At 41.9% G+C, this 72,089-nt stretch overlaps 1 protein-coding gene and 1 long non-coding RNA gene across 4 annotated transcripts; both read left to right on the top strand.

The window, feature by feature from the left end:
• Positions 1 to 23,221: 23,221 nt before the first annotated feature.
• Positions 23,222 to 25,013, top strand: LOC122319592. The gene is made up of 2 exons (XR_006245196.1): positions 23,222 to 23,484; positions 24,534 to 25,013. It is a non-coding gene; the product is annotated as an uncharacterized LOC122319592 (long non-coding RNA).
• Positions 25,014 to 30,248: 5,235 nt separating this feature from the next.
• LOC6526103 (runt-related transcription factor 3) lies at positions 30,249 to 63,270 on the top strand. 3 transcript variants are annotated; one of them, XM_039375125.1, is made up of 6 exons: positions 30,249 to 31,055; positions 49,556 to 50,357; positions 55,988 to 56,101; positions 57,536 to 57,652; positions 61,326 to 61,523; positions 62,207 to 63,270. In XM_039375125.1, the coding sequence occupies exons 2-6, from the start codon at positions 49,805 to 49,807 to the stop codon at positions 63,193 to 63,195; spliced, it is 1,971 nt and encodes a 656-aa protein (XP_039231059.1). In that variant the 5' UTR covers positions 30,249 to 31,055; positions 49,556 to 49,804; the 3' UTR covers positions 63,196 to 63,270. The 3 variants fall into 3 exon arrangements, with proteins under 3 accessions (XP_039231059.1, XP_015046639.2, XP_039231060.1); XM_015191153.2 differs by having other exon boundaries at positions 30,250 to 31,055; positions 57,551 to 57,652; XM_039375126.1 differs by lacking the exon at positions 30,249 to 31,055 and adding an exon at positions 41,543 to 41,697.
• Positions 63,271 to 72,089: the final 8,819 nt, after the last annotated feature.

Below are 72,089 nucleotides of genomic sequence, written 5' to 3'. Positions count from 1 at the left end.
CACTGTTTTGATATTTTTAACAGACGGCTGATGAAAGTAAATTGCACAACAGAAAAATCGGAAAAGGGGCACTGAGCACATACGCAAAAAAAGAAAACAAAATACAAACAAATGGCAATATCTAGCCATGCCCTGAGTTGTGTCTGTTTTTTATACACTCTCATAAGTCGAAAATGATCCAGAGTGAGTTGCTTGCAATCCAGAATTGTAATGACAATTGGGTAATGAAAGGCACAATTAAGGCCGTTCGATTACTAAAGCAATTAGCAGACTATAAAGACTGCAACTACAATTTTAGCAAAGCTAATAGATTAATAGATAGGCAGTTAAAGTATATCAACTTTCCATCGGCTTACAGCTTCTGGGTGGAGTGGTTCAGGCGACCTTGAGCCACTCCTAAGACCTTGACTGTGGCTCAACCGAAAACCTAGTCATAAAGTCAAACCCAACAAATGCAAAGTCAAAACGAAGCGGCTGAAAATCATTCCGAGCCGACCAAGAAAAAATTCCAAAACATTAAAAACAACTTAAAGAAAGGATTCATTTCCGCGAAATGCTAAAAATGTGTACCATAAAGTAAAAAAAAAATTCAAAAACAAAAAACTGGAAAGAAACTGCACTAGAAACCTACAAACCTAAATAGATGGGGTCAAGTTCTGAGTAAGAAGTAAACCCATCCTAAAAAACAACAGAAAATCGCAGAAGCGGCACAAAAAATGACCGTAAAACGCGATTCTCGGTAGTTTAGGTAAAAACGGTCAGTGAAATTTGAAATTTACCCGCCTTAACCCCTTTTCGCGAGCGCGAACAATTGTAATTGTATTTGTAGAGCAAAAAGGGGTTAAAAAGGGGCGTAAGGAAGCACAGGCAAAAGGACCTTAGGTCCGTTAGTCCTGCGGCCCGAACCTTTTTACTTTTACTGTCATGGGCAATGCAAATGTAAGGCTATATGACACTACATCTCAAACAGTATTAAGATGAAACCGTTGCCAACGAACGTTTGTTTTTCACAAATGGTTGAAATGTATTACTAAAAATTTATAACTTATTTAATCATAGTAGCAAAATGATTTATTTTTAGATAAACACTCTTAGATACATTTATGCGCACTAATAATTTGTATGCGCAAAAAGGATGTGCATACTCACACAGGATCAGTGTCATACATGCATAATATCCATTTTTCCCAGGACTCTGTAACTTGGCTGGTGGAAGTACGAGTATCTGACGGATTTCTGGTACTCCTTGGCACTGCTTAAGTATTAGTTCTGCTGTTTTTTCGCTCTGCTTTTTTAGCAAGATCGTAAAGTAATAAAACCATAAAAACAGGACAACCGGGCGGGACATAAATTAGAGATAAAGGAGCAAATGTGGAACGAGAACAGGACACGGTTTCGTTTTCATTTTCATTTTCGACCAAAGGGGTTTTGCGACAAGGGGTTAAAAAATGCGTGTACATTTTTTGTGTGAGATTTTTTTATGACTCGGTCAGCGAATGGGTTAAGCAATGCCCAAATGACAATCGATTTTTCTGGCTAATTTTTTGCCCGCTCGCCGTCTGATTTTCCAGCGAGTTACGCGGAACTAGTAAAAATCGAGCGAAAAACACAATGGGGATTTTGTGTCTTGACTTTCGAGAGTGTTTTTTTTTTCGGGGCATCAGGCCTTTTCCCGCTTAACATAAAGGCACAATTAACATTAACCCCTTTGTGGCCCTCGGGCGCGGGATTTGACTTTCCAAGATGCCGACGCTCAATAAAACTGTCGCATAAGTCAACTCCGCTCCGCTCGGGAACAATACGAAAATTATAAATATTAATATTCTCCCATTCCGTTAATATCCTAACCTGCTGTCCATCTCTGCGGAGATCCACCGTGCACTGAGAGAAAATGTAAACATCATTCAGGAATTAACTATTTGGTATAGGATATAAAATAATCTATACTAAATAATATGACCGGTGTTGCAAGTATGTGAATCTTAAATAGTGTTTTCACCTTTCCCCAATTAATAATTAGCAGCTAGTTCCTTCATGTTGAATACAAGACACAAGGCTGTCTTGTTTCTTATCGTGTACTCATCGTGTGAGTTTGATATTTCAATTAATTTCAGTTCTCAGGCTGTGCGCCATGTGTTTGTCCCTGGAGAATGAGAAAAAGAGAGGCCCGGCATTTTTATGAGCCCTAACAAATTTGTACAAATTGCTGCGGTGTCTGCCTTTCTGGCCGTCTGTTGGCCAAGTGGAGATACCAAAATTGGGCCACAGTCAACAGCTCTCGACTGCATGTGAAAATGAAGAGGCCTGCTCGATCGCAATCGGAAAATCACAAACGAATAAAGGGAAATGGGCGGTGTAAAACAGAACTGGAAAATCGATGAACGGCGCATCGAAGTGGCTATGCTCTAATTGAATTTATTTGATTCGACGGCAAGTGGAAACGTCGAAAAGGAAATCAATATCACGATTGGGTCCTGGAAAATGTACTTCTAAGCAAGTGTAAGTGTCTTACTGAAAGTTGCCAATAAAGTGCTGTCTTTTTAAAAAATAGCAACAAGTTATTTAACTAAAAATTTACAGTAATTGTTTATTGGTTCTTGTATATTGTATTGTTCTTGTATATTCAGGTAAGAAAATTACAGCAATACTTGTGACATATTGAATTATATTGTTTTTATAACTGAATATTATACAGCTTTTCCTGCACTTTGGCTCCATTCGGCTTCACCTTTTGTTGCTGGCTAATTTACCCTGCAGGTTCATCGAACAGTTGTCTTGGTTTTCTGGTCAAACTTTGGGGCTCCACACAAAAAGAGTTTCACACGCTGCTCCTCCGGGGAATCCCCCACCCTCCCCCCTCGAAACGGCTCAATCAACATGTCGTGGCCATGTTCTAAGCCGAGCCAAGCCATTTTGGCCAACATTTGGCCACAAGTGCAAGCCCACAAAATGCAGTTCACTTCTCCGTCCCTCCAACTCAGTTTGTGCAGTCGAAAAGTGCAACAAAGTGCAGCAAAGTGCCCTCGAAATCCACACATTTGCCCTCGCAAACCCTCCCCCTCCTTTCACCTGCCTAATCTACACTGAGGAATATGAGGATGTTGTTCTTGTATTGGGGTACCTTTTGAAAAATGTTAGCCCCCCTAGATTAGGTCTTAATACCCCAAATACATACATATGCTCTTAATGCGGGTTTGGACTTTTACTTTTACTGTGGAAATTATATAGAATAGGATATAAGTAGACAGTAGGCAGTGTAGGCAAACAGTTTGAGGACGCAAATTTGCCAACGAAATGGCGAACGGAATGTTGAAGGAGCTACTCGAACAAAAGGTCCTCATGGCTGCTTTTCGGGCCGAAGAGGTAGTTCCCTCCACTTGAAATGACCTCGGGAACAGCCTTTAACCAGTGCACCTATTTAAAACTTCCGCAGCTCTCTTGCTGGAATCTTAAAGTTCGGAATATGTCGTGCTTAACTGAGTCTTTTGCGAACTATTCGAGGTATACTCATTGAACAGTATTAGTATATATATAATATAATAATATAAATAAAATTATATTAGTATGCAAATAAGCCAAAAGCTTTGAATAGTGTTATAGCTTCTAAGAACCAAACATTCAGAACTGACGAATATAAGATTTTTGAAGAAACGCCATGTTGTAAAATGTATCTTTCGAGTAACGAAACCCAATCTTAACATAGACCAATATAAAATATAGACCAATATACAGGTAAAGACACAAATCACTTTGACTAATTTAGCTTTAGATTGCAAATATTCAATTGAAACCTAGAATTTCCCTTTAGCTGCAGTTTTGAGCGCCAGTGTTTTTCGCTTCTTAATTAAGACGGCGTGTTTAATGCACTCGCTGCACCGACGACTTTATTTAATAAAATCAATTTCGTATCATAAATTTTAAAATGCCACACAAGCGAATTCATTGGGAGAGATGGGGGCGGCGAAATCAAGGCAGCTCCATCATTTGGGCGCCACATATTAATTCCAGTTTCGCACTTTCCGTGCGCGCATGGAAATGCCGTAAATAGTTGCCGCTGTCCAGGATTTTCCCCCGTCTTTCGTCCACCCCGTTCCCCATTCCCAAGTTTCCCAGCCCCAAATTTTCACCGCCTGCATTGCTGCATTTATTAATAATTATAATGTCTGCGCTTGTCGTTCGACGGTCGGGATGCTGATCCTTTTTTGGGGCGCGGAGGGGGCCGGAATGTTTCAGTTGCTGTTCGCAGTTTTCAGTTCGCAGTTTTCTGTTTTCCGAGCCGAGGTCCTGCGTTTCCGTTGGCTCCTGGTTTTCGGCTCCTGGGTTTTTCGGTCCTGGCATTCATAAATCGCAGCTCATTTCGGTGTGGCCACGGAATGCACACGCATAATTATTTCGGCCTGCAGTCGTCGTTGGGGAAAATCGCATGGGGCTGTTTTCCCCGCCTTGTCTCATTTTCCGGCTGTGGGTGGCGGAAAGGCGAAAAGGCGGGCCGTCGAGCAAAGGCAGCTTAGAGCGGGGAAAACTGAAATATGTGTGTGGCGAAAATTGCGAGAATGCAATGAATGCGTTGCCCCGAAAATGGAAATTATAACGTATGTGTTTCGATTTCAAAAAGGGCTTGCAAAATGAATAGTATTAAGGGCACACGGTTGAAATTTGAATCAATATTTAATGCAAGTGTGATTGAATTTTAAAGTATTTTTCAGACCTTCGCCATGCAAATCAATTGGGACATAACTTCGATGTAAAGTGTAGGCATTTCCCGAGTACACAAACATAAACAGACATTCGATTCCGGGAAATGGGTACCATAAATAAGATTATTTTCACCAACCCATAAAGTTGTTTACTCAGTTTCTAGCCTCTAGCCTCTTTACTATTCGAACAGATATACCCAGCACTTCTTGGGGGCCCTTCAGAGGGATGCTGGCTGCTTTTTGGGGTTAACCAAACTTCGCCATTTGCATGCAAATGCAGTTTGAAAGGCCGTAAAAGTGGCTGAGGTGCAGGATTCAGTTGCAGATACATCTGCTTCGCCGCTGCTCCGCCGCACGGATTTATTCCCATCCTTTTGCGGATGTCTCACTTCGCGGCAATTACCAGCGAGATGGCTTCGGATACAGATACAAAGTGCGACGGAAGATTGAGATAGACAGGCGGCGCTAACCAATTTTCCATGGTTGCGCAATAACTGCTAATTTAATTTCGCAATTTCGCGCCTCGGATCCCATCCCTTGTCCTCTTTTCATTTCACCCTCCGTGCATAAAAATGGCAAAATAAACGATAAATTGGCCAAGCTAATCTCGGCCTGCAACTGAATTGGCAAAGCCTTTGAGACATTAAACTCTACCCGAACTGCACAACTTAAGTGCAATTGAGAGATGGAAATGATGGCTCAAAGTTATTTAAAAAAAATTATAATTAAACTACAGAAAGATAGATAGATTACAACATATAAAATGTATAGTGACTAGTGGGTAGCATCGCCCATTTCTAAGTAGTCCTGATGTATAAATGAACAATTATACATCAAAAAAAATAAGAAAACGTTTCAAGAAAGAAGGTCTAGAAAAGCCCCGTAAATTAACTGATTATTTCACATCATTTTGAAGCTCTGTTGGGCGAGTGAATAGGCCAAGATGTTCGATTTTGTTTATTTGTGTTGTGCGCAATTTGTTGTTTAATTATTTTGGATGTTTTCGATTTGCTATTTTGTTACGCGATGGTTTTTGTGCTGCTCCTTTTTTATACGCCACCATAAAAACGGCGAGCCGTAAAAACGTAAAACGTTTCCAATAAAAACAGTGTTAGTGTTGCCTTGGATCTTTGGGGATATGTGTATATGGATGGGGCCATACATACATATGTATATCGGAGGAGTACGAGTATCTGGGCGTCTGATTATATACTTGCAGCTAGTTGGCGCCCAGTCCTTGTGGGCATGACCAGAAAACCAAATATTTCTGTTTGTTTGCCGGCATTTTGGTTCGCTTTTTTCTGGATTTGTTTATGGCCAAAGCGGTTTTATGGTTTTCGATCGAGGGGCGTGGCGAATTTCTCACGCTGCCATTGTGTAAACAATGTATCTGCTACTACGTACACACATAGATACAAAAGTATCGACTGCAGTTTTTCGGGGGAGTTGGCAGAGTTGCGGAGTTGTGTGTGTTTATTATGAGAAAGTGGCGCCAATGGTTAATGATTTTTAATGACTGTTTACACGAAGCTTAAGCTGCATTCTCCCCTCAGCTGCCCGCGAGATTTATGGGCATTTAAACAAATTTGATGAGATATTTCCCCCGGCTCGCTGGCGCAACTCTTTCCTAAAAGATCCCATAAATCTTGGCCAACTCGCTGCTGCCAGCTGTATCTGTATCTGTATCTGTATCTGTATCTCCGGCGTTGATTTCCCGGCAGGCAGCTTCTTTTCGTAGTTTTGTCAAAGCTGCTTAAGTGGATTTTCCTCCGGCAATTTCTCACCGAAGGCCCACGTTTTTCCCCCTTTGTATTTATTTTTACGCCGCCTTTTCCCACCCTCGATTTTCACCGGCAAGCGATGGAAATTCGCGGATAACCTGAAATGGATTTCTCTCCTCCACAATTGATTTTCGGTGGCAAATTTGGCGCAATTTATAAACGTACTTCAAAGTGGCACTTGAATATTGTCTGAGTAAGGCTGTTTCAACCAAACCAAAAACTTCTTAGTAACATCTTTTAAACAGAAAGTTCATTTAAATCAAACAAAACGTTCACTTTTATCAAGAGCATCAAAAACCATTCTCCTGCTTTTACTTAATCGCTTCATATTTTATGTGTTTGTTCTAATAAAACATTGTGTATTATTTTCTATAACTTTTGAGTACTGAATGGTTCCATTTTTGGTCCACTTAAAACAGCCCGATTTAGCTATAATTTATTTAGCATATGAACACACTTTGTGATAACAATTTTAGAGCAGGAATTCAAATGCTAATTCATTTATACACTACTGCACGGAAGGTTAATGCAGCGAAAAAAGGTTCGCCAAGGGGGAAATCGTGACTTTGGATTGAATTTAAAACAGTGGATGTACAAGCTGGATGTCTATAAGTTATGCATTTTGTCGTTGCAAAGTACACTTTCCCCCCAAGATTTCCACTTACCATCTGCTTCTGTTCGGCAATCGCTATTTAAGCGTCCTTCTCCTCACGACTTCAAAGCGCACAAGGTGGGTGGATGGGTGGTTGGGTGGTTGGTTGGTTCGAGGGGTGTGCAGTGGGCGGGTGGGTGCTTATTTCGAGCCGTATCTCGTGTGTGTGGGTGTGTGTGTGTGCGTGTGTGTGTGCTCGTTTGGGGGGCTGAAAAGTTTGCGAATTGAATCCGCCACACGACTTGCCACACGCGGCTCACCAAATTTCGCACAATTTTGCGTGCGACGCGGCCGTGTAATGATGCCATGTTCCTAGGGGTTGGATGGGGTTTTTCGGGCTTTTGGGTTCGAGGCTTTCGGGATGGGTTTTCCGATGTCAAAGCATGTCATAGAGCCAAGGAAGTGGGTGTGCGGCTCGTCCTCTCAATGAGGCCAATAAAGCCACCCTCCGCTCCGCTGCGCTCCTTTGGGCAATTCAATTCAACTATTACAGGATCCATTGTGTGCGTGATTTTTGATTATCGAAAAAGAAAAGGCAAAAGTCACGTCATGGCCCTCAGGCTGTGGCTTAATCAGCTGGGGACTGGGAACTGAAAACTGGGGTCTGGGTACTTTTAGAGGGTTTTCTGGTGGAGCTGCGGCATCATCAAACTCAATTGCTCGGAAAAATGGCAAGGAAGCCAAAGCCAAAGCCAAAGCCAAAGCCAAAGGACGCATAAAACATATTACGCAGATTGTATTGATTTCTGATTATTCCGTCGCGCTGCCGTTTGACGCTTAGATTTATAGCCCAAAATTGCTGGGGGTTCCCCTGGAAAATGTACATATACACGCATATATCCCTGTATCTTTCGTTTTTCCTTGGGGTCTCGAAACAATTGATTCGGCGGTTGCGGCTGCTTGTTTATTTGGATACTTGTAAGTAGCTACTAAGCTCGCATTCGGTGGATTTACATTTCGCCAGCGGGGATTTCAATTTGAGATTTTGGCGGAATTAAGTGAATGCATAAACATCTCGCCATCGATGACATATCAAGTAACATGTTTGGAATTCGGAAAACCGTAAGTTAATTTATTTACTTATTTTTTTTTATTTCAATAAATCAAAAACAAAGTAAAACATTTTCTTTGTGAATGAAATATAAACATTTTTTTCTCCTATGGTTCTTATTATTGATAACTTTTGAAATATATACAAATTGGATTATAAAAGACTTAACAAAACATAAACGAATTTTTAGCCAATAACAGATTTATCCACAGACTATTTCAATAGCACCTTTTGTTATTTTGAATTAGGTATTTAATGATTATAATTCAATAGGTCCATGCCATTTTTGATAGACGTCTCTGTTTGGACAGTTTTAAACCGAAGTGCACTGTGAGTAATGATCGAATATTCCGAGAATATTTGGCCCAATTTCGCCCGCGCCACCGACTGGTATTCATCAACTAGGCCGCATGAAAATATTGACAAGTTTTTTAACGACCCAGTTGAGTGATTCGATACGATCCGATTCGACATATTATGGGAGATATTCCCCCTGTTGGCCAACGTGAATTGAAACATCAGCCTCGAGGCAATGACGTCGTAAATAAATAAACAAATAAAGAAGCTGCAACCGTGGAAAATCTATTGACTTTGCCGTGTGGCGACAAAAGGACATCGGGTTTGGAAAAAGGACATTAAGACGAAGACATCGATGTCAAAGTCTCCGCATTGTCTGCCGGAAAAACCGGGCCCACAAAAGGGGGCTGATCGTGTTGGAAAACTGTTTGCAGTACTGCAGTGCTGCTCTGGAAGCGAAAAAAAAAAAAAAACAAAAATTATAAAAGGGACACACGAATTTCTCGTTTTCCCTACCTTCCAGGCGAACGCATCCATTGTACTGCGGCAGCAGGATCAATGAAAAACGCTGAATGAAATGGAAAATGTATGCCGAAAATGCGATCCTCTGGCTGTGACAGCTTCTGGCCGGGCAAACAAATGCAATGTTATCCTTTTGTCACAAATGCTACTAAGAATTATGTTGTCCTCGACACGGCGACAGCGACAGCGACAAAAAGATTCTATAAAATAAAATTAATGTCCTTTTTTCGTCGTTTTATAATCACGTGTGTGTGTGTGTGTATGTGTGTGTGTGTGCTTCTGCGATTGCAACGGATGCAACGATAAATATTTGTAAACGCGCCCTTTTTACCTCTCGGTTTTATTTGATTTTTCAGCAGGGTTTTTTGTTGGGTTAGTGGGAGGCAGGCCAGCTGAAGTGAGACAAAAAGCCAGGGGCAGGGGGCGGGGAAAACGGAAAACTGAAGGGGAAAAGCGAAGGCCACGCACGCCCTAGCACTTCGGCCCAAGGCATTTTCACGGAGGGGGTGGGGCGGTGAAAAACAGCGGAGTGGGAGTGCAAGTGGAAACTCGACGGCGGAAGGTCGTTGATTAAATACTCTTCTCTTAAATAGATGGAAATATTTGTAGGTAATTTAATGAATTTTATAACTAGTATAATAGAATACAAAGCTCATTTTAAAGCTCAAAATTTAAATAGCGCACACACATCTTAAACATTTCAATACTGCTTCCAATAAAATTGCAATTGTATTTATATTTTTTCCTTTTGAATTAAATTAATTAAAAACACATATAATTTATACATTTAATTTTTAAGTGCTTGCGTTTTACTTTCCTGAGCTGAGAGTTTTCCATGGCTTTGTAGCTGTGCCTTTTAGACCGCGTAGTGTATCTCAAGGCCGTTGATCTGCTTCTAAAGTCGTAGTTCCCTGCTCATTATTTATGGATACTTCTCTAGTGGATTTCGGTATTGCTCGCTGGTTTTTTTTTTGTCCAGCCCTGCTGCCTATTATTATAGTCCGGAAAACTATTGCCGAGGAATCGAGAAATCGAGGAATCGAGGCATCGTGGACTCGGGACGGGAGTGAGTGACACGCGGCACTCGACTCACCACCAAAAAATCCAGCGTATATGGGTTGTATATAGGGCTCGTGATACTGCGATGATGATGATGATCATCTGCGGCATTTTGGGTCACCAACCAAAAACTCGCACACACACATGCACACACAGCGGTGGTTTATGCTTGTTACGATGCACAGGGGTGGGGACTTTATACTTTATACTCTCGGAGGGGGGGGAGTACTTGAAAACTAAATGCAACCGAAGCGTAGCGCTCACTTTCTTGTTTCCTATTTTATGTTTCTTTTTTTTTTTTCGGGGTGAGAATGTGGCATTCAACACAGGGGCGGGGCGTTCAAAATGGCGGAGAAAACAGCCCAAAAAGGGGGAGGGGTGGCCGTCTGCGGGCTGCATTCTTTGGCCAAAATGGTTTTTTTTTTCTGTCTCATATTCATTTCGATTCTGTGGGGAAAAATTACCAGAAGCTGCGGAATTTTGTCACTACTAATTTGAGTAGAATTTCTTCAAAATGCGGCACCGAAGGCGTTCATTAAACAACATAGAGCCGTAAGTTGCATTTTCAGAATGGTTTTCGAATAGGAATAATGGTTTTTTCCCTGCAAATAATTATTATTAGATATAACAACATTTCTTTTGAAGAAAGTCAATAAGAAACTGTATGCATTAGTAAAAACAAAATGAAATTAATTTCATCGCATTTTTCATAAGTGAAGAAAATAAACATCATTAGCTCGCCACTAATATTGAATATTCCGTCAAAATGAAGCTTCCATATGTTTGATCTGTTTTTCTAAGAATCCCACAACATCTTTAACCAAGTTCTTGCCAAAATTATGTTTTTCATTTGTAGTTGAATGATAAATACAATGGTCGAGTGATGCATATACGCAAATTTACGGCAACTTTTGGCACGACTACACAAAACCGCCCATCTGCGTGGATCCGCAAAAACACGAAAAACATATACCACACAAAAAATATATATAATATAGATATGTACATACATATATGTAGAATAAATCCCTCGGCCACCGCACACGAAAAACCACCAAATAAACTTTGTCATTTTCGGCGATGCCGTCGGCGGTTGGTGAAAATTATTTACTCAAGATTAATGCGTTCGGCGATTTCGCCTGCCATTTATTTACGCATATAGGCGCGCTAAAATTCTAGGTGAAAAAACTGGTTTTAATATTTAGATATAGTGTCGTATTTATTCGGCCGCTTTTGCTGAGATTTATGACTTGTGGCCAGCCACAGATTTTTTTTGAATTAATATACATATATCATAATTTATTGGGTAAATACTCGTAAGTTGTTTGAATTTTTACTTCGATTGGATGGAGAAATATTGCATTTTGCTCACTCAATAATTATAAAATATATAATAAATACATTCTACTGGAAAATGATATCCCAAACAAGCAGCAAAGTAAGTAGAAGTAATATGAAAAAGGTGACCCTATTGAAAATTGTATATAAATGTAGTTCCTAGACTTTCGCAAACCATTTCCCACGCCCCACCAAAAAAAGGGAAACCGTACAGCACTTTGCCAAATCCAGGACAATGCGTTTTGATTTGGTTTAAATTGAGGGAGGACCAAGGCGGTAGTGTGTTTGTAAACATTTTTCCAAAAACATGTCCCGAACATTATTATCGCCTGCTGACCATTTCGACCTGGCCGAAAAAAAGCAGACGCATTGTCTAGTCGGTCAGTTTTCAGTTTTCCTTGGCCTTTTCATCTCGTTTCGGCACTGGAAAATTGACTTGTTACAATTTTCCTGCCCTCCGCCTTTGTGCGCCTCAATTTCCCCGGAATCACACCTATTTTTTGTTCGTTACTCGGTTAGATTGAGAGGCATCTAACTAATTTATTTTCATTTTCTTTCAGTACTTTGGTATTTTGGTTTTGTTTCTTTTGTGAGGCGGCGGCAACGCCCTCAGAACTTTCCTCGATTGAATTTTCTTATATTTATTTTTCAATTTTTACGCTGTTGTCGCTTCAACAAATTGTCGACTGGACAATCGGCGTTAGATTTACGAGAATTATTGGGAATTTGCCGATGACAGGACGCTAAACTCGGCACAAAATGTGAATGGAGTTGTTTGTAAGGAGCTGAAATGTTTTGGGTTTTCGGGTAGGATACTATTAATAATCTCAAATGATTGAATACAATAAGGAGTGCACATTTTAGTAGACATTATAACGGCTGCACAAAGTTGGTTGTTAAACTTAAGAGTTTTAGAGTTTTAAATGAAATTTAGTTTTAAATAAAATTATTGAATAAATGCTAGAAAAAAATTAATTTAATCATTTTGTAAGTTAAGCTCTTTAACATCATGTTCATTTCATTATTAAATTAAGTGTTTATTTGAATGCAAAACTTTTGTCAGAAATCGAGGCCTTTCAATCAACTTGCAATCTCAATTAGGTTGCCCGGCTTTTTCCATGTTCACCTCTTCCGATTTCCCAGCTATTTTCGTCTTGAGCCCATTGAAAATCCCTCCATCCAGTCACCTTTTGTCATTGAGAAATGGCCAGTCATCTGGTTATCCGAAAAAGGCTTTAAGTATTTGCTGATTTATGAGGGGAAGGTATTCGGCTTACCAGGTATATACAGCAAGTGGTATTAATGAGCTCTCACCCCCCTCCCCCCCCCCCCCCCCCCCACCAGGCGCTTTTCCAACCCCCTCGAGTTTCCACGCCAGTTTTGCTGCAGCTTTCTGTCTCCCAGCTTGTCACTTTGCATAAAGAAACAATTAAAAAATTGCCAAAAAGCCAAAACGTCTTTTTTGGGGGTAGCCGCACAAAGACAGAGATAGACAGATACACAGTGAAAGAGATGGGGCACTGAGAGAATAAATGACTCCTCAAAGATATTTAAATAAAATACGCCACATTAAACAATGACTAGTTCAACCAAATTACTTATTGGAACAATTCTTTAATAGATGGGAAATTGCGTTGCACCTTTTAGAAAATTTTAAAATTTAGATTTTTTTGTCTACAATCGACTTATAGTTTTATAAATTCTTTTTTCGAACTAAATTTTAAAAAACGGCTTACAACTTACATCTATAACGTATATCTCTAATTGTTCTAATAATCTTGTTGTATAATTACTAATTTTAATCTTATACAATTAAAGCTACTGAACCAAATTCGTCGATATTTAAAAATATTAAACAGTATATTTTTAATATGTTTAACTATTTTTTTGAGGGACCAAACAATAAGCAAAGCTGCTAATGTGCATACAATAAAATTGAAATATATCTCATAAGTATTGTACTTAATTTTTTTAAATCCTCACGTTATTGATAAATTTTTTTTTCGAATATATAAAATGTTTTTTAGATGTTCAGGATTTCAGCAAATTCCCGATAAACTACATCTTTTTTCCCTTTGTGTACGTGGTTGGAGTTTTAAGTACACCCGCTGGTGGCATTTGGCAGGCGCAAAAGCGCGAAACTCATTAACTTGTGTCAAAAGCAGAAGAGGCCGCAGCTCCAGCAATTTTCCCCTGCCACGCCCTCGCCCACTTAGCAACCCCCGGAGAAAGTGAGAAAATTATCATTATCACCCCGAAGGCCGCCCACTATTGTTGGGCTTAATTAACAAGCGCGCCGAGAGAGAGATTCCGGTGGGTGGGGCGGGGAAATCGCATCTGGGGCGGTGTAAACGCAAAGTACTAATCATGAAAATTAAAAATAATTAAAACTTTTCTTTCAATTTGGCTTCTGGGCTTTTTGTCAAGCTTTTTGCATGGCAGAGGCCATAAAACGCCGAAATGTACTTGGCGTGGGGGAAAACTGGGGGAAAACTCGGGGAAATGGCCTGGCCGTCGCGGTTAAATGGCGTTTCAGCGATTTTCATCACCATTTGCGCCTGGAAAAAGGTTTAACCCCTTAAGACAAAAGTCGTAAATTATCATGAAAAGGAACAAGGAAGAAAGTTTAGCGCGGAAACTTGAGAAAGACTTGCGGTTCGTCGTTAATTAAATTTAATTAGAATTTATTGCATCAATTTTTCATCCGACAATTGGGTTTCGTGTGAATAGAAAGCTTTTTAATATAATTATATAATATTGTTATTTTTTCAATCAAAGATCAGTGGGTTAATATTATTAAGGTATTGCGTTTTTAACGCAAGTCCTACTAGTTACAAAATGAATTTATTTTATACATATCGATGGATATATGTAAGCGGTAAGTAGTTAGCATAGCATTATACCACAGTTCGTTTTGTTTATATCTGGTTAATATAACTATCTTAACCCCTGTTTGCCATCGCAACCCTTTTAGGGTACCGATTCCGCCTAGGGGCTTGGGATTTTCGATTGTTTTTCCTGCTTGTGGCCAGCTTAAGAATTTTGCCTTGTGATCCGGGATCCCACACCCACTCCTCAGATCTTTAGCCGCTCCAAGGACCTTATTTTCCTCATTTTCCGCTTCATTCATGGGAACGAATGTCACTGGTAATCGGCTCTTAATCGGCTGAGTAATCAATCCTGCAACTTGTTTGTTTTCTTGGCAACTTGATGTCGGCGACATTGCCACAGGTTGCTGGGATTATGAATTTTCCCATGTCCTTTTTGCCGCCGTTATCGCAGCTGAGCTGCTTGCGCACGGTTAGCTGCATTGTCCTTTTCAGTCTTTGGTTCTTTTCGTTCGTCGTTCTTGGTCTTGGTCCTTGTGCGTATGCAAGATGATGCATTAGGCACTTCCGAGTCGAGATGGGAATGCCGTGGCCTAAGCCGCTTAGGCCAAGTGTCCTCCTCCTGATCCTTCGGCTCCGATTTGGCTCCTGTTCCTCGGGGCATTGTCCTTTGGCCGGGAGACGAGTACTCGCTGCTTCTGTTTGGTTAAATGCATTTTAGCCAAATGCGCTTGACAGATGATCCTCCCTTGTCGTCTCGATCTTTTGCTTGGCTCCTTTGGAGTCATCAACACCGACATTCAATCATCCTGCGATCCTTGGCTCGCACAGCTGACAAGGATCAGTGCACTGGTCGAATAAATGATACAATTAATCGTCAGAGCGTCGAACAAAAACTAAAAACACCTAATACATTTTAAGTGCACCAGTTCCTAATAAGTATTTTTGTTGAGGCTAATAGCCGTTCCGTAATTATTTTATTAATGGCACAACATGTGAAACTGAAGCCAAATCATCTTCATGCGGACATTTATTTTTATATAATTACGATATTAATAAACTGCTGTGCTAATGCTACATTACAATTTGAAAAATTTTTAAAAATTAGAATCTAATTTGCAATTGCTTTAAATATGTAAAATATTGCCCATTTGCATGTGAACGCTTTATTTATCTTACCGGTGCAGTAATTTCTTGAACTTAAACTAGCCAGCAAATTTTACTCCTGGAAGAAGAATCTCAATTGGATTAGCTTATTGTAATGGGAGTCAAAAGAATATAATTTTTTCCAGTGCCCACAAAAAAAAAGAGCGGGAAAAACTGAGCAGAAAGTGTAGGTGTAGGTGTAGTGGCACCCTCGAAACTCTCCTGTGCACCAGGCTCCGCTGGTAGCTAATTATGTAATTATGTTGTCAAAGGGTTTCGCCTTTTGTTTTGTTTTCTTGTTGTTTTGTTGTTTCTTTCCGTTTTTGGTCGTGCCAGGCGTCAACCGTCTAAATGTGCAGCCTATAAAAATAAAAACAATAAAACGAAAAACACCAGAAACACCAGAAACGGCAATAACAACCGTGACTGGTCGAATCAATTTGTTGTTGCTTCGTTGCGGTTGACCAAACCCGCTGGCCACTCACTTGGAACCAAAACCCGCTGCCTTTTGGGAGCCGGAGCCCCAGAGTCGGCGTCTTAGCCGATCTCGGGCTAGAAAGACCCCGGAGCTAAGCCATCCCGCCATTCTCAGCCCAAGCGCGTTCAACCGAAATGAACTGCTTAGTGTGACCAGGCCCCCAAGTGGGTGTGTTTGAGGTGGCCATAGTTGGGGAAACTTCACTTATGGCGGCTTGCAAACTGAGGACCATAATGGGCTGATGGCAAACGAGGCGGGCAATCGATTTTATATAGCCACTTAATAAGTTGCTTTGAGGTTTTTCACGCTAATTTACCCTAAAATTATATTTTATTTGCCAATTTCAAAGCAGTTCTTTGCGGCGTAGTCCTCTTATAAACTATTATTGCTGTAAACTTGACCGAATTTTGGCAAATTTTAGTAGTATATCTCTATGAAATTATCTCTATCTATCTGTATGAAATTTAGTGAAGCTTAACTAAACTTAACTTCGAGCAAACACAACATTTCCTCAAGGCATTTAAAGTCTAAATGCGCAACCAACCGCCAAATGCCCACCGAAATGTCCTTTAAGTCCTGGCCCACTGGACAGGCCCACAGGCCGCACAGACGCGTCGGCCATCCAGTGCAGAGATTTGACCATTAAAATGCTCATTAATATCGTATGGCATGGCCGTGTTGTTGCAGTTGGCCCTTTGTTTGCATTCATGTCGCCGCTCGGCTGCCGTTGGGCTGCATTTTGACATTTTGACGAAGAGGAAATGTCACGTCACGTCGTGTTTTGCCGCACACCTCCAATTTCCGGTTCAGTGAGCCTATCCCCATACCCATCTCCATCTCCATCCTCTATCCACTACCATCTGCAAGAGCGGACGGACCAGCGCCGGAGTAGTTTAAGTCCCCCATCGAACTTCAGCCGAAGTCTGGGCCGTTGCAATCAAAAATTGCACGCACAAAATCATGGCGAAAGGGGGCTTTCGAGTGGTTTTTTGAGGGGTGGTGCACGGGAAGTGGGTGTTTGTTTGGTTGGGTGTTTGGGGCTCGTTTTGTGGATGTGCCCCGTTCATGCATTGAACGTCCGCTTTTGGACGCACATTTCGGCATATACTTTTGCGGTGGGCCCCGTGTGTGGTTCTCCTCGTTTCGGAGTTCCCTTCTCGTTTGAGCTTGATTAGTGAAAGACAATGAGAAGACCCGGCTGCTTTTTGATCAGAGCACACTGGGTGTTAGCGATTTTAAGCCTTAGGCCTAGACCTCCAATTAAGGAGAATGTTATGTATTTAAACGTAATGTAATGTATTTAATGGTAATAGTTTCAGTTTAATATATAAATGTTTGTAATAAAAAGTAATTCCAATAACATAATACATTTTATAAATATTTTATATATTAAATAAATGTTAAATTTTATCTTCACGTACTTTCTTTTTGAATTTGCTGCATATCTCATTTAAATATATATATGTAATTAAAGTTTTCCCTCGCACTATGGCAAACTCCGTTTGGCGCCATCTATCGCAGCGCCGCGGAAGCTGCGCATTTTTATTTAAAATGGCGAAAGCTTTGGCGCCATCGCTTTGGCTTAAAAAGCGAAAGGGTTGCGCCTGGGGGCGGTAAAAAGTTCTACCCCCAAAGACTTGGCGCTTCTTTTTGGGGGAGCTTGGGTGGATTTCCTTCGCCTTGGTATTTTCAATTTCATTTTCCGTTGAAGTGTGTGATAACTTTATCTTCAATCTCAAACTGAAATCATTATGCAGTCTGTTATCTGTTTTACTCTAATTTTTAAATAAATGTTGGTCGCTAAGCTTTTTTTAGTTTTTAGCATATAAGGTTAAAACATTTATATTCTTGCTTTTGCTACATAGTTGGATTGCTGTTTATTTTGTGTAAAATAATAGCCCAAATATTTAAAATAAAATAAGTATTTAAAATATTATTGATGAATCCTTATTGGTTTTCTATATCTGGTTATCCTGCTTCTGCTTATATCCTGCTTCTGCTTATATCCTGCTTCTGCTTATATCCTGCCTCAGAATACATATGCAAATTGCGAGGGGGTTTTCCGTTCTTTCCGTTTTGGTTTTCGTTGTGGGGCGACTTCAAAGGATCTTCGCTGGACTTCCGAAATGGCCGTGTGTGTGGTCGCCGGGCATTCGTGTATGTGGAAATGTGTGTGCATCCCAGTATCCTGGGTTGATCCTTGTTTGTTGTTGCACTTCAAGTGGGCGGCCACTTGAGGCCGCCGAGCGGTCTGGTCGGCCTGACACAAATGTCTTGTAGCTTCCGGCCCTTGAATGACAAACGGCAGCGGCGGTCAACCGAGCAAAAGGTGCCGTAGATCCCAGGACACTTGACCAAGGACACGGCGCAGCCTCCATCGGAACTCTGGATATAGAATATCAAAACCGGCGACGTCCCACGGATAATTAATGATTTGTTATTTCTGACCCGGATCGTTAAATGTTGTGATCGGCGGGGCACGAAAAACAATTCGCTGATTGATGGAATTCCGGCAGGGAGCGCTAATGATCTGGGTTGCAATGGGATACTTTGGCTATTGTCCAAATCCCAGTATGCAATATTTTACACTTCTTGCACTTGGACTGAGACGACACAGATGTATAAATTAGTTCCTATGTTTAGAACTAAGATTTTGAAAGAATTTTGGTATAACTAAATCAGATAGTGTGTTAAGTTTATTAAGTTTATATGTACAATCAGAAGTAACTTTATCCTGGGTTCGTACACCGAAACAAACTTTGAAGCGTTCTATATTTTAACTCGTTTGCTTGCCCCTTTTAATGGCATGTAAGCCAAATACTTTGGGAACAGCACAGCGCACATTTCTCATGTCGTGTGTAGTTTTCCATTAATTGGATTTAGCAGATAGCTCCATCAAAGTGGATCCCAAATCTTAAGTTCGTCTGCCACCCATCCACCAGGGCACACATAATTAATGAGCCTGCACACGCTTCCGTTTTTCCCCGGCTTTTCCGACCGCTTTCCCTTTCCCTTTCCCAATTCCGCCTCACATGTCGGTCACATTCAGCTGGAAAAACTTATTTTAAATTGCATAGATTAAAAGACAAGCATAGTTTTCTGGCTTAAGTCAAGATAAACAGCTGGCCCGCGATTTGGGGAAGGGGCGTGGCAACTGGGGGGCAAGTGGGCGTGGGCGTGGCCGTGAGGTAGTCATGTGTGGCATGAGTGACAGACTGAGAAGGACGAAGCATCGCGCGCTGTCACTTTTGACAAATTATAAACGTCATTGCCAGCGACTTTGACGTGGTGTTGTTGCTTTTGTTGTTGGTGGCTTTTCCCGGCTTTGGCTTTCCCAGCAGCGCTTTCCCGAGGCTTTTCCGAGGCACGCCTCAAGCCGGCGAGTTTATCCAACTGATTAATGCACTAGTTTGGCCAGACGTGAAATTAATTAAAAGCTGTTCAGGAGAAACGGACAAGAAGGCGACAACTCGCAGTTGTGAATAAATTATATTTCTATATCCCAAAATGTGGGTCATGCATTCGAGCTAATCAATCGAAACTAATTAATAAAAAATAGTTTAAGAAACACGTTCTATTGCCCTTGCAAGTTTGTATTGTGAGGCTACTTGAAGGCCTGCGAAAGTTTTTCAAGGAAGCCTTGGTGGCTTGATAGTTGCTTAACAATTGCTAAATTGGTAAATGTGTTTTTATGATGCGCGTATGTGTCATCATATGCCTCATTCAGGCATTTGAAGATTCACTGATTAAGTATGGATTAAGTACTGGCACACTACCAAGCTGATCGGGCTGTTGTCCTTTGAAAAGATGTCCTCCATGGGGTCCAAGTTCTGTCGGAAAAGAAGGCGAAACACGTGTTTCAGTAGCGAACAGTGACAGATCCTTCGCTCTTGGGCTTTATATATTGTGGCCACGGCTAATTTTATATTTTGCCAGAACAGCAGTGGCATTCTTTGGCACCAGAAGATTTCTTGAATGCGCTCGAACATCTTGGACTTGGCCAAGTAGAAGATCCTTCAGAGCGGAGTAAGGTAAGGAGTTGACCACTGACCTCCGCATCGCATCGACCTCCACATACGCAAACTCGTGCACTACGCTTGGGCATCCTTAAATGTTGTCCTTAATAGATATATTATAAAGAGATATGAAGCATAAGGCTCCAATTAAGCATTGTTATTAAAATAGGTGTTATTTAAATACTTATTAAAAATACATAAAATAAATTAAATATCAATATAGTGCGGGTGTAGACCAGCATTACCAAATAGCGAATACATATTTGCCAACCTATATACTTCGTATATAATGAACGAAATGTGCTGTGCATATCCTGCTTAGGGTCCCAAGATCCCCTTCCACGGAGTTCCTCTTCGACCAATTTTTTGTATTGTTCCTCAGAAGTTCCGAGAAACTGGCACAGCAAAAAAAAAAAAAAAAAACTGAGGAAGGATAGTTTTGTAACAACTGACGGAATGTTGGGCAAACAACCCCCGCAGGGGAATCGCGGATGAAATTTAATAACACCAATAAAGCCATTCAAAGGAGCACAGGCCAAGCACACGTGATCCTCGAAGGATACACACACACACACACACACATCGTGTTGATGGCGCAGGCGTATAATAAATCAATTAACGAGCTGGGAGTCTGCTGGATTAGTGGAGGATCGCCCTCTGCGCGGTGTTTGGTATTTATTGTTTACAGTTCCGGCTGGACGAGCGTGCGATGGGATCACGATCCCAATTGCGATCAGCCAGAAAATAGGGATCGTATATATGGATCGCGATCCAGGGCCCAGAACCCAGAACCCAGGAAATGGCACGCGTTTGGAGGCCAATTAACGCATCTTTGGCCTCGGCTTACGCCTTTGTGCCCGGTTTTATGATCCCCATTTTCGAGGTCCGCCAACTGGCGCAGATATCCTGCACCCACACACGAAGAACGGCGAACGTGCCCAGGATAATTCCCGCTTTCCCGCTCTGTGTTTGTTGCTCTAACTTGAGGCTTAGCCCTTGGAAATATTATTATTATTATTTTAGGACGGCTCTTGAAGGAGGCATGATGTGCAATGGCTCCAGAACGTAGCATATATTCAGTTTCACAAACTTAGTGGCTCAAACTGCAAACGGGCACATTAGCTCATGCTAGCAATGCTATCATTAATTGTAAAATGTTTTCACTCTTTGCTTTGATTTTGGTTTTGAATATTTAACGTTTTTTATAAAGAGGGGGGCCTGCTTATCACACCAACACTCCTAATATAGATATATAGTATAGTTAAAGCATCAACGGTTTTGTATGCATATAATATTTATATATATATTATATATTATTTATATATATATATATATTATATATATATTGCATTGATCAAATTACTAAGCTTTAAGGTAACTTCTTCCAAAATATATCTGTATTTAATTTTTATAAAATAATTTTTCAACAGTTTCATATGTAGAGCAAAACTCAATAGCTATACCCTATTTGTCACCTATTTCTTAGCCTAGTTTTGTTAAAAAAACGCAAATCCAGCATATGACCATAGTTTCACCTACGCATGGTGTTTAACATTCTTATTAGTGTAAAGTGGAAAATTCGAATTTTCCGATTGGAAACGGTTGCTAGGATCATGCCTCAAATCGAGTGGCCTACTTTTCAGGGGAAAGTTTGATTCAAAAACGAGAGTATACTTCTTGGCTGCGATGTACCGTGGGACATAATGCAACTCGAGTAATAGAGGGTGGCAATCGATCTTGTTTACTAAGTTATATTAAGTAAAAATTACATATCAACAAAACCTTCAACGATTTTATTGAAACAAATTGTATTGGCTATTATAGCTTCTTTAATGCAATTTCGTGTTGCTCACTGCATATGAAAATTTGTATCTTATCTTAACTGATTGTTTCCATGGGGAATTTAGAATACCAATTCAGAAGTAGAGGGCGCCACGTGATCGTGTTGTCAGTACACTTGGCACAGAAAAGGGGTCGTCCTACTAATCTTATGCAAAGTTATTACTAAAGAACACGGGCATGTCCCATTGCTTCCGGCTCTTGTCTGTGAAGTAGAATGGAAATTGGCTGCGATTAACCAGTCTAAAGTTGCCCTTAGTCCTGGGACTCATTATGTTTTGGCCCACCTCCGTTCCGCATTCCGGGGACAGCTTCTCTTTTAATTTAACCCCCAATCGGGGGATCTCCGAAATGACCCGCAAATACGCAAACTCTCTAATACAACTAACGAAGTGGACAAAGGACGCAGCAACAAGGACCAAGGACCAAGGACCAAGGACCTCCCCGCCCCTGAAAAACAAAGGGAAGAATCTGGCAGTGGACCTGAAGTCCAGACACATGGAAAGCAGCCCCGAAGAGTTAAAACGAAAACAAAAGTGAAACTATGTGGCTCCAGTGGTGGGGTTGTTGTGGGGGTGGTATTTGGGTGGGGGGAGGATGTGTACGGTGGTTCACACACAAAAAGTGACGCTGCGTGGAGGGAGGGGGGATGGGGGATGGGGGAGGGGCGTATGGTCAACCGGAGGAGGTTAAATGAATGAACGGATGAATGGATAAAGGCCACCGCATGTTACACAAGAGTCTGTCGCTTTTTCACTGTGTGCTCGTACAGCTGCGGTCAAATTAATAGTAGTCTTTGTAGGCATGGTATTATTCAGTTCATTTTCCAGGCGTTAAAGAAAACACCAAGACTCAGGATCAGTATTATATTACTTTTTAAACAATTTAAACTTAAAAAAACTTAAAACAAAAATAAAACGGGACTCCGTTGTAAAAATAATTGGCTTATCAGAAACAAACATACTTTGATTTTCAATTCAATTCTTTCGAAATTTACCATCCAGATTATTACATTACACGTAAAAAATGTACACAACGCTTTTAACGTCTTCGTATTCTATTCCAGTGACCTCCACTGTGCAGCCTGCATACATACATACATATGTACATATGTGTGCGTTTTTTGGGTGGTTCACTCTAGTTTACTTTGGGATTTATGAATGCTTTATGGCGGCTTGTCTGGACAAGTTGTAGAGCGATTTGCATGGGGGAAGTGGGGGGAAAGTGTGTGTGGAAATCGCGTGTAACTGAGTGTGTGTGTGTGCATGTGTGGGGGTGTGCTGGAAATGGGCAGGGGCGTGGGAGGGGGCGGGCGGGGAACGCAACTAATTTATTGCCAACTTCCGGCAAAGGCGAATAATTTTGTTTAGTTTTGGGTGTTGATAATGAACGAAACGGTCAGTGGAGAATCCCGCCCCATTTCTAACCCCCCGCAAGGACCTTCATTTTTGAGAACTCCTTTGCTGACCACCGGGGTCTTAACCCCTTCCTCAACACCCAAACAGGGGATCTTTTGACCAACCCTCCGGAAATGCTCATTTAATTTTCAGATATTTGCGCATAAAACTTGCCATGAATTTATTGCTTTTTAAATAAATAAACGAGCAAATAAAGTGCAGAAATCAAGGGGTTAGGAGGGGGCTATGCTGCTTAGTTGTGGCGCAACTAATTGAAAGTCACTCAAGTGTGAGAAGGACAGCGAACGGGGCGTAGATAAATATTTAATTAAAATATTTTGAAAACTGAAAAATTGGACGGCAATCGAAGCAGATAACACGCAGTGAGTAATCAATGAAATTCTTAAAACAGTAAGTTTATGTAGAAAAGTACCAATGCAACTATTTTATAATACTTTTCCATTTGGTCATGAGCATCTGTTAACCTACGTGTAATTGCATTTACATTATTTTATATCTGAAAATAATTGAGGTGTTTAAAGGTGGAAGTTAACAATTTTAAGGACATTTTAAATGAATTCGTATTTTTGCCTTTAGTTACTGTAATTGGAATCTACACTCTTAGGGATTGATGAAAAACTAATATAAATAGTTCCAGTTTAATACAACATTTTTGTCAACGTCATCAAATTAAATACATTTTAAGTAAATGATCTTTTCCGTTGAATTTGCGAGCAATAAACTTTCGCTGCGAATACATTTTCCTTTGGTTTTCCATTTCCTTTGTTTACTCTGGCAAGCACACATGTACCCCTTGTCCCCCCCCTCACCACTCTACGCTTTTCTTTTGCAGAGATTTTCTTTTTTCCCCACCGACAGTAAAAAGCTTTCAGCAGCGCGGCAACCTCAAAATCGTCTGCCATAACTAATTAATGCCGTACTAATAGTGATGGCGTACCCGGCACTCTGCCACGCCCACCACAGTCGACACCTAAGGCCCCTTTTTCTATATCTCTCTTATAAATATATACAATCCGTCCATATATACGTATGCATATAATCTGTGTTTTTGCTGGCCCCCTTTTTTTGTTTTTTGTTTTTTGCGCCATGTCTCTTCTCTGAGACGTCTTGAGGAGCACTTTCCGGGGGCATGGCGATGGGGATGGGTGTGGGTGTGTGGGTGGGGTTTTGGGGGTACGAGACAGCCAACCACAGCCATGCTGGAAACCGAACCACTGCCGCACCGCCAACCCGAAACCCGAACCACCCGCCAGGGGGCGCCACTTAGAGCAGCAGCCAACAGCAAATGGGAATCACGAAAACTTTCGTTTTTCTATTTTTCCCAAGCAGACTCGCACACACACACACATACACATACAGAAGCCAGGAGAAAATTTTCATTGCATTGCATTTATTTTCTTTTCCCCCTTAGCGTCACCATGCCTGGCATTCGTTTAGCATTTTTCGCCAGGAAAAGCGAGCGGAAAATGGGCGCAAAATGAACGGAGCGTTCGTTACTCATTCCCAATGATGCCCTCTGCACTTTGCAATTTTGTTTTAAAGGGGCTAAAAAATTCTGCGCATGTTCCCTATTCAAAACGAAAGCAAAAAACTAGAAAAACCGAATGCATTGGATGAATGAAATTTTCCGGGGAGAAGGTTAGTGGAGCAGCATTCAGCATAGACCAAAATGGCGGAGGAAAATCGTGAAAATCTAGCGGCGACCTAGCGATGCACTTAACCTTGGACCTCAGTCGGCAAATAAAATGAAATATTTGTAATATAGGTATATTGCCTATATATATTTATTTAATATGGATCTTAGTTTAATTGTCCTTTTAAAAATTGTATTGACGTTCAACCGTTGATAGATAGTTATTTAGTGCATATAAAAAGCACATAAAAATTCAAATGAGTTTACTATACATGTAAATTTCTACATTTCTATATATATATTCCATACAGATCCGTGCCGAGAACCAGGTCGAGTTCTTTCGGGAATTGATCTGCCGTTCATAGATGTATTGGCAATAAAATTTAAAAAACACATAAACTATACGTACGTTTTAGGTAACCCGTCTCTATAGAGTTTTTCCAGGACGAAACGTGGCAAAATAAAACGAGTTTGTCACCCACAATATGCCATGCAACCAGCCAGTGGCGCACTGCCGCAAAGTGCAGCATGATGAGAGGGTCGAGTGCATTCGAGAAGGTGGCAACGAACCCCAAAAACAGGGGACTTCCCTCGAAAAAAAGTAAAAAAGAAAAAAAATGAAGCAAAAAGCCATAGGAGAGTGGGGCAGTGCAACCCTAGAAACTATTGAAACCATTGAGTGGAGTCGAGTTGTCGGTCCTCTTCCAATCAGCGGATCCGATGGCAGCGCATTTTTCTCGTCTCACAACAAAAACGCAAACACAAACACAAACACGCCGGGAAGAGCGAGGAAAAATCGCAAAAAGGAAACAACAACGAAAACAAGTGGAAAATCCGGGCACAGAAATAAACTAGAAAAACGACGGCTCCGCCTGCTGCTGCCAATGCAATTCGTGGAGGAGTGCTCAGGAAAAGCGCGGAGAGGGTTGGCAACACAGGGGGTGGGGTGCTGGTGAAAAAAGGGAAAACTGATGGGGAAAGAGGAGGCTCGGCGGCCCCCTTCGAGTGAAAACTGCGAGTGAGTGAACTAAACTCGCAGCTCGGTTCGCTTTTGACTCGGCCAAAGCATCTATTTCAGAGTTGCCAGGTTCTCCAGAACTTGAAATACCACAAAATATATTATATATTATTAAATATTACAATGTCGTATAACTTCCAATGGAACTTCATTCTTCAGGTTGCTCTAAATTAAGCAATTAAGCATTCATTTGAGTGCAAAAGAGTAAAAATTGAATTTTTGTAAAAATTTGTAATTTTATGACATTAGTTATGTTTTTTTTATAATGTAAGCTACAGAAAAATGCAGCCAAGTACCACTAATTTATTGTGTTATTATTAGTTATGCATTTGGCATTTATGTTCTTCAAACATTGTCATAAACTAACCCTCTTAAAATTTTATATGTTAACCTAATTCCACTTTAGAATTCGACTTTTAATAAAAAGTAAACTAAAATCGTATTTCATGGAACCTGACAACCCTGTTGCAACTGCAAATTGAGTGCAACAATTTTTCTTTCGTTTTGCCATTAAATTTGCAATTGGGCAGGGGTCTTTTCTCCTGTGTGTGCTTCGTGGGTTAAGGGACTGGGGTGCTGAGGGGTTAAGCGGTGAGGCACTGGAGGCAGGCTGTGATTCTTTTCTTCTTGTTTTTATTGCTTTCTGTCGTGGCACGTGGCACACAAAATGTAAACAAGCCGCAAAAGTGAAGCGCGTGGGAGGTCCATCAGGAAAATAAAGCAGATGGGGGGTCAAAGGAGAGCCGAGGGGTGGAGGGATTGGGGGGTGTTAAGAGATGCAAATGCGTCTAGGATTAGAGTCCTGCGGTAAGCAGATGAAGAGCAGCATCAGTAGGCATTTGCTTTCCTTTTGGCGTCTTTTATCCGCAAAATACTCAAATGCCGTTTCTGCAGTAAAATAATAAGCTTGTGCATAATTTAAATCAAGAATAAAAAAATAATAATAATTTTTGAAGAAATATTGTTGGAGATACAAGACCTAATTATTAGAATTCGAATTCAAACGTGCATTTCTGTGGACAGGACTAATTTGAAATGTGACGTTCTTCTGTACTACATACTTTAAGATAGAACATTTTTAGAACATTTTATGACCATAGTACGTATCGCAACGCTTCTCTTGATGAAACTCACATTTAGATAGCAACAACTTTACCGAAAAATAATCCCAATGAGATCTTACAATGTCGAATATCGGTCTCAGAAGTTGAACAAAAGTGATACAATTAAATTAAATGCAATTAACTACTCTCGAAGTAAGTACTCGTTTTTCAGAAATCTCCCTTTGATTCCTTAGTAGTGCCGCACTCCATAAAAAACATGTGATGTTTCTGCATCGGGGAGAATGATGTTTATGCGTGGTTGCCTAATCAGGATAAAGCTGCCGCCGCACTTTACGCACTTGGCAACGGGGCTGGGCCCCGCCCACACCCTGAAAATTGTACCTGGCTCGAGTCCGGGAAATCGGACCGGAGTCCTCCGAACCTCCCGCTTATTCCATGCAAAATGGAATCGTTTGGCCGCCTCTTCGCTCGGATTGCGTGTGCATTGGTTTACTTTTGTTTAGCAAAATGTTCATGCAAATCCGCGCGCTGCATTGCCATTTGCATAAGCGGCCCCAGGACGGGGAATCCGGACCCATAACTCCTTGCCCGTAAACCGTGGCCCGTAGTCTGTAGTCTGTAGTCTGTAGTGCGTTGTCCGTAACCCGGACTCGGTTCCGGGTCCATCATTAACCATCGCAGGTTGAGTGCGCTATTGAACTCCGTGCCATGTGTGTGCCAAGTCACTGCGCCAAATTTGTGTGTGCTTCACAAATCTGACTCACACAGGAAGTCCTATTGCAGTACCCATTGATTGTACTGCCATGCTACTTGAATATCAAATTTAATAACTTATACAATAAGGAATTTGGCATACTTATTTATCAAATATAGTTATACTTTGTTCGGTTCTTAGACATCAAGTATACTTTGTTGGGTTCTTAGACATTGCAACAATGAGCAAAGATGTTTTTGTGTATGCTTCTTCAACTTGATTAGTTTTAAGACTTTGGTGCCCCGGGGTATACCTTCGATAGCTTTCCATTTCCCATGACCCTTTTCGTGCAGTGTACGTGCTGGAGGACAACTCATCACCATCGCCATTCCATCCTCATTCCAGGTCAATCCTTGCCACGCATATTCGCGCACGCACGAGGACTCACTCCCCTTTTCCTCGACAACTCCTGGCCCAAAGTGAATCCTTTTGGAACTTGCCAAACTGGTTGGTTTAGTTTTCAAAACGGGACGTCCTTTCGCCCCACCCACACCCACACCCACATCCACACCCAACTCCAACATCTCCACCCCATATGTGTGTGTGTGTGCGTGGAAAACCATTTAAAATTACGGCAAAAAAGCAGCAAAAGTTTTCCAACTGAAGGAGGAAGATCGTGTGGAGGGGATGGAAAAGTGGTTGGGGAAAGTCGCGTTTGCGTTGCGTTGCGTTAAATTAAAACGCGTATGTTGCACACATTAATTGCCAGGAAGTAGATACGATGTGGGTGGGCGGGTGTTGTGCAGAAAAGAGGGGGAAAATACAGGGGGAAAACCGGGGACTGGGAGTGCAAAAGGGGGTAGCCCGGGCCAAAGGTTTTTCTAATCATTAACACAGTTGCCATCGCCATCGCCATCGCCATCGAGTTTGTTTTGTTTGCCTGGCATTGCACATACGCATACACATTTGCAAATTAGAAATGTCCGTCAAATGCCCCGCCCCCCAGTGGCCGCCCGTTGCCACCCACTGCCCAACGCCCACATGCCACGCCTCATTCAGACAAGTTTCAAAAGGTCGCTCAGATGGCCGTTGTAAGGATAATGCCGATGATGTCCTGGCGAGGAGAAAGCGACACAAAAACTGCACATGCGAGCACTCACAAGCTGCACAGTGGGCCAAATGCCTCCAAAAGCGTATATAAAATGTATGCCTAAGCTGTAAGGTAGGGTATTAGCATCATTAACAACTAGTTCGGGTGGAAAGTATTTCCACTTGGTTTAGTTGAATTTTTTACATTTTGAAATATTGAATAATTACAAAAAAATTGTACTGGAAATGTTTGTTCAATTATTTACAAACATAATTGGAAAGGTACGTCACTTAATAAATTAGATTTAATTAGGATGTGAAATAGGTAGTTTCAGATTAAAAAACATTTTTGGAGAATGTATGAATAGAACTCAATTTGCTACACCTGTTGCCACTGTGCGATGTCTTATTTGGAATGTGTGTAAAAAAGAGTGTATAAAAAACAATCAATTCGAAGTGGAAGTTTATACCAAGTACAGTCCCGCTGCAAACCCACACTAATTTACAGTTAGACACTAATGCGTGCCCCCTTGGAAAAACTTTTGTTTGCCAACCGGAGAAGAAGAAGAAGAAGAAGCAGTGGCAAGAAGAAGACTTGCTACGACTTGGCTACGCTACGACAGAGCGAATCCGATTCGAAGTCAGCAACAAACTAACGATAGTTCCACCGCCGAGGAAAATAGTTTAAAATTCATTATATATGTATATGAACGAGTGGAAACTACTCAACTGGCTACTCGGCTGTCTCCCTCGCTCGCTGCAGCCATCTCGCTTTGGCACTCGACGGATGGATTCTCCCCCAAAGTCGAGCCGTACATATAATTGTGAGCGAGCTCTAACCATATATTATATGTACGGCATATGTATAAATCTAGTGTATATTATGTAAAATGTTGCATTTTCCTGCTCAAAAATCCACCACCCCCACCAACTTGTTGTTGTTTATGATAATGAGCATTTCGCTCATGTGTACGTAGATGTAGATGTGTGTGTACATGCACAGGAGTAAAAGAGACCCCCCAAAAAAGGGTTGAAAACCCGTTCAGATAATGATGCTAAATTTATGTATTTTGTGTAGAAATAAAACCTGATTTTCAAACGAGTGAAAAGTGCCGGCGACTGACTGACCATTCGGTATTACGGACTACGGGTTACGGGCTACGGGCTACGGACTCATGGGGGTGGGTCATTTTGCGCTAAACTTGTGGCGCCCCCGGAGGGACCTACGGTAATTTGCCCACTCCCACTTCCTGCCTCCCAGTTCCTAGTGCCCAGTTTCCCAGTTCCCATTCCCCAGTTCTCAGTCCACAGCTCCCATTTCCATATCCATTTCCACAGACTCTGACTCCGAGCTCTTCTTCGCTTTTAATTGTTGCTGCTGCTGTTGCTGCTGCTGCGGCGGCGTCGCCGCTTTTGAGCCGAAACTCAATTTCCGTTTGAGTTATTTAAGGCCAGGCCGCACACACATGTGTGTTTTTTGGAGAGCGGCAGCGTTTCGTCTCGTCTCGTCTCGCATCGGCTCATATATGTATGCCCGCTCGTTTGAAATTTGAAAAGTTTTTTGTGTGAAAATTTCGAAAATTCGTGTGCGTTGTTATCATTTGCAATTGTGCCGTTAACCGGTTCAGCAGCAGCAGCAGCAGCAGCGCAAGCAGCAGCAGCAGCAGCAGCAGCAGCAGCAGCAGTAGTAGCACCAACATCCGAGCCGTAACACTCGCCGCCGACCTTTCAGTTCCGATTGCGAGACGGACTCGTAAGACCCATCGGTTCGCTCGGCAAGTGCAAACTGCAAATCGGGTGCGCTCAAAGGCTCTCGGGCCGCAATCCAACACTCGTTCGAGTTCGTGCCACAAACGAATTGCATCCCGGCAGCAACATCGCGGCAGCAGGCAACTCTGGAGCTGGTCAGGTGCCCCCGAATGTGTCACTCTGCATTCTGACCACTAACGCGCCGGCTGTGCATCCGTTGTGAACCGAAACGATCCGTTGTGACTCGCTTCGATTCGATACGATACGATTCGATTCGATCCGTTACGTCGTTCCCTTACGTTGCGTGGCCAATAAAGTGGCTAAAACCGTGCTTGACTCCGGAAATCATCATTTGTCGGCTAACAAAGTTGAGATTAACTGTCTACTACTACTACTACTACTACTGTAAATCAGCAGAAACTGATCGTGTGGCCAAGATCTCGCCAAACCCAGTTACTCAAACACAAAGATCGTTGGTACAATGTTGGCGCCATCATTGGTTCAAGTTATTTGTTTTTTTGAGTGTGCCTCTGTCGGGCAATAAAAGATCGAATGTTTGAAAACAGTGAAGAGATCTAAGAGAGAAATACAAATATTGAGCTATTAAGTGCACGCTGTACACGTTGAATACATTTTGGACATCATCGGTGTAGCAAGTGCACTTGGTGCATTCACCAGCCTAGCAGGTGAGTTTAGTCGTAAAAAATATACTAGCTACGGATACTACTTAAATATCAATGTAAGCATAATATAATTTTGGGATAAAACGGCACGGGAATAGCGTTGAAAAAGAGGATTAGTTGTCTAGGGTTCTACTTCATTGGTGTTGACAAAAAAGGTCTTTAGTTTAAGCATTTTTATATACCTATGTACATTTTGAATCTTATACCTTACAAAGTAGATTATAATCCCTAGTATTAGGGGCAATAGGTAAACTCAGTGTTGCTTTACCAAAAAACCCTACAATTAATGTTCATTTGCAGAATGCATTGAAAAAGCCTGTCGATTTACAGAACAAATTGTGTATTATATGTTTGAAATAAATAAATGAATTGCTGGTAGAGTTAAAATCAAAGTTACTAAACTATAGTTTTCGTTTAAACTGTAAAGTTTTCGCTTAACTATAGGGTTTTTTTTAGAAACACCTAAGTTAATCAACGCAACAAATTTACCTTTACTTTTTATTCTGAAATTATCAATGATAAATATAACACATGTTTGACACATTGAAACTACATATTTGGGAAATTATTATTAGATGCATCGGCAATGAAAACCAACATTAATTGTGGGAAATTCCATAACAAGAATGTAGTTAGGAAATTGCAATACATTTAAGAATAGCGAATTAATGGTAGATAACGAACTTAATATATCAAATCGAACTTACGAAGCCCTTTTAATGAATAGTTGTAGCATCTGAAATGTAATAGTCAGCCATGTTCAATTTCTCTTAAATCCAAACAAAGCTCGAAAAGGAAGTGAATGCAAAAAGCATTTAATGACCCACTTGACGTGTCAAAAATGCAACGGGCAGTGAGCCGCTTTTACTTAATGTAATTAATTAAATTTTAACGTATTAATTTTGAGCTGGACAAATGTCATTGTGCAAGTGCAAACAAAGACAGCAATAATTGCGTGCATATTTGTGAGTGCGTATAATATGATACCTTGGAAAACTCATTGGCCAACCGCACTTATCTACCACAAGTTCTACCACGAAATTGATAATTCAACGGTTAACCAACGGGCCAACAACTAACAAAAAATAAAAGGGAAAAACGGAGCAAAAAAGCGCAAGCCGTGCTCCAGCGAGTGTTAAACGCTTTAAATCAACTTAACAGTGGGATCCCCATAAAAAACTACCCACACAGGACTATCACGTAAACCAAATCGAAATCGAGGTTGGGAGGGACTTGAAATACACTGGGAAAATATCCTTGAGTTTCTCACAATTTCCTACACAACACATTAAAATGTGGATATGCAGTGGTTTATATAAATGTATTGCACGGAAAGTAATTGTTTTCAAACAGAAACCATTGAAAATATAGAACCAGGATTCTAGAATCAATGTCCTGGGAAATTTTAAGATATTAATTAATTAATTAAATCGATATTAATAAAATTATGAAATAGACGAACAAGATTAAGGGTTAACAATTACTTTTAAATGTGAATTTGATGGGCGAATATTATCAGTCAGCTGAACAAGTTAACTGCAAATTAAAGTGTGTTCAAGTAAACAATATGAATCTTTATACAATACTATAATCGAAATGCCCATAGAAGTCCTTAATGTGAATCAAAACAATCATAATAAATGAATATCGGTGAACCAACGTAAGGAAATTCCTATTTACAGGCGAAAGTATAAATATGTATTGTGCATAATCAACAGAGATTCGGACTCAGACTGCCCTGGAATGTGGGCGGGTAGGGCGTGGCAGGCAGTCGGCTCAAGGGCCGGGTGGTGGTGCACGGTGGGCGTAAGACCCACCCACCGAGGGGGCGGTGCGTTGAGGGAGGGGCGTGGGCGGTATTTGAAAGTGGTCAACCAACTCGTTGACCGCAAAAGAGAAAAAATAATAAAATGAAATAAACACATGCAGACAGATAGGACAGATGTGTGAGTGTGTGTGTGCGAGTGTGTGCGAGTGTGTGCGTGTAAACATACACACACATGCATGTGTGCGGCCTGGCAGTCAAATCACAAACAAAACAAACAACAATGGCAACAATAATTCCAGCAGCCGGCGCTGAAATGTAGGCAATGGAATTATTTTTTGCCCCATTCATATTTTCCTGTTTGCATTTTGTTTATTTTTTGGGGCTGCTAATGCAATGCGACAGTTGAACGTTTCATTTTATAATGTTTAATTTAATTTATATTTATTGCAAAATGTTTAGGTTTTTTTTTTCTATCCGCTGATTGGCCAATTTGGAAGTTGCTAGTTTTTACTAAAGTTAATGATTTATTTTAATTTGCTGGCATTATTGACAGTTTGACAAACTGGGAGATTAAATTAAACATTCCTCATGTCTGGCTGATGGCAAACTATTCGCCAAGCGCACCTAAGGGAATTTACGCTATTTGAGAAATAATAAGCAACTCTTTAGAAATAGTAAATTATATTCCCATGAACTAAAAGTCTCTCTTAGTATTTGTGTGGCAGTTTTAGTATTGATTTCGAAGTTCAAAATAAATTAAATGGAAATGCTACACTTATTGAACACCTTATCTACAAATATTTTCAATTTCAGTTGATTTGAAAGTGCAAGGTGGCAATAGAACAATTTTTGGCTGACAGCACATAAAGTGAAGTGAATCCTTGAATGAGAACGTTTACAATCGCTGAAATTCATGTGTTATTCGATGCGTATTTAATTTTCCGTTTGCTATTCGCTGTGCTGTGTCTTAATTAAAAAGTACCGACCATTTTAAAAACGTGGAAATCAGCGCGAGGGTGTGGAATTTGTAGGATCGACGAGATACTCGTAAATATATGTGTATATATTTATGAGGGTTGCTTGCAATCATATTGTGCTGTTGTTGTCCTTCGTCTGGATGGCATTTGTTGTTGTTGTTGTTTTGTGCAAGTGCAACTTTTATCGATTTAAATTAAAAACGCATTGCTGCAAATTGTAAAAATTATTGTGCGTCTGTCCGATTTTCCGACCGTCTGTCTCGCTGCGTTTTCCCCATCCAGTTTTCAGTTTCCAGTTTCGCCAGCCTGTCCTGTGTGTGTTTGTGTGCCAGGAAGTGCCGGCACATTAAGTTGGTAGGCCGTGTTGTTGGACAGCATCCTGTCCCCCTTCCTATCCCCCTCCTCCACACCGCCATGTCCGGATCCACATCCACGTCCATGTCCACGTTCACGTCCACATCCACGTTCATGTCCATGTCATTGGCCGGGGCAATTCGGAAAATCGCATTTTCTCATTTGGCTTCTGTCAGGCAAAAATATCAAAAGCGCGTCGCGAAAATCTCGTTTATTTTTCACACGCATTTCTGACATCTCCCGACGGCCCATCCTTCGCCAGTCGTCCTGCGAGAGCAAAGAATCCATCGAAGACTGCCATTCTGGCCAATTCTTGGGCATCTCACGCAAATTGGCTTAAAGCCGTTCGATCTGCGGTCGTGTTGCATCGCCTCGAATAAAAGAACCACTTCAGCGCGAGCTCGCCTTTTCTTATTTGATTTACTTCCGTTGGCATTTATGAAGTGCTGTTGCTGCAGCGCGTTGCGTATACGCCATGTTGTCACTCGAAAGCGTAATACGCAGTCCTGCATTTGAATCGGTTCCGTTCGTGTTGTACCTATAATCTTATATTTTATAGATAGATTAGATTATCAAATAGGTGTGCTGAATTTTTTTTACAATACTGAAGAGCTTGCTGCTTATTTTTCCAATTGGGAAAACGTTCAAAAGAAAAGGATAGTTCTGAAAAATTCTTTTTTTTTTTTTTGAAGAAAGTCCTTGGCACAATGAAATAGTGAGTGTATTAAAGAAATTAGTGCTTGAACTTTGCAATAAAGTCTAAGGAATGTGAGTGCATGGGTTTCATTACTCTTAATAATATCTAAATATTGAAAGTTCCAAAGGGCAGAACTCAGTAATATGCATATTTGTATACGAGATGCGTCATTTTTCTAATTCCGCAACTACCGCCATTAAATCATATATGTATATATGTATGTATATAACATATATCGCTTACTCCCACCGTCGATATCCTTCGCATTAAACATTCACGCCGACGAACTGCAATCTGTGATGTTCTATTTAAACATGCGCAGCTGAAAGAGTTAATGCTATGTCCTGGATCGAATGCATTAATGTCCTGGCCGCCATTGCAAGGGGGCTCCTGAAAAATATATAAGTATGTGCGGGCAAATTTATATTTGTATATTTGTATATGAGCGGCAACAGCGCACACAATTAATAAGAATTACAAGTTGTATGATGAGGGGGCGGTTGGTTGTGTGTGTCTGTTCGTGGGTGTGTGTGCTTGTGTATTTGTGCGGGCTTATCCGCATCCTGCATCCTGCATCCTGATTCCTGCATCCTGGGCGTTCGGGGTGTGGCAGCAACAGCAGCAACAGCAGCAACAGCAGCAACAGCAGCAGCAGCAACAGCAACATCAGCCGCACAAGTGCTAATGACTTAATAAATCATCGCGTGCGACAAAGAAATATATGGGATATATGTTCCTGGTCGCTCGCTCCCCAGCAGCAACAACCGCAACCAGGAAGAGCCGATGGTTTGGGCATTGCTGAGGTCGCGATTGGGCCAGCAAAAAAGCGAGAAAAAAGCGGGGGAAAAAAAGGAGGAAAAAAGAGAAATAAATGCATAATTCAATGAAAATCCAGCAGAAATTCCTTTAATCCTCAATATTCATTAAAAAATATGAGTCCGACCTCATGATGTTGCTGCCGTGTTGTTGATGCTGCCGTCGTGTTTATCGAAGTTGCTGATGATGTTGCTGCTGATCTGGCTTTTCTTGTTAAGTCTTTATTCTGCTGCCCAATGTATTTAAAATGGATTTTTCCTCTCTCGCCAAACAAACGAGTTACCTGTACGTAAAAATGGTAACTTCATTATCTTTACTTTCTTGTTGGCTTTCAAACCAATTACATTTCCAATAAGCCAAACAGAAATGATGCCCAACTGGTTTAGTTTGTAGAATAGAATAAGATACTGAAAGCTTTCCTTTGGATGATTTTCTTGGCGATCTTTGGGATGTCGCTTCCACGGTGCACCGTATTTTAAATATATTTTCAATTAAAGCCATTCAGACGCGGAGCCAGAACATTTTCGCTGCTGGTTTCTGTGGCCAAGGGCCAGGTGCAGCGTCGCCCCGACTCATTACATCTTTATGTGCTTGAGTACATAATGTGCGGAGTATATAGGCTTAATCAGCAACTTAAATGTGTCCTGCGGCAGCACGGATTTAATGCACGGCCCACCGGTACGATTTCTCCACTTCACCCCTGCGAACTGCCATCGAACTGGCGTCGAACTTTTCCGGCGCTTTTCCCTTGTGCGGGAAACTTTTGCTGTCCGGCCATTTGCACGTTACAAAAATTAATTCGATTTGCTGCTCGGCGGTCATTTTAATCGTTTGCCGTCGTGCGGTGCCGTTTAATGAAAGGACGAAAACCAGGACACACTCGCGCTGGGGCTCGCAGGCAGCATGCAATGCAATTAAAAATTAAAAACGTGAGCAAAATGCATAATGAGCTCTCAAGCAACACTTCATTAACGCGTTTTCTTCGCCGCCCCACATTTCCCCACCTGCATTTTCCTGTCAAGATATGTAACACTCCTTTTTCCAGCGAGTGCGTGTGCTGTGTGTCCTGTCCTGTCCTGTCCTGCGCTTTCCCCATTGACGGGCGACAAAATGTTAACAAGCTGTTGAAAAATCGGCAAACTGGCCAGAATGCGTAACCAGAGAAAGCACCTCAACACACCTCAGTCCCTCCTCCACCACTTCTCGATAAGGCCGTAAACCAACGGGCTCAACGAGGCCAAAAGTAAGGGAAGATCCTTGCCAAAATTGCATCGACTGTTGGATGACCTGCAAGGACATTGGGAAGAAGGAAGCCACTTGGATTGAAATGTTTGACAAAAGCATATGCATTTTTGCAGAAGGAAAATAATCATTCAGTATGCGGTAGTGGATGTCCTAATAGGTTTTTGCCAAACTTTTAGTTTTAGCTTTAGATTTTCCAATTTCTAATGATTAGCATTCCAATGTGAACTGGCCAAACCTATATTGTCATTAGTATATGTCCCTATAAAAATTTCCATCTTAACATATATTTGATTAACTTAACTTAAGTTTCATTTTCCTCGAATCATAGTGATCATTTTTAGAGGACCTTATTGTGTTTTAAAATACTACCGTGTAAGCAAAGCAGTCTATACCAGTTAACGAGAATCTTCGAGATACTTTTTAAATTGACCTCAGTGGCAGGTTATGAAGCATTTGATCATGTTCCAACAGCTGATCCTTGGCCGAGTCTAGGGTAACGCTTTATCATACAACTACTTAACCAGCGTCATAAATTTACATGCCAAGTGAGCAAACAAGGCCCGAAAAAATGAAAATGAAAATCCCATTGGTCAGGGGGAAATCGAGGGGATGCGTGTGTGTGTACGGAAACCAGGCGATGAGGTGGCACCCATCCGCAGTTCGTGGCCTCAATGTTGGCCTCAAAATGCAAAACCCCAAAAAGGAGCAAAGTGCAGGAGTGGAAAAGCCTTGCACGTGATTGTCAACAAGTTTGACTGCAATGGCTTGGAAAAATCGGGATGGGAAAAGCGTTGGGAGTAAGGAGTGGTGAGTGTTGAGTGGTGAGGGATGAGGGGTTAGCCGTAGGTAGGGTGGCAGTCCACAAGATGGACCTTGCAGTTGGTTTGCTTTTCCGCTTCTCCACTCGATTTCCTTTTTTATTGATTTTCCTTTGCCTGCTTTTTTGCATGTGCGCATATTACGCATACGCCGCGTGTGCAACGGAAACCAGCCAACTGACCAAACGCGTCCTGAAAAGCAAAGCTCCCCCCCCACCCCGCCGCTACTTAACCCCCCGCAGCAGGCCCACCCCCAGCCCCTTAACCCTTGTTTGTCGGTCTGCGTTTGTACAGCTGTCAGACAACCAACCTCTGGTTGTTGCCCAAAAAGGCATGATAAAAGGGAAATATATGTGTGTAAAAAATAAATATAAAAAGAATACAGGAAAAATCCCGAAAAAAGGAGAAAATACCCGCGGAACACGCGTGTTCTCTCATGTTTATTATTGCAGCAACAAATTGGTGGCGAGGGGTCTTAAAATGGAACCACCCCCCCTACCCCTTACCCATCACAATTGTTGCATTGTTGCATTCGCTTCTTTGACAGACAGACAGACAGACAGTGGGGAAAAAAATTGACCACCAAACAACTCACCTGCCCCACTGCCTCAACCCCAACCCACCGTCACGCCCCCTTGGGGGTATATGTTTTCTCTGTTTTGGGCCTTTTGTTGGTGGCAACCACATATTCGGTTGCTGATTTTTGGTTTCGTAATTTTTCCTACCCACAATGCAACAGCGGCAATTGTTGTTGCATTTGTTTGGACCTTGTTTTTGTTTGCGTGTGTGTTTGGCGGTTTTTCACCTTCTTTTTCGCCATTTTCCCCGGTTTGGGTCTACAAATTATAGCGAGTTGTTTAAGCCAGAGTTTCCTTTGCTTTCTTTCTTTTTTCGGTTTTGGCCGAAAGAGCTGTTGATTGGTTGCGAGTTTCGATGGTAATAATTCTGAAGGGTTAAGTCCATCCAAATTTATAGTGCTTGCGGGAAATTATAAAATAACTAAATGATATATATAATAAAATATAAAATAATAGAGGCAAATATTGCTTTGCCTATGTTACAAATTTACATACTAAACTAACCTAGAGATTGAAATGTTAATAAGGGCAGGGGCTTACTTATAGATTAAAAGATTCTATTTCTATATATTTCTAAAAGAATATGTTTATTATATACATAATTATATATATATAACATAACCATAAAAGCTAGTTAAAATAGAGTATCACAACCCTAATGTGTTTTAAAAAAAATACTTCAATTTATTTTTCAATAAAATATATTAATTTTACCTAATGATAGGGACAAATATTTCACACCCACGCTCAAATTTGTCGTGCTTAAAGATGTTGTAAATACGATTTCAAATTCAGATTTGCTCATCAATCGATCTTCAGCCCAAAACTAGATTCAAATCGGAGCATTGGACCATTCAATAAATAATAATGAGCAATTATTTACTCCCGTATTGCTTGCATGTCTCGTTTTCATGCGAGTACTGGGTATCTGATAGTCGAGGCACTTGCCTCGGGAGTTCCGTTCCCAATGCAATTTCCAAAATGTCATCCAAGAAACGCTGTACCTGTGTGTCTTTTTGAAATACACTTCCTGCCACTGTGTGCCAGTTAATTATTTCCTCTCAAATGTTAGTTTTTCACAGCAACAAAACTCAATACATCAATTGCCATTGCAGCTGCAACTCCATCATCTGATATATAAGTGCATATGTGTGAAAACGAATGCCGTATACTGGGCAATAAAAATATTTACAACAACAATCATAGCAAAGGCTTTTTGGGTCTACCAATATTATTCCACACAACTTCAAACCCACAAAATGTTGGTTAGTTTTTCGTAATAACTTCAAATCTGCACTTGCCACTTTGTGTGTGTGGAAATTGGGTGGGTGGAGTAAGAGGAGGGGTGAAGTGGGGAATGTGGGGGGGGGGGGGGGGGGCAAATGCGGGTGTTGCATCCCCAAAATGCAGCACACGTATAAAAATCTATATATATCCATATATTTGCACACAGAACGCCTCCCACGGGCTCTGCAATTTCGACATTGCATCGAATTTTGCGTTCAGGTTTTCCAGATTTTTTTTTGGTGTGTGTTCTGGTTTCTGGTCTGCCATTCGGGGTGTAAAAATAATTTAACTAAAAATTGCACACAAATGTCCCTCACACACGCTCACCGCAAAATGTGTATGGGTGGGCTTGGGCCGTCCAGTGTCCAAAGGTGCGTATAATATAATAAAATCAGGGCCGCAAAAATGTGCAACTGGGGAACAAAATGTGCGGCGCCATGGAGAAATCCCTTGAAAATGGCTTCTGATTAATTTGTATATTTTGCTGATGTTTTATTTACATTGTTCTCGTTGCACACAAAAATATAATATTTTAAAAGGTTTTCGTGAGTGTGTGGTTAAAAAATAAAACGTTCATTTGAATAGAATTCGTATTCAGTTCCGTAAGTTGCACTAAAAATGTAAAATAAGTTCAGAAATGGGCCGTATTCTCCGTCGCAAAAAATATCTTTCAATTCATTCGATTGTGTTTCTTCTTCCGGTTTTGGTTTAACGTTTATGCAATAATTGGCAAAGTTTGGAATCGTTTAAAATACTATCGATTTAGTCACAATTGCTCTGATGAAGAAAGTTTGATTTTTAGTTCCTATGTTGTTCCTATGAACATTTTTCTGGAAGAAGTTCTGGTTTGGAGGTACATGTTTGGTGTCCTACAGCAGGTAATAGTTTGCATGCTTAGGACTCAACACTGGAGGTCCTTGGAGAAGGACATTCTAATACTGAAACGAGTTGGATAGTGGTGTAGATTGGGATTCGATTTGGGTTCAGGTATCATTTTATAATATTTTATTATTATTAAACTCAACAGACAAAATGTTTTCATTTCAAGATTTGGTTACGTTGTGAATAACAAATGTATTTATTAAGATGGAATTTTCGAATTTTTTGTTGTTCTATAAATGAATAAATCTTTTTATTATAGATTTAGTGCCAGGGACGTGAATAGAATTAGAAACAAACTGGCAACGGCATCGAAACGAAACCGAATCGGTAGACCATCCCCCATCCAATAATAACAACAACTGACCACTCACTCACTCACACACACACACACACACACACACACACACATGCAAGCACCCACACAAGCACATCCGAATGTTGAGTCTGCAATGGAATGCATTTTATTGGGGGCGGGGTCGCTGCACAGGGGACGTTCAAGTGGGGAAATAACTTGCGAGAGAACAGAGCTCCACTCTGAGTTCAACCCTTGCCGCCTGCATGTGTGTAAGTGCGCTGTGTGTGTGTGTGTGTTTGTGTCTGTATGTGTGTGGTTGAGTGAGTTTCGCCTGTGCGTGTGTGTGTGGGTGGGCTCCATATGTGCGAGTGCGAGTGCGAGTCCTTAATTTGCTAATTGAGAGCCTGCAACGGCGCATTACACTGAGGCCAAAGTGGCCAAGTGAGTGAAAACTCGGGCCGAGTGAAAAGCGTGACTGTAAAGCGAAGCTAAAAGCACTCAGGAAAAATAGAATCATAAAAAAGGAGGATTTAATTTTGTTTCATTTTTTTTTTCGACATCATCAAAGGCGGCAAATGAAGGAACACTCAAGCCCTCCGACGCCGCACTCCGTCTGAAATGGGATCCAATGGGATTTGCTTAGCCAAGACAACCGGAATACCTCAGCGTTTCTGAACTCAACTCAATGAACTCGGAATTAGTCTAAGATTCCGACTCAGACACTGCGGTCGCCCTTTGAACCCCCTCTGTGGAGGCTCCTCCCCCCGAAAACATTTACATAATAATGAAGAATTTTCCAAGACTACAACTTAAACTATTTCTAGTAAAGCACTTAGTGACTGCTCCAATTTATATTTAAAAATCGTCCAAGCCAACGACGTTAGAAAGTGAAAAGTGGGTTACTTCTCAAACTGTGTATAGTGAAAACGTAAGCAAGTAACAAATTTGATCTTCGGCACATAATCATAAAGTGATGATATAAATACAACATTTTAAACTGATCAACGAGTTAGCAAGAACATACAGAACAGTTTTTAATATAATAGGCAAATGAAAGTGACAAATTGCAACTGATCTTCAATGTCAGCCACAAAATAGAGGCGAAGTTTCATTAAATGTTTCATATTTCCCCCTCATAACTTTGATCGTGCGTCCTGAGTATCTCCAACTCCCCGACATTTGTGCCACATTTTTTATGACCGATTTGCTTGGAGCAAACAAAGGCATAAACAATTTCCGACCTCTCTAAATCTCCCCTCCTTCCCCACGGCGATCATTGCAGTTGGTTTGTTTGTTATTGCAGGGAATTTAATTGCCATAAACATATAAACAAAGCAAGCGCAGCGATCATTGCTCATTGCTCATATTTTTGTGTATTTATAAAGACATTAAGCCAGGAGATCGTTAAAAATGTGATATGTATCAAAGGCGGCGATGAAGACCACCCAGAAGGGGAATAAGGGGGCACAATGGAATACCTATGTATATTTTGCTTGCTTAAAAAAGAGGTGGAAAAGAAAAACACATTTGGGGCTACTGTTTGCGCCATAATTAAACCGAAAACAAACCGAAACCCGAGCCGTAGCTAACCGGAATGTTGACTGCAGTTGACAAGATGTCATGCAAAGTGCAATTTCCCCCCCATTTTCCGGGAGGGCGGAGGGCGTGGCATGGGTTCGGTTCGTTTCGGTTCTGTTCTGTTCTGTTTGGATGGCCTGTCAAATGCTTCACATTGCAGGTGGGTTTTCCGCACTGCCAAGAGTGTCGAGCAATCAACAGCAATTTGGCAAAGTCCAGACGCTGGCTTAACACCCTTTTCGCAAAGTAGTCAACGGGGCCAAGGGGTTAAAGGGTGTTGGGGTCACATCCGTGTCAAAACAATGTACGCACTAGAAGTCATTTAATTTGTTAAACTCGGTGATTTGGACAAACTCTGTGCAAATGGGGCATATGCAGCCCTCTCTTTCCCATCGCCTACACCCATCTCTCTCTCGCTCACTCCCTCTCTCACTCCCACTGGTATGTCAATTGCTCTACACAAGGGCTTGTCTATGCGATGTTTGCAGAATGCGACACATGCCACACATTGGCAATAACGTGTTACACTGGTCATCAGTTCAGCACTTTTGCCTAAATACAGATTTAGAACGCCAAAACATCAGAAATAATGCTCTTATGAACTCTTACTCTTATGAACGAGCTCGAAAGTTGGTTAGTTATTGGACAGAAAAAGCATAATTTATTTAATATATTTTTTTTGTTTTCCTACATTATTGAAAATCATAATAACTCAGGGCTTTTACTTTTCAATGTGCCCGAGATGTGGCGACAGATTTTGACAGGGCAACCAATTGAAATACGGAATCGCCGGAAAGACAGTGTTGTCTGAAGGTGACACACAGCCAGGCGATGGAAGGACGAATAGGACGAAGGACGAAGGACGAACAGGATGCAGGGGCGGCTGCCTTGCAAGTTGCATGTTGCACGTTGCACGTTTCAAGTTACTGGGGTGACACTGGGGCTGCGTCTGCGGTTGCTGCTGCTGTTTTGCAATTGCAATATCTGCCCCTGGCATCGCTTCTGCATTTAAACAATCTAACGCCCCGGGCGGCAATGGGGGGTTAAGTGCTTGGCTACGGAAATGCAAATTATGTTATGTGTCAAGTAACCGGTAAATGCGTTTTAATTGCCGTTGCAATGCAATATTGCACTTAAGGCGCTGCCCAATAGAGCGATTCAAAGGCACGGTGACGATGATGGTGACGGTGGCTTAAAGCGGCTTAAAGTGCCCAAGGAGTTGCGAGGATGGGCGCAAAAACAATTGTGATGACTCCTAAGGGGGCGGCTTGTGGGGAAAGTGTGACAAATGGGGGGCGTGGCCACATGCATTTCACCGCAAACGAGCCACTCAACGAGTATTTCAAAATAACAGACAGCCGCAGCCGAGGCTGACCAGCAAAACCAAATGAAACCAAAACCGAAGCCGACTTCATCAACAATAAAAACAAAAACAAAAACAAAAGCAAGAGCGAGAGCAGCAGCAGCAACAGCAACAGTAACAGCAACAGCAAGTTGCAACACTAGCTGCGTGTTGCAAGTGCAGCAGCAGCTGCTCAAAATGCAATTTTTCACTTTGCGCATAGGCCAGTGGCAAATCCAATCAAGCCTCAAAAATGTTAAACGCCTCCAACAGTTTCTGGCCAACCATTTTCGGGCCTAGTCCTTTCTGGCTTAAAAGCAAAAGCCAACGGCCAGCTCTGCGGGCACTGGCAAACAAACAAGGACGACCGTCTGGCCAAGGATGTTGAGTTGAGGTCCTCGGGACCTCAGGACCTCAGGACAACGGCCAGAACAGGCTGCAATCTGGACTTATTACGCCACTTAAAGCTTAAGCATAACACACAGACAGACGTCCGCAAATGGAGCGCTGGAGTGCCGGAAAGATCCTGGCTCTCAAGTCGAACTCGCAATACCCTAGGCGGTTTCTCTTGAGATCGATCTACTATAAATGTTCATGATGGGTAAACAGAAATTAAAACATAAGTATGACATTAACCTCATGAAACAGATATTAAAGAAATAAAACCCAACCAATAAATACCTGAACTATACAACAGCATGACTGTAAACACAAAGTATTGCAAGAGCAATTTATTTTCATATGTGATGAGAACTTACACTGTGATAACTATGCTTAAACACGTCATTATGTACATAGATAAACCTCAGTTACCCTGCCAGTTACTTCTGAATGTGAATTCCTCTCGGGTTTTTGATATACCTTAAAGTTCCCCAAGCAATCCTTCAGCCCAGCTAACTCATCAAGCGAACTCACGACTTAATCGTGGCCTTAGGCCCAGTTTAACCCCAAGCTGACAAACTGCCTCGCACCTCGGTGGGATAATTCAATGCGGCGCTGGCAGTCTGGCAGTCTGGCAGTCGAGTGGCCACAGTACAGTATCACTCCGTTAGCGGCGCCCCTTGCTGTTGTGCTCAAATGTCGTCACATTGTCGCCTCAAAAGGGCACCCACCCCGTTGGCCAGGGAAATGTCCTTGTCGTCTCCTCGTCGTTTGTCGTTTATCAAATGGCCAGCGCTGCGCCGCCGGTCGTCGGCTAAGTGACAAGCAAAACCGCGAATTGACCAGAGAAAGTCCCAGGCTCTCCAGCTCCAGCTCCAGCTCCAGCTGCAGCTCCTCCTGCACATGTATCTCCATCACCATCTCCATCTCCAGTTGCAGTTGCATCGCAGGATGCAAGGACACAGAGTCGAACGTGTGCCCGCACAGTGCACTGTGAGAAATCGCAAGACACTTCCCAATTCCCAACACTCAATTTGCTTAAAACAGAAGCAGAAATCAGACTGGCTATGAACTAAACGAAGGCCTTATAGGTTCAAGTTAAAGGATAATATAAATAGGGATATTAAAAGGGTCTTTAAGATACTTTAAAATATCTTAAAAATCTTGTTATTGCAAAGCAAAGTATTATCTATGTTAAACCGATTTTCGTTACTTTTTCTTGGAATCAAACCAGCGAGCAGGATTTTTTCCCAGTGCACACGCATTGAAAAATTGAGGAGCCAGGACCAAGGACGAGGACAAGATGCGTGGCCCGTGTGTGTTTTTTCGGGCTCGACGGGCGTCGTGCGGACATGGGTTAAGGGGTGTCACGGAGAGGGGTTAACACACAGGATTGGGCATTGTTTTGGCCGAAAGTTGACCGAAAACTTGGCATTGTTGGTCGCTCGCTTCTTGGGGCTTGGGACGGACGAGCTGCAGCAGGACTAAAGGATTGCATTGCACTGCACTGCACTGCATTGGATTGCAACGAGACTGCAGCCTTGTTTTTTTTTTCTGCCTTTTTTCTGTTGGGCCCGGCTCGGTCGGCATTGCAGTGGCCCGAGTTCTCTGGAGGGCGTGTTACTGCATCAATTTATGGTTGAATTTTGGTGTCCACTCCTTCTTGGACTCTTGATTCCCTTGGTGTCCGGGTGTATGGGTGTCCGGGTGTATGGGTGTCCGTATGTACGGGTGTCCGTATGTTCGGGTGTCCGGGTGCGTGCGACTGGTTTGTTTGGGGTAAGTGTTCTGGGCATGCCGGAAATAAGTTTGCTGCCCGCAAATTTAGTTGATTTAGGCATTAAAGCGAACACACAGACACCCAAAGTCGAGAATCCCGAATCCTGGGGCTTCTGTGGTGCCCATTCTGAGCACTTATAAACAATGTATGACTTAATTTGTTCTCAGTTAGCAAATGTTGTTAATTTCGGTTCTTGCTCCCTGGCAAACCTTGTGGCACCGAATGGAAAAGATAAATTGATTGCCGAGGTGGGGAAATTGAAACGGGGATTTATTGGGTAACCAAGTAGAGTTCACAAGGCCCATTGCCAAATGGCCAGGTATTTGCAGGCAAAGGCTTAGTTTAAAACATAATTTAGTATCACGTTTGGATTATCTTTCGTTGTCCACACTTACGATCTACGTGGTCTCTATGGTAAAGCTCATAGGCACCTCTTCACTGGATTTCTGCATAATGGAGACTTTGTAAATGCCTATTTAGCCGTGATATTAAGGATTAAGTTAGCTAATCACTGATGCAGCTATTCAATAGCAAAACTATCCTATTAACTTTCCTTAACCCCTAATACTAAGTTCTATTAACTAACACACACACACACACACATACTTAACATTGTTGTTGCTGCTGGCCGAAAAATACCACAGACGGGGAAGCAAAAACCCAAAGTCCAATTAAAATTTAACTACATCAAAGTAGCAGCCCCAGTAGCCCATCCACACAGGCCGGATATATGTATATACATATATGTACATATACATATAGCTATAACATTTAACAAGTTTAGTATTTGGGTTTGCCATTTTTTGCCGCCCTGCCCACACCGCTGACATTTTTCCATGGGACACCAACAGATGGACGCGCCAAACTATGGGTGGAAAAAATCGAATGGGTGGGGGGGGTAGAACAAAAAATGGTCAACGCCACCCACTCACGCACAGAAAATGGGGTTGTTGGTGGACGGACAAGTTCATGGGTATCCATGGCATGTCGAAAATTGCGCAGCTTTACGGCAAATGCCGCAAATTGAAACAATTTACATGTCGTACATGTGTTGGCGGGGGGGTGTGTGCAACGTGAACGCGAGCCATCAAAGGGTTAAACTTGCGTGTAACCCTGGGGTCCTCGCTCGTCTATTGATACCCGGTTTTTGGCAGTAACCATGAATTTTGATTTAGCCCCTCCGACGGGCGAGTCTGCTGTCGAAATAGCGAGCAAAAAAAATGTATCTCTCCAACAACAACGAGGTGACAAACCGCGCGTGTCCATGTCCTGTGAGTCCTGTGAGTCCTGCCAGTCTTGCCAGTACAGCAAACCTTTCGGTGACGGCGAGCGCGGATTATGGCGCGTTTGTCGAGCACTTGTCGCTGATTTTTTTACTGCTCTGGCCGCCAATATTTTACACTTGAGCTGCCACAGCCGTTTAATACCCTGCAATAAAATCCATTTAATTGATATATTCCAACGAATTTGCTATACAAAAATATAAAAAGTGAAACTTAAAAGGGAAGGGCCTTTTTGTTTTTGGCTAAAACCAGCTTATGTATTGGTTCGAGCATTTTTGACTTTAAGCCAAAACATGCGCCTCTCTCCGCGCTTCTCAAAGTGCGTAGGTAAAGGGGATCGATTGACTCGCCACAGCTGGCTCCTCAACTTAATTTGAGAGTCCGGTCTGGCCCTGTTTTAACCCCCTTTTGCCGCTTATCTCACCTACTTCCTCCAGTTTCTTTTTTTTTTGGTCCGCGTTTTTATCTCGAGCTCGGTAATAACCTTTATAAAGTAAATTTACAATAAAAGGCAGGCCAACGAAATGAAAGGCAAATGACGTTGGGAACTGAAACAGGCACCATTAAAACACGCCCCTAGATTACCGACCGCCCCTCTGCCATGGCATTTTCCGCGCTTTTCCCCGGCCATTTCCCAGTGTGTGCTGTCTGGACTCGTGGCAACACGTTTGGCTTCCGTTGGACTTTTCCCGCGATTTCCTCTTTGGCATCGCGCCGCCTTGTTGTTGTCGCCGCTTGTTAACCCCCAGCTTCATTTTCCCCATTTTCCCATTTCCCGAGATTTTCCAAAATTTCCCTTTGTGTGACAGTCGACGGTTATTTTGTGTACGTTATTTTTTCGTGCCTTTTCTTCAGTTCAGTGTTAATTTTTTTCTTTTGTTCGTTGGCCAAAAGTCAACCCATGAGCTGTGGCATTTTTAAGTAATTTTTATCGGTCAGCAATGTGGGGGGAATGGTGGGGAAGAGGAAGTGGTGAGTCTCCCGCATGGGGGCGAATTTTTGTGCACACTGAAAGCAATACATCTAATCCGCGCCAGATAGATATTTGGTATTTTTTAGATGAAATAGAATTTCCTTTCACAATTGCTTAGCTTTGCAATTGTGAATTTTCAGCTGAGCGCTTCTATTACCAGACTATACTTTTAGATTCAAAATAAATGTGTTTATTTTAAAATGTTCTTTTAAGGGGAGTTCTTTACGTAGTTATTATCTTAAAGAGGAATAAAGTGTAATTTCCCAAAACTCACCGACTTCAGTAAGTGGTTGCTGAATGTGCGTAAACCTTTAGCGATTGCATCTGTATCTGTATCTGTATCTGCATGCTGCCGTGATCCTTGATCCTTGTGATTTTTGGGTGCTGCACGAATGTCGACAAGTGACAAAATATGCAAGTATCAAACCACAAATTCTCACCCGTGAGTCCACAATCATTTTGACACTGGTTACGGTGACGTGTGCAGGTCCTTCGCCCATCGCCCATCGTCCTGTCGCCTTCGTCCTGGATCCTAGGTCCTGCGTCCTGCGTCCTGCGTCCCTCGCACATGGCACACAGCAGCGACTAGATTTGGATAGTGTTGCACGGCCATCGAGAGTGGTGGTGATGAAGTCCTTTGCCGGAAATTGAAAAGTGCAACGCAAATTGCGTTCCGCTGGGATGTGAATCTGCATCCCATTTCCATTTCCATTCCCATTCCTATTCCCATTCCCATAACCACCGCCAATCCGAGTCCTGCCAGCCGTCTGAAGTCCTTCCCCCGTCGAGTGGTTGACAATTGATTTGTGTTTATGGTGGCCATGCCCATGGACATGCCTGCATCCTGCCATCCCCCCATCCCCACATCCTGCAGCTCCCATCACTTCCTTTGGTGCGCCCATGTAATATGCCATTTTGGGGCCGTGATTTAAAGACATTAACAGGCGCAGGCCAAAATGGGAGACTTTATGGTGTCGCAGGAGCAAGTTTCCCATTGAAGTTACCGCCCTCAGCTGGAGGAGATTGATTACCTAATCGGATGCGGAAGCCTGACACTGGGTGATTCGGTTCGTAAAGGAATGCTATCCAAACAAGAATTACAAAGGGGGCTTTACTTTAAGTCACTTAGTTGTGCCATTTCGATCATTTAATAATAAAATGGTTGAAGCAGCGTTATTGAAATGATGTTTATAATATCCTGGTGTGCTTTATCGTTTAATTTGTGATAATATATTAGATATGAAGAAGTCCATTTGAGCTAGTGGTAAAATATGTTTAAACTATTACAATATACTTAAACAGGAATTTTGGCAATTTAATTTACTTAATTTACGATGTTCTATTTCAACTCAGATTTAAGAAGTTGGTGAAGGGAGCTGCAAATATAAAATAAGTTTTTTTTAAATATTTATTACTTAATAATATGTTAAACCTAAATTCTTCTTGCAGGACATCCTGAATTTTGATTGTTTTTCGAGGCAGGTGCGATTAAACGACGACAAAATTGTGCGGTTAAAAAAAGTGCAGGCTCACGCTCAAGGGCAACTGGAGCAGTTCGAGCAGCAGGAACAGCAACAGCAGCAGCAGCAGCAGCAGCAGCAGCATCTGCATCTGCATCTGCAGCAGCAACAGTTGCAACAGCAGCAGCAGCAACAACAACACTATCACCACTACAGCGCCAATAGCAACAACTACAAAATGCATTTGACTACCACATCGAGCAATTCAACGGCATCTAATGCCAACAACAACAACAATAATAATACCGCAAACAACAACAACACAAGCAGCAACAACAACACGACCAATACGAACGGCAGCAGCAACAACAACAACACGAGCGGCAACAACAACAACAACAACAGCAGCGGCAACAACAACAGCAACACGGAGCAAAACACACCGCCCACGCCCGCCCAACTCCTGAATGAGGCCTACACGAAGATGACCTCCGACATCCTGGCGGAGCGGACGCTGGGCGACTTCCTCACCGAGCATCCGGGCGAGCTGATCCGCACGAGCAGTCCGCTCTTCGTATGCACGGTGCTGCCGCCCCACTGGCGGAGCAACAAGACGCTGCCGGTGGCCTTCAAGGTCGTCTCGCTGGGCGACATCATGGACGGCACGATGGTCACCGTGCGGGCGGGCAACGATGAGAACTACTGTGCGGAGCTGCGCAACTGCACGGCGGTGATGAAGAACCAGGTGGCCAAGTTCAACGATCTCAGGTTCGTCGGGCGGAGCGGCAGAGGTGAGTCCAAAAGTCAGCTTCCCATTTTACGTGCGCCAAGAGTTTTCCGAATAGAAAGACTTAAACTCTATCGAAGATTTTCATTTTGCACTTTCTTGGGCTTCTCACACACATGACACACTCGTTGCAGTTAGAGAAAGCAGCGAATTCTATTCAATATTTTGTATCTTGTTTTTATTCCGTAAAGGAAAGCACACACGGCATAGCAAGTTCCCATTACTAAATAAACTAAATAAAGTTCAAATTGATAAATAGATGGTACATATATATTATTTTAGTGCAACCGTGTCAAGTATTTTCCACGATCAAGTCAATTTGCCGTGTTCAGTCAAGCCATCTTCAGTTAATCGCAGTCCTCGAAAGTTGTGCCCGTTAAGTAAGGCCTCTTATTGGCTCTTTAAAAGCCCCATCAACACTCCACTTTTGCCCCGCCGTCTGCACTCGAAACAATTTGTTCAATTATCGCCCAAAAGTTTTGCCAGCTCCTGTTTCTCCTGCTCCATTTTGCCCATTGTATTATTCGGGGGCACTTTTTGCGCCCTTTTGCGCTCTTGGCGCTTTTTGCATCGCTGTCATCCTTTTTCAGTTCATTTTTTTGGTGCCCATTCGCATCCTTTTGTATCCTTTCAACCGCTTGTTAAGCGCTGCACAAATTGTCAGCAGTTCATCAGCAGTAACCATCGCCATCGCCATCGCCGTCGTCATCGTTTTCATTCACCGAATAGAAGCGGATTACTCGGTAGGTCGTTACATTTTTTGTAGTCAGCATTTGTTTTGTGTGGGGCATTGTCTTAAAGTGTTTAATAAACTGTCGGCACGGAAGTGAAGTCAACTGTGGACTGGCTTTGAGTTGGTAATGGTGAGCTCTGGCGTTATTTTTTGAAAGGCAATTGCGGGAATTTTAGAGCAGTCATTATCATAATAATAAAAGGCTCTATTTCCATTAATGGTGGCTTCCTTTTAGGGCAGTCTTAAGATTTTGAATACTACTCACAGTTCTTCGGTGCAAATAATGTGTGCTTTTAAGCCAAGTTATTGAAAGTGTTAGTGGCGCCCATGCGACGCGATAGAGATTCAGAGCCCTCCATCATTCACACAAGCCATAATTCAATCAGCAAGGACTGGCCAAAAAAGATTTTACCAGCCGTGGAAGGGCTAAGCCCGATTCCGCTGCTCGTTTTGGCCTGGTTCAGAAAAGGGGGTGTGGCAGTTACGCATCCGCTGCGGTGGAACCGCAAAAACCAAAGCCTCCACCAGCGAAAAAGGGGGGATAGAAGCGGTTATTGTGGGCGGGTGTAGTGGTTCTTTGGGGGGCGGGGCGGTGCACCACGGTGGTGGAGCATGAGGTTCATGTGTGCGTCTCGCCGGGAACTCAGTCATTGTCATCATTCGCCCAGTGCCAAATGGATGCGTGTCCGCGTTCGTCACTCCCTTCCGGACTCCGCTTCATCTTTCGCTTTTCACTTTAACATTTTCCGCTGCACATTTCCCCCGCATTCCACTGCGTCGCCTTAATTGGGAATTTCCCATTCATTTAGGCCGACTCTGGAATGGAAAGCGAGAGTCGTGAGTGCATTTTCCGCAGCGTTTCTTCAACTGCAGACTAGTATGGTAATTATACCCGTTACTTGTGGACTAAAAGGGTTAACCAGACTCATTGAAAGGCATGTAACGAGATGAAGGAATATATATATTGTTGATCACAATCATTAGTCGAGTTGCTCTGGCCATATCCGTCTGTCCGTCCGTATGAACATCGAGATCTCAGGAGCTATAAAATCTAGAGATTAAGCATGCCCATTCTGTCACGTCCAGTAACGCTGAGTAACGGGTATCTGCTAGTCGAGAGACTTGACTAGAGCGTTATCGCTTGTTTTAAAAATGAGCTATGGCTTAAGCTAAACAAACTCGAGCTCGTCGGAGGAGAAGTGTTGTAAGAAGTGCCTTACGTAAATGCATACATATTAAGCCGTTTAAGATGAGTCTCTTCCCTGCAAATCCAAATCGCTTAACTCCTCTCAAACCCGCTTAAGAAAACAAAGGCCAACGCTTGTCTCTGGCGCCCGAAGTCCTTGTGGTTCGTCATGTTTCATTTCACACATCAAATGCCTGCCCCACTGTCAAGTTATGATAACCGAGCATTTTTACAAATGCCTGCCTGTTGCTTGGGCCGAAAATATCCCAAGGCCTCTGGGAAAATCCGCACCCCAGGATCGAGCAATTACCAACTTTGGAGCCAAAAACAAAGCCCCACCGGGAAGAGGGAAAGGGGAGAGGGGAGATGGGAAATGGGAAAGGGGGAGGGTGGGAAAACTGAAAGGAACAGAAGGCAGGCCAAAGCAAATTGTGCACAATTTGGCACGACTTCGTTGCCCGGATGGTTTCCTTGATTTCCCTTCTTTTTCACAGCCAGGCGTGTCCTTTTCACAGGACTAGGTGTCAGTTGCTGGCAGAAAGTTGCCTTTTTCCTTGCCTTTTTAACGCCTCGACTTAACTTTTGCTAGGCATTTATCTTCGAGGGGGTGCACGCCTTTTTTTTTTTGTTTTTTTTTTCAGCCAGGGGTTGTTGTGTCTTCTGTCGCCAAGATTTGGGGAATGTTTATCTTTTTCGGCGGCTTGGGATTTCTGGCGTTCTTGGCTCAGTTCATTTTGCGGCTGTTTTCGGTCGTATTAAATGGCTCGAGAGTTGTGTAAATAAAAACCTCAAAGGGGATGGCCCTCGATTAGGGGTAAGCTTTTTTCCTGCCCAAGGACTGTGAACTGAGGAGTGGGGACTGGGGACAGGGGACAGGGTGTCGTAACTGGCGGAAACAGGCACCGACTTTAACCCCTTAAAGCCCCGAGCACCGCAACACCTAGTCGCTCCCCAATCAACAGCGTCGCCATCGCCATCGCCATCGTCATCGTCATCGTCGGCGTTGTCGTCATCATCATGCGTGCATGTGCATGGCACTTTGCTAATTAAAAGTGTAGCCTAGCGTTGGGCCAAATAAATCGATGGCCGGGTAATTAAATTGCATGACAGGGTATGCGGGTGGGGGGTTGTTGGGCTCTCTCTCTGCCTATATGCCATGCATTTGTTATTGTAATTAGACGGGAGCTGCAGCGGCGACGGCAGCGAAACAAAATGGCGGCAGCGGCCACAGTAAATCACTCATACGCCCCATGGGCGCGACGCCAATTTAATGCAACTTAGAAGCGATAAAAACGTAGCCAGAGCAGCCAGAGCAGCCAAATGCAATTAAATGCAATTTGAAGCTTGGCCAGAGTCAATTTACTCCAAAAGCCAAGCCAACAATGCCAGCTTTAATGAGAACGGAAATATTTATACCATTGAATTCCAATTTGAGATTTTACCCAAAGCATTGGAAACTATTTCTAAAACATATTTAAAGAAAAAAACCCATATCTGCATCATCGCCTACCCCTAACGAAAATGCCACACCTGCCATCAATCATTCGAGCATACATCCACTCTCAGGTAAACACAAACAAGAAATCAACAAGCAATCAAAATAAGCAAACATAAAAAGATGAAAACCAAAGAAGCCGCAAAATGTTTTTATTTTGGTGTTGGAGCGACTTACTGCCTGGCTTTCGAAGCTTTCAAGGGCTTAGTCTTTTTTGGCCAAGAAGTGAAGTGGAACAATGGCTTATGGGGCAGCCACTCAGAAATAAGGGTTGCCTCTCTGATTCGCAGCTAAAACGGTTTAGCATTTTTGAAAACGATACTTCTGTGCGGCCAACTCGAAGTTGAATGTTACAACGCAAGAGGCAAACCATTAAAAAGCTACAAATTATTTTAAGGTTTATGTTAATAACGTTATACTCCTTTTGCAGCTTGAATCTTGGTATTATAGTTTTTTAAAATCCCTTTTCAAGGCAAAATTTATTCGAACTAACTCCCCATCTTATTCATCAATACACGAATTCATTTTTAAATATTTATTTGTCGACGAACGTCTTTGTGTGCGTGTGTATCTGTGTCTTGGGCGACACCTGGTTGTGTGCGTGCGTGTGCGTGTGTTTGTGTGTGTGTGTGTGTGTGCTTTCATTACCCCCAAATTGATTTATGACGCCTGTGCAACGGTAAATTGCCGGGGATTTGCCAGCTAGGATTTCAGGTTATTTGTCAACAGGATTTGATTTTAAATGCCGCCACACCCGCACGGAAATGTTTTGCTCCTCAAGTGTTGACATTTCCATTTGTCGCACTTTCGGTGGAGATTAAGATGAATGCTTTTCGGGTTGGGGTGGGCATTATTGTGGGATTATCAATCAATTGGGTCAAAGCCGTCACTCCGATTATAATTGAATTGCCCAAGAAAAGGGTGAATTTTCACATAAACTTCTGTGAATATCATAGCGTTTTGAAAGCTGTTTATCGGCTTCGTACATTTCCTAACATTTGCAATTAATTAAAGATTTATTTCAGCTGGGTAAATGGATTAACAGCAGATTTTTCCCTCTAACATTTGTCATTTCCCATCGCAAAAAATCGCCCCATTCTACTTCCATTGTAAATTGCTCGCGTTAATGATCGATTATCCATTGCCATTCTCACATGCTCACAACTTTTGCAGCAGTATCCACTTTTTGGCTGGGAAAACCCCACGAAAAGTGTCAAAGAATTGCGCAACAATGAACTGCACTTGCTGGCAAATGAACACAAAAGTGTTTTCCCATCTTGAGAGACTTGGGTTTTTTAAGAAAGCGGAGAGGCAGATATTGTCCTGGTTCAGTGGAGTGTGCCCAGGACATGTGTAAGCCTCGCCGTCTGCCTTCACACGTCACATATACGTATATATATGTATATATGGGTTTTGGGGGTTTGAGGACGTCGGCGGTTTATTTGTATGTGCCGAAATGATTTACGCTTTGTTTGTCAACTTAAAAAGCAAACCCCCAGCCACCAGATCGCGCATACGACGCGTTGTCATAGACAAGGCGGGAAAAACACAGGAAGGCGGCGGCTCAAGAAGCCTGAAATGCTTTTAATTGAATCCTGGGAGACAAAAAATGGCAGGAGCTGCGGACAAAGAGGCCTTGGCAACACTTGACAATGACTGGCTGAAACAAGTTAATTAAAAGAAAACTGCGGCGCAAACGAAATAAATCTTGGGGAGCGAAAAACGCATATGTGAAGGGTTTCTAGGGAGGTCGACAGACTAAATCAGTTTAAATTGTAATTAATTCAGCATTTCGAAAGGTGAAAAGGGGCCGAAATTGAATTTAAATAAGGGAGTCCATGCGAGGAATTACACAAACACAAAGTTTGGGTATACACATAAGTTTAATTTGAGCAAAATAAAATATTACCAAAAATGTACAAGATTTAAAGCATCCATCTAAAGCAACGTTAATAGTTTTTGGTGCACCCAAATAAATACGTTTGTTTTGCCAACTGCTATCAAAAGCCGTAGGCATCGATTAAGAAACCAGTAAAAGTAGGAAACCTCCCACCAAACACCATTATTGTTTTATGGCCAACACATTTACGATGTGACAATACCCACGAAAAAACAACGAAAGAAAACCCCAAAAACATATTTATCGATTTGCATGTCTGACAGGCATTAGCAAGGGAAATCTCATAAATTTGTTTGTTTCGCTTTCCCTTGTTTTTCCAGGGAAAAGCTTCACGCTAACCATCACCGTGTCAACGAATCCACCGCACATAGCCACCTACAACAAGGCGATCAAAGTGACTGTCGATGGGCCGCGCGAACCCCGTTCCAAGACAAGTAAGTATGTCCTGCAAGAAAGGACGAGCTGGGGTTTCCTTCCTGCCCTTTTCCAAGACTCCCGGCTCCAAGTACCCGGCTATTTCATTTGCAGGACAATGCATAGCAATTTATTAGTTGCCAAATAGATAAATTGTTCTCAGGATGCAGACGAGTTGCAGGTTTTGTAGCTTTGGAAGCACTTTCGTAGCTGGGGCATTCGGATTTCATTGCTGTCAGTGATGAGAGGCTAACTGCAATTGCACAACATAAATCTATTTATTTCATTATTCCTTATAGATCATTCGGTTTATTATTCAAAAGGCGAATCCTTCTGTATACACTTTAATTCAAAGCGCATTTAAATTTCGGCATATAACAGACTTTAGTTTTCGTTTTGCAAGAAATAGCTGACTGAAGAATAGCTCATCGCTGAACGGAAAGCTGTGGGGCTGAAGGGCACTTCTGAGATATTACCACCTCACACTGCAGGACATTCGAGCGCTTGAAGTCCTTGCTCGGGTCTTTGCTGATCCAGCAAGGACACTTCCTTGCTAATACTTCACTTCATTTCACTTCACTCCAGCATGCCGAATATCTTGAAGGAATATTCATTAGACAGCTCTATCACACACTCTGCCTGCCCGTTACATATTTATAAGGATGCAAATATATTACTTTGCATATGTTCCAGGACTCAGACTCAGAGTCCTGAGCCAGGGGAAGGGCTGGCAGGGGGAGAGCCAAAGTTTAGCTGGTCTGTGTAATCTGGTTTCGGTCCGAATTCAAATCCATGAAATGATTTATATGCCCCGAATGCCAGACAGAGTCCAAAAAAAGGGGTGGAGACATGGAAGGGGAGGCGTGGGTAGTTCGCACACAGGACTCTAAGCTGCAGACAAAAGGTTATTATTTTATAATGAATACAAGCTGGCAGATAACTGCAGCCGCCGCAGGATTTTAGTGCGGGCCCAAAATTTAGCCGAAAGTGTCGCCGGTTGGCAGAAAGTTTTTTGAGCCATTGTCATTTTACTTTCATATGCACATACTCGTACACATAAAATCCATTCTCGATAGTGCTCTTTGGGGTCTTGGAAGGGCGGGTAAGGCCATCCCTACATCTTAAGTGATTTGAAAGCAACAAAATGTCACTCATCAAGTGTTTGTCATTGAAGTTTTCACTCAGACAGAGAAAAACGAATACAGTCATTTATACAATTACACACACACACACACACATGGTACAGTGAACGCTTGCAAATGGAAAATACGAGAAGTATATGAACTCAAAGACATTCTAGCTGAAAGTGGAATCAATTATGTCATTTCATTTAATACTGATTAAATTAGTTTGCAATTGCATATACCGTATGCGCGTATTTGCAATCGTTCACTGTTCCATTGCAATAAAACCATTTAGTTAAGGACAGAAAATTATAACTGAAAAAAACTTAGTGTTATCCCTTTTAGGACAGCAACAGCAGTTCCACTTCGCCTTCGGCCAACGACCGTTCCACTTCTCCACGGATCCACTTTCCGGCTTCCGGATGCCGCCCATTGGCAATTGTCAGAGTGAGTAAACCCCGTCCAATGGAAAGAAATCAATTTCCTCACTTCATTTATGTGGCCTATGTACTTATATTTCTATGCCACTAATGGTGGCTCGAGGTGCAGAAGTAATGGGTAGTTTGGGTAAGGATTTATGGATAAATCACGCAAAAAACGATTAGCTCAGAGTCATGCAAAGCTATGCAGTTAATGTTGCATAAGGCACTTAATCCCTTAATTAGCATGTAGCCGCTATCCACACTCATCCATAAATATGCAGCAAACGACTCCCAAATATTATTATTAATGCATTCGTCAAACTTCAAGTCTTTAATCCCAACGATAAAAACATTAATATATTTAGTTACTTCCTATATTGTTGGCATTGCATACATATGCACATATATGTATGAGTCGCCGGTTAATGAGCACAAAAAACTTTAAACACTTTTTTCGCTTATTGGACGGCCATTTGAATGTGGTAAAGTTGCGGGTCACCGTGCCATATAGACTTTTTCTGGGCTAAGTGGGCTCGTTGTTATTGTTGCTGTTAAACTGTTGGCCACTTTATTTAACCAAAGTTTACTATACAAACAAATAAACGTTGGTCAAACACACATACACAGAATTGTGAAGGGGAGAGGAATAAGTCAATGCCTAAAAAAGCGCTTTTAAATCAGAGCTTCGCATACAAATTATGATTTAAATGAAAAAGTACGCAGTCAAATAAATTTAATGCATTTAACCGGGCGAATGTAAGCCAATTTTGACAGCTCAGATACGAAAACGAAATCGGTGGTGTTTCTAAATTGGTCGACGCTGTTGATACCAACTAAATTAGAAGCTATATATATAAATATAATATAGATATAATACCAAGACATGCAACCTGTCAAGCACACATTGCAGTGATTTTTCCAATTTTCACATAATTTTCAACATTGCTGCTGCTTCTGTGTGTAAAAATCATACATCTTCCATTTTGTAATGAGCTCGGTAAACGCGGTAAACTATTTAGTTTCCACCCACCGGTTTCACAACTAGCTCCAATGATAGAATATTTATAACAAAATCAATAATTAATTTTGTGGGGAAGAATTTTTCTTGCTGTTTTTGCACATGTGCTCTCGCGTAGGTGAAACAAATTTAATTGTACATTTTAAAATGCATTTATATTAAGTTTGATGTTTCAATTTAAATTGACAATTAATTACATTACAACAACATCAACATCACAGCAACAGCAACAAAAGCCGGACTAGACATTGTCCCCTTTCCCAAAAAACTAGCTGCCTGGGGCTAAAAAAAAAAAAAATTGCGACAGCTACAAATGTGATTTTCTCTTTAGAGCTTGATGCTATTAAAAAAGCAGAAAATAATGAAATTAACATATTAACGATGTTAAAGTAGAAAAACGCAAAGACAAAGAGTTATAAAAGAGGCATAAAAACGCTAGTATGCGATATTTAACCAATATGTGCGATGCATAATGCCAAATACCCACTGTTGCGGAAAACAATTATGAAAGAATTTTGCTCAAGTGCATAAAAAATATGTTAAATTCCGAACTCATTTTCTTTGGGCTTTCAGCATCAATTAATTATGTCTGCGCGTGCATTTTCCGCCCCGAAGTATATTTATATGCATTATTTTTGTGCATATTAATTTCGCATAAATTAAAAGAAATTGTGTAGGCAATTCGAAGCGATAAATGCAACGAACGAGACTTGAAACTCTCACTTGTTTTTGCTCCTCGCAAGGCAATAAAATCATGTAAATTCGTTAATTTGGTGAAGACTCCAACTCCAAAGTTTGTTCCATTAAGACGTGAATCGAGTGCTTTCAAGTAGTTTCTCAATTCATTAATTTTGGAGCACTTGCCACTTGTCTTTCATTACCGCCACTGACCAAATCGATTCCGGTGAACTGAAAACGCGCATGTAAATAAAAAGCCGCCATAAATATAAAATGCAACTCAATCAATGCAAATTGCCCGCCAATTTGAACGTCTCCTTCGCCTGTCAGCCCATGAAAACGCCCATTTTGTATCAATATTTTACTGTCTAGCCCAGTGCACAAATCAAAATGCAAATTGCGCGATTTACAGGATTCTGAAAAGGCAATCCACATTATGTAGCACACATAAATACGAGTATGTAGCGGCACACAAGTAAATAATGTTTACTGAATGCGTCTGTTGATACTGATTACCCATAAATTAATTGTAAATATGCAGAAAGCAAAATATTCTGAATTATTTATTAACAAATTTTATTGACAGTCGCTGCTTGACTTAATTACTGGCATATATTTTATTAATTTCGCAACAAAAAAACAAAAAGCAAACCATGAAACCCAACCGGAAAAGCAAGAGCACGGAACCCATGTACATTTTGTAAAGAAATTGAGGTTCTATCGGCGACTAAAGGAACTATTCCCTTTTATATATACTTTCATTCTCTGTTTCCTAAAGTTACTGCCTCTAAATTGCCAGGTGACTTGAATGCTTGAGCTTAGTCACTGGATTAATTGGATTGAAAGCGAGTTTTGTTGTGCGAGTATATAACATATTTGTCCCCCACTTCGAGGAAAAGCCGAAAAAGATCCGCTGTCCGGTGCCTTGTTAATAATTCAGGGACCCAAAATATGCGCAAATAAAGTCAATCAGTGTGACAACAAACAGGCAGGACTAACCACTCCCGCACACAGACGCAAAAGCACGCACACTGCCGCGAATAATGACAGACACCGTGTAGAGTAGCCCACATCCCGCATCCCGCATCCCACATCCCACAGAGAAAATTGTACACAAAAAGCCACGTAATTAATGGAGGTAGAAACATTTAAGCCAATAGCATTAATAAAGCCACCACAAAATCAATATCCGGCTACGAAAACGCGCCCGTCGCCTATAAAAACTAATTAATAATTTCCGAATGGGCTATTAATTAAGCCTAATTATCTGTGCATGGGTCCCGGCGACCCGCAAAATGTTGGCTCTTCTTTTCCGCCCCCCCTCTCCTCTCCTCTCCCTGCCACGCCCTGGCTTCTGTTTTAACCCCCGACAGCAAATGGCCAAATGGGCGAAACAAACTGAACCGAACCGAACTGAACTGAACTGAATTTTCGGCAGGTCCTGGTCCATTCCATTGATTTGTTTGTCGTGTATCCTGCTCATTTTTTACTTCCTGTCTCCGCAAAATGGCGGCAAAGGTCCCGCATTATGCGCGCAAATCGACGGACGGAGGAGGAGGAGGTGACCTCCAATTAGCGTCCCACATGGGCCATCAAATCGCCAGGTGCAGGACCTTCGACCTTAGACCTTCGTAGGGAGCTTCTGCTAATCCCCAATTATCTTGCATTTATTTATCCGGGGTTTTAATGCTTGGTCACAGGCTATGAGATACGTATTTTCTATGCTTTTTGCGACTAACTTTTCCGCGGTTCCTATCCATTACAATGTGGTCACCACTAATTTACAATCTCTTATCTTTTCATTTACTTTTCATTTACTTTTCATTTACTTTTCATTTACTTTTCATTTACTTTTCATTTACTTTTCTTTACTTTTCATATACTTATCATTTACTTTTCATTTACTTTTCATTTACTTCGCATTTACTTTTCATTATTAAAGTACTATAACTCCAAACAAGTACTATAACTCTACAATATTCGTCATTTGTGTAATTTGCAGGCGCAAGCAACACGCACTGGGGCTATGGGTCAGCTGCCTCTGCATATTCTCCCTATTTGGCCAGCAGCGGATTATCGTCCTGCACCACGCCCACTTCCGCCCAGTTCAACAATCCGGCGCTGGGCTTCACCTGCTCCTCCAACGATCAGAGCAACAACCAGGACTTCGGAGGAGCCACCAATCGCGACTGCGTGCCGAGTAAGTCATCGCAATTCGAATTTAAGGATGAACAGCATTATTCAAAGAGAGCAAATAAATTGAGAAAATAGTATTAGTATTAGCAAGTAAAATTAGTAACAATAGGGAGAATCAATAGGGATCTTTAAAATGCCAGACAAATCATTCTTAACTTTGAATATCCAGCATTAATCGAAGAGCAAGTAAAATTAGTAACAATAGGGAATCAATAGGGAACTTTAAAATGCCAGACAAATCATTCTTAACTTTGAATATCCAGCATTATTCGAAGAAATCCATGAGAAATCGCTGTAAAATACTTAGTATTAGTATTAGCAAGTAAAATTAGTAACAATAGGGAATCAATAGGGAACTTTAAAATTCCATACAAGTCATTCTTAACTTTGAATATCCAGCATTATTCGAAGAGATCCATGAGAAAGCGCTGTAAAGTACTTAGTATTAGTATTAGCAAGTAAAATTAGTAACAATAGGGAATCAATAGGGAACTTTAAAATGCCAGACAAATCATTCTTAACTTTGAATATCCAGCATTATTCGAAGAAATCCATGAGAAAGCGCTGTAAAGTACTTAGTATTAGTATTAGCAAGTAAAATTAGTAACAATAGGGAATCAATAGGGAACTTTAAAATGCCAGACAAATCATTCTTAACTTCGAATATCCACTTCCTTTTTCTTGCAGTGCTGCCCGACTCGACGGCCAGCGATCTGGACCAACACTTGAGCAGCCTGGTGGGCTCCACCAGTGGCCAGATGACGCACCACAGTCTGCTGGGCGCCGGCGGCCAGACCTCGATCTCCTCCACGGTGAACGGGGCGAGTGGGGGCGGAAGTGCCGGAGCCGGAACCGCCGGTGGTGGAGCGGGCAGCGGTGGTGGCGCAGGCGGCGGTGCGGGCGGCAACTCCATACTGGTGCCGCGCTATCACACAAACGCGAGCAACGAGTACAACGTGCACTCCAGCCAGAATGGACCGCGTAGCCTGTCGGACAGCTCGCAGGCGGAGTCGCCGGTGCAGGAGGATCTGCTGACCACCAACACACCGAATCTGGGCAGCACGGCGGGCGGTGGGGCGGCCAACGGTGGTGCGGGCTCGAATGCGGGCAGTGGTGCGGCGGGCAGTGGTGCCGGTGGTGCTGGCGGCGCCTCCTCGGCGGTGGGCAATCCCTCGATGCTGGGCGCCAATCAGAACTTCCCGGGCATTGTCAACCAGGCGCAGCACTCGGCGGCCTCGGCCTATGGCGGCGGAACGGGCGTGGTGGGCGGTGGACATGGCAGTGCCGCCGCCGCTGCCGCCGGATGCAATGGCTCGCTGTATCCCGTGCTGCCCGCCAGTCTGCTGTACTCCCAGCTGTACACCGCTGCCAATCAGTCCGCCCACGGGTTCCACTCGCACACCTTGCCCGCCCACGCCTCGCCGAACTCCTCCGTGCACGGCGAGCTGCAGAGCGTCATGGATCACATCAGCAATGTGGGCGTGCGGCAGCAGCACAACATAATGGCCGGCGGGGGCGTGACCCATCCGGGCGACCTGACCCTGATAGGCAACTGCGGCGCCTCGGTGAGGAACATCGAGGACGGGAACAGCAATCGGCAGGTGGCCGCCTTAGCTGCCCATCGCGGCCACCACAATCCCACCGACAATGGGGGCAGCGTTTGGAGGCCCTATTGAGGTCAGGTTCTGTGGTGCGGCTCGGCGGTTCTATAGTGCGAGGGGGGCGGGCCGCAGCACGAGGCGGGGATGGGCGTGGGAATGGGGGCGGGAGTGGGAGTGGGGATGGGACTGAGCATGGGCATGGGCATGGGCGGGGGCATGAACTGCTTTGGGGGCTTCTAATCTGTACATAGTTTGGGGGTCAAGGGCGGGTCCAGCTGCTGATTTTCCGATTTGAGAGGAATTTCGATATTAGCGATTTGTGAAATCGATTTTATCGATATGTCGGTATCTTTTAAACCTTCATTTCGATCAACGAGCATTACCGCTTAAGTATGCATGTACATTATTATGTTATCGCAAATATCGACTTGATATCGAAAATCAACGATTTAATATGCCAAAACCTTAGAGAATACTTATTCCGACCACATGTCGAATTTCGAAATACTTTTCCCTTGAATTGAAAGCAATCGGTTATCGAAAACTGGAACCGCCATACACATATACACTTAAATAAAATATTGATTGTAAATAGATGGGGAATGACTATGTTATCGCAGATGGAAAAAGGGTTGGATGTCCAAAAGTGGATATTTTACTTTGGCAATCCGAAGAAAGTATTTATCTGTATATAGTGTTAGCGGACGTAACATATTTCATATCCCACTAATAGGCATCCGAAGCATTGTTTTAAAAACTCTAGAAGTTGTGTGTGTGTGTGTGTTTTTTTTTTTATAACATTATGGCCATAAAGTGAAACCAAAATGATCAACATTTAGTAGAATTTTTCGGAGTGCTTCAAAGCCCTCCACATAGCGCATAGTTAAATAAAAAGTCAAAACTATAAACTAGAGGTTAAGGACAGAAATACTTAGCAAATTTTGAGGGCGAAAAGTATGCCCTTTCCATAAACATTTCAGTGGATTGGTAGAAATATGTATGTATTTCAAACAGCAGTGGATCTGTACACTTTTTCTTTTGTTTCGTATTAGGTATTTTTTCCAGGCCCGTGGTAAGCCCGAGCCATAAAACTAGTCATGTTAGCCGATAAGTCATTATCAAGAAAGCGAATACCAAAAACCGAAGAAAATACATAGAAACTTTAAACTAGTCGTAAGCACTGTGAAGCCAAAGTCAAGTTGATTTTTAGTGTACTGTTTTTTTTCTTCTGTGTAAGATATGAGTGTTGAGGGTGGAAGGGGGATGGTGGAAGGTGGAAGGAAGTATAATTCTGGGGAGGGATTTGCCTGATGGGGCGGGTCGTAGAGCCGATGTATGTCTGAGTTCCTAAGCCGTAATCCATGTTCGTGAATTTGTTTACTGTTCATTTCATGTGCTTCGATCTGCGTGTCCTTTAAATGTGTATAAACATGTGCAATCTAAGCTAACCGAAAAAAAAATAAAAACAAATATATTACTATAAATATGCATATAACGAGATAACTGTATACTAAATGGTAGACCGCACACCCGCAACCGCAATCTATGACACTTAAAAACTTAAAATGTAATTTTTTTTTGTTAGTTCATAAGTGGTAAAGAACCAGAAGCAAATTAAATTCCAAACAAAAAATCACTGTAATACGCGGATGGTAAAGTGTGTTGAGGAATCGGTTAGAAATGTCCAAATAGCACATTCTTTTAATATATATATATATACATATATATTTATATATATATGAATTCACACGCTTACCAATGGAATCGAAGTAAAAGTGTAATTGATGTATACCAGAGTAATGGGAAATCCAAAAAGAGTTACCGAAACTATGTGTATAATTTAGCCAAGATCCCCGCATATTTAAATATATATAGAAATTAAACCAACAATTTGTGCAATAATGAATCAACAACAAAAGAGAGTTCTTTGTAATGAAAGAAATAAATGTAACGGAAGCATTTTATTTGAGAAACAGAAAACTAAACAAAAAATATCTAAATAAAACTTTAATTCAACAATTATATGAAATAAAATTATGAAAAATAATAACGAATGATGAATGCAGTTTATTTATTTCCCGGGGGGAATAGACCGAGTTTTTGCTGTGAACTGAAATCGTTAATAAAATGTTTTAAAATTGATACTGATTCCTGACATAAAGAAAGATTTTTTTACCTTTAGTATGAAACTTAACTAAACTATGAAACTAAAGTTTCATATTCAAAATCCGATATCGTTGAAAAATCCAATTAGCAAGGAATATTTTTCCTTTATTCACTAATTTGGGACGCCTTTGTGTGAACTTCATAGACAATCCTGGGAGACTGCAACCTCGGATACTCGGATTTTCTCGACCCTTTCACGGGCAGCCGTTTTACGACTCCGTCGGGGCGAATTGGCCGTATCGAAAACTTATGACCTGGTCGGGATATAACCACTGGCCACCTGCCACCTGCCACCTGCGCGTCTCTTCGCTCCTCGTCGCCTCTTTCTAATGCCATTCCGTGTGGTTTGGATTTGGCGGGCAACGTAATTTTCTGCTCAATTTATTTCACATTGTGGCATCCAATTAAGCTGCAAACCGAGCAGTCCACCATCCGGAACCGGGCGAAATCAGTGGAGTCCGTCCGGATCTCACCTGCCCGCACGTATGTGGCCATAAAAATACAGTCGAGCTACAAGACTTCGTGACGCGAAGCGTATCAAATCGTAGTGGAAGCGGAATAACCGCAAAATGGTAGCCAACGGGGGGTTAAGGGGACGTGGATTGAGCACCGGGTAAATAAGAGATCGATATAAGGATGCAAGGATACAGTGGGGCTCAGGCTCAGTGGGCTCGGGCAAGTCGTGAAAAAAACTTTTTAATTATTTCCATGCCGGAGATGTTTCGCATAACAAATTAGCTCGCAGTCAAGCATTCGGGTAGGTGTGTGAGTGTAAATAATTAAAAATTCTACCCATTACTTGCGAGGCTTGGTAAAATTTCAAACAAACGCCAGGACTCACAGACGCTTGGACTCACACAAGGTCTTTGAGGGCACTGAGAGAAATATAATGTAAATGCTGGATATACTTTTTATTCGGGAAAAAAGGTTTTTACGGTAACATCTTATGTTTATACGAAATGTTTGTTATAAGTAAGGGGAAAACTAACTGCTTTTATGTGAAAGAGAAAATAGCACTCATATACTGCTGAAAACGTTGAGCAATGTAACTTTGAGTCCTTAAACTCGCTGATGTTCGAGTAAAAGATATTCCGAATAAGTATCTGCTAACAATCCAAGTTTCCTACAATTTGAATCAGCCTAAGTGCTTTATAAAGAAACGGAACCAGAACTCTGAAATCTATAACTGTTTGGTCTCTGTGTCAAATAACAAACTGATTATTACGCTATCTTTTGCAGAATAAATTCAGACCTTTTCAAATGAATTAATATCCCCAAAAGTGTTTCTTGAAGTTTGAGAGATTTTCATACAATTATCTGATGATTATCATTGATTTACTGATATTTTCATAAAGATGTGTCCTGCTTTATGGTATAAAATTTATAAAAATGTGTAAGTCGAGCCACTATTTGTGAAACTTAAATGAATTATATTTCAGTTTATTATCCATAAGTAATATTAGTTCCATGGCTGCCGAGGTCTGCAATTAATTTATAGGTTAGTAAATATAATTAAGCTGTATACGTTTGCAATCTTATGATCTACTTTTTAATCGACACCTATTTGAGCTTCATAATTTTACTCAGTGTAAGTAAGCCCCACACAGAGCTAGGGGAAACCACTTGAGACGCTGATTTTGCCTCTCAACGGGCATTCTTTTGCACCACCCAACCACCTAAGCGCCCAACCAACCACCTTCCACCTTCCACCTCCAACCACCCACCAAACACCACTCATTCCAATCGGAACGTGTGCCGCCTCGCATATTAACACGTTTCATATGAGCGAATCCCTTGGCGACCATCAGCAAACGGGTTAAGGAGATAAGGGGTTAATGGCAAGGCTGTGGGGCCAGTGGGGGGTTAAGGGCCGACTCGAGATGAGCCAAGATGCGTTGAGTGGAAAGCGAGAAGTGGCAAGTGGAGTGGCAGGTGGAGTGGAAGTTGAGTGGAGTCCTCGCATTCGCCCCCATTTGTTGCACCTTCCCGCGTCTCACAAATAAAATTCATTTTTCTTATTAGTCATTTGCAGGCTCTTTTAGTCGCGGGTCTTAATTAAGGTGATAAACAAGCAAACCGAATTATACGGCTCACAATGGGGAACGGGATGAGTTGCGATGGCTTGGGATGAGTCAACATAAATGTTAAAAAGAAGCTAAGTACACAATAAATGGGATGATTAAGGAGTTAATCAATCTACATTGAAATCAGGATAAATATTCAGCAATTGTTACGAAATTCGGCACTGAATCATTGGTGTATACGGTTTGGAACTCGATCTTGAACTGTAGTTAACATTTAAATCATGATAAATATTCAGCAATTGTTACGCAATCCGAGAATGAAACATTGGTGATGAAGAAACTGCAATCATCTTTATGTACTGTGTCGAAGGAGAAAGAAAAGAGTTTTAATGGTAAGCCACTAGATATTGGAATGATCTCGATCAACGCATTGGTTTTGGATAGATTTCGAGTCCGTACTTTTGAATCCGCCCTCGCAGCGTTTTGAATGTTCACCTGTTCTTTCGCCGGCTCCTTTTATTGGCCGACTCATAATGGAAATCATCTTTGCGCTCGCTTCATTTGCTCGTCATGTTGAGACTTTCACCCAAAACAACTTTCTGCCACCCTTTCCCCAGTCCCTTGCCTCAATTATGTATGAGTGTGTGTTTTGCATATGGGTGTATATTTGATTACGATGCCAATTAGGATATATGTATGGGAGTGATGTGGGAGGATGTGCCTTTTTCTTGTACCCTTGTACCTTGAAACCGGAAGGAAGCCGCCTTAATTAGCAGCGCAAGGAAACTTTCTAATTATGAAGCTCGTAATATTTTCCGACAAACCGACAAAAGTTGGAAAAGCGCCCTTCTGCGCGCCGCTCGCTTTTCATTCTGCCGCTGCTGCTGACCATTAAAATAATGCAGTGATTTCTGAGGTCAGCAGAGAATTATGCAGATCTGCCCATGCGGAAGGCCATTCAAACCTAAAACGCCTTTGAAAATCTGTTGCTGCTACTCGTGCAAATATTTAACGGCTGCTACATTTTTGCACCTTTTGGCCCACGAACACACACATACACAGAAATACACACAGGCACACGGACACATGGACACACGGGGCGTATGAAAACATTCTTCGTTGCGGTTTTCCCATTGTTGTTTTCCATTTTTTTTGCGCTGCGCTGCCCATGCTTTTGTTTTGCTCGCTTTACCATTTTCCGCTTTTCCGCTGGCGTTGCACATTTTTGGCATTCGCGCTTTGACAGGCAAAAACGCGCCCATCCCCTCGATTTCGGCATTATATTTGTTTGCGCCCCGCCTGAATCTGACTGAATACGATTCCCTTCGTTTTCCCCATTGACTGCTGCATTGGGTTGCTGGTCAGTTAAAAAAAAAAGGGTTAAAAAGCGAGGAATGCAGTTCGCCGAAATTTAACGGCAGGGGTTCAAAAGGTCAGGACAGGTGGGAGCTCTGCATGAATGGTACTTAAAGTATAATTGGTAATCATCTTTCATGATTCTGGCAATCACTGAAGTTTCGAATAAATCGGAAAACCATTAGAAAACATCGTACTCCAATCGCAATCACTGAAGTTTCGAATAAATCGGAAAACCATTAGAAAACATCGTACTCCATTTATCAAAGATTGTGGAATCCCTTGAATTCTGAGCGTGGAATATAGTAGTTCCATTTGGACACCGTCTAACACCCACCCACCCAGTGACACGACCCATTGGTGCATCCAAGCAAATTATGTGGCCAGCAATCTCTTTCCCGCAAACGCAGCTTACCAACCGCTTTACTTACATACATATGTACATACATATGTACAGTGCATGCCCTAATCCAAATGCACTCGGCTATGTGGCCAGGTGGCAGATGGTATATGGTGTTCGGTAGATGGCAGTTGGCAGTTGCGACACATAACTATATGGCTTGCACAACTGGCCGCAATCATCTGGGTTCCAAAAGCCCGCGTGTCACCTCCAGCGAATTCCGCACTACGAGGAGCGCCGAAATCAGCAGCATTTGGGTCCCGTGTTGGCGTTTTTGGGGCGCAGAACGTATCGAACAGGTTGGGGGTCAAATGCACTGGCAAAAAAACAAAATGCACTTGGCAAAAATATCTCTTGAATGTCTAATTATTCACGTTGTATACAATGTTCTATTCCAATTGGTATCAATTAACGAAGCAACCTATTGTATATATTTTCTGTATGCATTTGTGTGTATTTATGTATTATGTGTGTGTTTTTCTCACAGTGCACTGGAGTGGACAATGTTGAACGGCGGTTTAAAACTGTCAGGCAAATCAAACTGAAACAGAACTCTTAACGATTCGAGCACGTATTCAATATGGTTTGTTATGGGTAACGCTAAAGCCTCCCAAAAAATGGGGCCGACAGTGGGCGTACAAGTGGTGCTGGTGTGGGCGTGGCAGGACTACGTTTCGAGTTTGGTTTTTGGTTGGGTTTTTGTGTGTCGAGCCATAGAGAGCATGGTCCGAAATGCCGAATATTGATTTGAATCAATTAATTCGTGCGGTTGTCGCTGGAATTACTCCCTCGAATCTAATTAATTTTAATGCACGACTACACACACACACACACATAAGAGCACAGACACACACACACACAGACACGCTCACCCGAGTGCCAGAAGGAGACGGGGCATGAGACGGGAAAGGGGAGAGAGGGAGAGGCGAGACAAACAGGAGGCGACACTTTGGCAACATTTTAGGCGCAAAAGCTGGAAAATTTATATTGAAGTCGAATTATGCAATTTGCTACTAAATTGATTGCATTTGCACAGCTCAAACCCACTTGTGCGAGCGAGAAAGAGCACACACCGTGTGTGTGCATGATTGAATTTCCTTTTAAAAATTATAAATAAATAATAGACCGAAATTCGTAGGCATCGGTGGAGTTTAGATAACATTTTGTTTTGTAATCTTTCTAATTCTCATTCATTCTTTATTTAGTAAACGGATCGAATTCAAGACATTACAGCTACAATCATTGAACTTCAAATGGAACTTGTCTGAACACAAAACGATCTGTAATACTGTACAGTGATAACTTGAATTAATATAAAGCCTACAAGAAATGAACAGCAATCCATATGTTTACTAGTCAATATGTCCAAAGTATGCAGAGTATTTCCCACTCGTCATGCAATTGCAATTCGCAGAGCACTCACATTTGATATTAGATTTATTTTTTTTGCGTATTCTCAATTGGCGAAAATAAAATCATATTTCATATTTAATAAAATGCATTCGCGTGCATTATTATATTCATTATATGCCAACATATTTGTATTATTTGCTGGCCAAAAGCGGCGGCAACAACAGCAAACAGCGCAGAAATTCAAACATCCCGCTATTCAAAAGAGTGCCCACCCCCCAACCCCCCCCAAAACTCCACCCCTTGACATGACCCCCCTTCACCCTACGCCCCTTTTCTGAGGGGGGGGATAATACAAAGAGCGAACGCGTTTACCACACAAAAGACCAGCGCACAAACACGAGTGCGTTTATAAATATATTCATGCTGACAGTGGTCGCTGCGAAACTAAAGCTAAGTGATTTCTTTTTATTCACAGCATTCAAACCTTGTGTAAATACTAGGAACAAGAGCACCATTTGCATAGTTTCCTTAACTTCAGCTAAACTAAAACTAAAATGAGCAGAAAGGGTTTCAAGAAAATACTTTCAGTATGTACTTACGTGTTTTGCTATTTTGAAACTCATCATGAAATGTTTCGAATGCAATTGAAAAACACACGGTTTTGAGGGCTAGTGATGGTGTTTCCAAACACCTTTAATCCAACTGGCCAGCGACCACTGTAAATGTTTATTTCTGCACACACACCTACATTTATATAAAGATATATGCTGACCAAAACAAATATTGTTTTGGCCATGTTTTGGGGCGCACACAAACACACCAACACACAAACACACCAACACACAAGCACACAAGCACACCAACACACAAGCACACAATGTCGACAATGTCCTGGGCGAGAAATGATTTTGATTTTGATTTTTCGGCAACTGCAATATAAATGCGATCATTTTAAAACAAAATGGCGTCCGCAACAGCGCAGCAACAACAGCATTTTAATGTATGATATGATTTGAATAAAATTTTAGCTACCTCCCCGTTGGGGGTTCCCCCTCTCCCCCCTTCGCTGTGCACGACCCTTGACCCCCTCACCTCCAGCGAAATGATTTGAAATCGTTTTGTGGTTTTTACGAGTTGCAAATCATTTTAATTAAAATATCAAAATTAGAAAATGGAAAATGATTACATTATTCATTAGTTTTCATTACGCATGTTTATTTATTAGCAACAAAAGCAAGCGCAAAGTTTGCCATACAACAGATAATACCGACTGCACTGTACACTTTTAATGGAAAGGTAAATGGGATTTGCTAGGCAGGATTACCCAAGAATTTATAAATCTAAAAGTGAATTCGGAGTTAAGGTCGCCAAAAAAAGAGGAATGAAAGCAACTCGGAAATTATAAAATGTGTTTGCCATCGTAATGAACTAAATTAAAAATGTAAAAATGCAGATATGGTTAGAAATTAGAAATGTAAGATGCAGATATGGTTAGAATCTTCCAGAACCAATAAGATTTGATTGATATTGCGACTGCTGGCTCCATCTAGCGGCCAAGGTCTTCCAAAAGCATTAAAAAAATTACAAGCAAGTGCACAAAAGAAAAAAAAAACGTAATAAGCACGCAAAGCTTACGAAAGTTTTCTTAAGAAAAATGCCGGCAAGTCAAG

The sequence above is a fragment of the Drosophila yakuba genome, chromosome X, assembly GCF_016746365.2.
Source record: "Drosophila yakuba strain Tai18E2 chromosome X, Prin_Dyak_Tai18E2_2.1, whole genome shotgun sequence".
Classification (NCBI taxonomy): domain Eukaryota; kingdom Metazoa; phylum Arthropoda; class Insecta; order Diptera; family Drosophilidae; genus Drosophila; species Drosophila yakuba.
The sequence above is the reverse complement of the archived record's forward strand: the minus strand, read 5'-3'. Positions and strand labels throughout refer to the sequence as shown.

Coding starts and splice junctions, on each gene's coding strand:
- LOC6526103 (XM_039375125.1), top strand. CDS start 49,805: ATGCATTTGACTACCACATCGAGCAATTCAACGGCATCTAATGCCAAC. Junction 50,358..55,987: donor CGTCGGGCGGAGCGGCAGAG/GTGAGTCCAAAA, acceptor TTGTTTTTCCAG/GGAAAAGCTTCACGCTAACC. Junction 61,524..62,206: donor CAATCGCGACTGCGTGCCGA/GTAAGTCATCGC, acceptor TTTTTCTTGCAG/TGCTGCCCGACTCGACGGCC.